This window comes from Camarhynchus parvulus, chromosome 3, assembly GCF_901933205.1.
Source record: "Camarhynchus parvulus chromosome 3, STF_HiC, whole genome shotgun sequence".
NCBI classification, from domain to species: Eukaryota; Metazoa; Chordata; class Aves; order Passeriformes; family Thraupidae; genus Camarhynchus; species Camarhynchus parvulus.
Genome location: NC_044573.1, coordinates 19,109 through 90,928, shown reverse-complemented (window position 1 = coordinate 90,928; position 71,820 = coordinate 19,109). Strand labels below are relative to the sequence as shown.

The following is a 71,820-nucleotide window of genomic DNA, read 5'->3' as shown; positions in this document are numbered from 1 at the left end:
GTCATTTGTTTCTGTTTAAGTCTTATGCTGAGACTGGTAGCAGTGGCTGCAGTTCAATCACTGAACTGTACCTGTGATTAATAATTGCTGCAATATAAGATGTGTAAAGTTTTACCACTGTGTCCTAGAGGGCTTGTAACAAGAATGACCAGTTTAAAGCCAAAGCCAGGAATGTGGTAATGAGTGTGTATAATAGAAATGTTAATTAAAACACTCTAAGGAGAGAGAGGGGAGGGGAGCATTCCCATGTTATCATGTGATATCCCTGTGCCCATTCACAGAAAAAAGGAGAGCCAGGGAAGCAGGAGAAAAGAGGTGGCTGTACCTCTGCTCCAGTCAGGAGCTGTGGGCAGGTTTAAAACCCACCTCTAATGCTGCCAGAGTGTGGCTGCAGATAGGTCTGAGACACATCCCGCTGGGAGCACCCTGGGACAGCCAGCCCAGCCACTGGGAGGGAGCAATTAGCCCCACTCACAGCCTGGGGTGCCACAGCAGCTGCAAGGATTGGGATGGCTGGGGATTGAATAATGCATGTGGTTCTTCTCTGGCTCAGTCCTGCTGTTGCAGATCTGTGCTTTCTAAATCAGTGCTTTTCCTACACCGGAGCCTTTTCTGGTGAAAGCAGTGACTGTGAGCAGCCTGGCAGGCCCAGGGCCCTGTGTGCCACCCCACGCTGTGCTGGTTGGTGGCACACAACACCCTGACACATTTCTCAGAGGTCTGTTAGGTGTGTGTGAGCTGCCCAGGAGTTGGTGTGTAGGGATCACTGGGAGGGCTGTGGCAGTCTGGCACTCATCAGGAAAGCCCTGTGGATTATGGGAGAGGTGCCTCAAGCCCAGGGAGCCTGGAGGAGCTTGTGAATGCTGCCATCATTTTCTTACTGCAGCATGACCCTGGCAGGGCACTCTGAGCAAAGGAAAAGATCACTCCACCCACTAAAGAAGGCCAGAATCCATCACCAAAATCCTTAATAACCTGGAGAGGTGCAAGGTGCCTTTCAAGATTAAAAAAGCACGAGAGAGTCTTCTGTTTGGCTGAAGAGATCACCTCTGAACTTCAGTTGCCAGAATTCAAAGAATTCCAGGCCTTTGCAAACATACTCGCTTCTCAGATTGGAGACTTGCCCTCACCAGACAGTGGAGGTGCTTGGAAAGTCACTGAAGTTGATGTTTAATTTTAAATCTGTTTTGAATTTTTCTGCTTTTTGTTCTTTTTTACTTTTACTACTTTTTTTTTACTTTTTTTTCCTAGTTGAAAATCAGTTCCTATACCCATACTTTTGGTTAAAACATAGAAACAGTTTTATGTATGTAAGCTCTAGGATACTTCAGCTTAGCATTGATGCAGTTTATTCAAATCTAATTTAAATCCCAGCTCAAACCCACTTGAGGTAAAATAGACTTAGACTTGCAGTCCAGCAGCCATCTATGTCACAGATGTGTTTTCTCCTTCACACAGCAGACACTGATTTCACAAAATTCTGAAACAGGCCTTAATTTAACATATGTGCTAATAACCACTTGCAGTAGATTTCAATATACACTCAAAGTTAACTGTGTAGTTAAATGCTTGGCTGAATCATGACCTGTATACATTTTCCATTTAATTATTCTCCAGCCAAAAGAACTCTGAAGTTTTCTGTGGCTGCTTGCAGTTGTGTCTGAAATAACTGTTGGGAATCCAAGCCTTGCAGAGAATTGTCTGAGCCAGTTCATAGCTACTTATCTCCTGCCTCTCCCTGTGACATCTGGATCAGTTTCTGGTAATATCATCCTACACGAGGATGAGAAACCCAAAGAATAAATTAAGGGGAAGTTATAGAAGTTTCCTGGGCTGTAGCTCGCTGCCAGATGGTGACTCATGGTGGTGAGAGGCAACAACAACAACACTGATTGTGGATTCATCCCAAGCCAGAAATTAAAATCTCTGCACTAGGTTTGCATTCACAGATGAGCTTTTGCTAAATGATTTGGAGCAGAAGGTGTTCCAGAATTCCTTCTCGAGAAGGGGACCATTCCAGGGGACTTGAAATACATTTCTGCTGCACCCCAAAATAACATAATGGCCTGTAGGGCTTAGAGCTCAGGTTGTTGTTGTCTTTCCCCTATAGGATTTTATAAGCCAGTAGCTCAGAGAAGCCTGACACATTTCCCTGGATAAATATTGTTCATCTTGGGGAATAAAACTCCCACTGTTTCTGCTTATGTTTGCTGATTATATGCTAGAGGATATGCATTTGAGCAAAGTGTGATAACCCAAATCCCACAGATATAAAGACACTTGAAACAGGTATGTCAAACTAGTTTTAATTCATTTCTATTCCCTGCCTTGAAAATACTTAATTTCCCAGTATAACAGCTCCATTTAGCTGAAACATGAGTGAGGTGGTTTCAGTGTTCAGTACTTGATTTTACAGTATTGGTGTAAAATATATATTTTATGTTTCATGTTCTTTAAACATACATGGTTTATATTTAGAGTTTTGCTATGAAATGGTGAGCCCTTGCCACCTTTGCATCTCATTTTAGCAGTGGCTGACAGGACTGCTGGATTTCCTTTCCAGTCAGGTTGCTGGTGTTGTTTAGGAGTCAGAGGCTGCACAAGGGAAAGGTGCAGTGGGGCTGGATTGTTGCTCTGCTTTCACAAGTTCCTTCTTGAAAACAAGGAAATTGCATTGCATTAAAATTTCATCCTGGTTTTTGGCGGAGGCCAGCACTCCAGATAATCACAGGAATACAGGGAACAGGCAAGCTGGGGCCTGTAACACAGGGGGGTTTCCTCCTCGTTTCCCAGTCTGCTGCTCTTGCAGTAATTGCACGCTGATTTATCTGAAGGGAGGAGAATGTCTGTGTGCCTTCTTTCTCCAACTCCTAAACCTTGCCCAGAGCTCTTAATTAGGCCTTCATTTTGCCTTGAAGATTTGGGAATTAACTTTATGGCGTCCTTCCCTTAAAACGTGTTTTGTTAATTTAGTGATTTCTTTCAGCTTATCGCTATAATTTTGCAGGATTTCAGCTTTATTTGCTCTGCATGGGTGTGTGTTTATAGCGAGGCACTGCAGGCCAGGTCATGGTCCAGCTACAGTCTGTGCTAGAATTGACTCAAAGAGTAACATTTCAGCTCAGTTTTAGAAGGAAAAGGCTTTTTGGAAATAAATCAGTTCACATCATTCTCTTAGGGTCCTATTCCATTATCGTTGTCTCTACATTTCTCAGTGGCACAGGTTGTGGATTATTATATTTATTGCATCTGAGAAAGGACAACAAAGCAATCTGAGCACTGCAGCATGTTAGTGAGGAAGTAGTAAAAAAAATAGGTAAAAATCTTTCAGGATTTTTTGCTGTTATGTCAGTACAGTTGCACTTGTTCAGAGATTTGTGCTGTTCTGCTTCTTCGGGAAACTGATGAAGATACCAAAGGAGGGAAATAATTGAGGAAAAGAGAACACACCAATGGAAGTGAAATGTTGCTGAGATAAAGATAACCAACTTTGCTTTTACTTTTTTGTTTTTTTAAACAGCAGAATTTAGTGAGCTATATGAAAAATAGAAGTATATAAGTTTGCTTTGCTTCTTTCAAAAGTTTGATCTGAGTACTTGTCAATTTTACTTTATAAACTATTTTCAATCCATTCCCTCTCAGTTTATTAACTGGAATGGATGAAAAAGACAACAACCAGGCAAAAGCTGGCACAGATGACATCACCAAATGTGTATAATGATCTTGTAAAGCTGTTCCCTGGCTTCCCTAACATCTTTTCTTGCACATTTCAGTGTGTTATCAGGGGATTGGCAAAGGTGCATATCACAAAATAAAAAGGCTTTGTTAATTAAAGAGAGGCAACCTCTCATACGACTTGGGCAAGGCTGAGGATTTTTGAGGTCTGGATTGCAGGTGATAAACCTTTGCACTTGGCACCATTTTGGTGATACCAAGCAACACATACCTGGTGTTACAAACTCTCACCTCTTCTCAACCTCCACGTACCATCAGATTTGATAAGGATCATATTTCAAGCTTTAACAGTGTTAATCTTTAAACTTAGGGCTTTGGCTGAAGTCTTCTGAAGCTTTGCATGGGGATTGTGATTTGGCTAATGTGAATGTATGTGGCCAAGCCTGAGTTTCTTCCTTGGACAGGTTTTGTTGGCCTTGTCATGTGGTGTTTGTTGTTATATTTAATTCCCATACATGAAAGGATTTGGACTATTGCTATGACCTTAAGATTAGTTCAGATATGGACAGGGATGGCTCAGTGTCAAGTTGGTGAACAGTGGCTGAATTCAGTTCCTGAATTCTGATGCCATCTAGAGCAAGTGCTTGATGGCTTTGGACAGGTAGTTTAAAACTAATTTATTTTCTCCTTAAATGAAAAAACCTCCTTTAATAATATAGGTCTGATTGCAAGACTAAGTGTAAGCTCTGAAACAGGAAAGTTTTCTCATCTGTAAAATACACTGAGTAATAGTGGTTAGTTATAGCACTGCAAGAATTCAGACACTCCTGCATAGGTATAATGTATATTGTTTTAATGGCACTCAAAGTGAGGTTTTAACTTGAAAAGAGCAAAACTCTGAACTGTATCTATCCACCTGAGTAGTGACCTTGCTTACCAGGACCTGTAATGTTGTCAGCTGATTGCTCTGATCCACAGATGTGACACCTAATACTGATGTGCCAAAAATGTAGAAATTGTAGAAATGTAGGAAAATGTAAAACGTAGAAATCCTGTTAACAACGTCTTTGCACACATACACACTGCCCCCAGCAATGCAAGGATTAGAGGTACCCTAACAAAATTTAACTTGGGCTCCAGAGCCTTATTGATAAGTTCTTCACATTAAAATAGTAAGGTGTAGTAAGATGAAATATACAGAGAATAGAATTTTGTCGACTGGGAGGAGATGGCTGTGGAATCAGGCTGCCTCAGGGGCTCTGACACAGGGATGGCAACTGAGCGTGCCTTTGCTGATGGCTCTGTCATAGCAGAGGGCAGGAGAAAGAGGCTCGAAGGGAAAATGGGAATTACCTGGGTGTCAGTCAAATTATAATGGAGAGGAGAGGAGCGGAGCAAATTTCAAGTTGCAAAAAAGAATTTTTGGCTGTGGCACAAGTAGCCACCAGGACATGGAGGATGTGGAGCTCAGTTAATTATTCCTGATCTGCCTTTCCAGGGTATTTCCACTGGCACTTCTGGATGTTGCACAGGCCAAATTCCACTGTGACAAATTTACATCCTTGGACCCAGTGCAGCTTTAGTGAATAATGTACCTGTCTTGAGCAATGTGCTGTTGTGGCTGCAACGGCAGCCATGGGGTTGTTTTTCCACTCATCCGGCTGAACTTCAGCTCATGTGGAAGAAAGATATTGTTTTCCCTGTTCTCTACATATTTGATTTGCATACGACAAATGGCAAATCAAGTACAGGTGGCAGCTCAGAAATGGAGAGATGTACTTCTATCCTTAGTATTTCTGTGAGGGTTTTTCATGTTTTAATTTATTTGGTCTCCAGCATTCCCCCTCTCTCCCTGTCCTTAGTGTGTGGAGGTTATTAATATTTCCCTTCTGGCCTTATGGACAAAATTCTCGTGTTCTCAGTGATGGGCAGTTTCAGAGTCCCCTCTGGGCCACAGTGAAGAACGTGTGAGTTGGGACCAATCTCTGCACGTATTTAAACATGCAGGTTGTCCCCACAGATCCAGAACAGCTTCTGGCTGGGTCTGCTGTGGGTTTTGGCAGCCTGCAGGCCTGCCTGGCACCAGGGGCTGCTGCATCAGAAAGGATTTTCAGAGCAGTAACCTCGGAGGCAGGGTCATGGCCAGGACACCAGGTGATTGTGCAGGCTCACCGCCTTGCCTTGAGAGCTGCAGCACATTAGGGACAGCCTGCAAGCAGGAGTGAAGGTGAAACCAGCACTGCCTGCCCTTCACTGAGAGGTGACTGCCCCTTGCAGGCAGACAGCCAAACCCAGACACTGTGCCTCGCCTAAGCCATTTGGTGTAGTCAGAGAGCGCATCATTAAACTGAGAACATCTGCTTGTTAGCATGGCACCAGAAATAAGCCACAGTCACTTGAGAACCTCATAAAATGTGTTTCACAGGAAGACAGGAAAGGCCCAGTAAAGTTTCTTCTCTCCTGATAGAGCCTCCAGCAGCTCTGACACGTGAAGATATATTATGTCCCATTCCTAATAAAGTTCTGGCAGTTCATCCTCCTTCCTAGATGCAACCTGAACCTGTAAATTTATCAGCCATGCAGCACCAAGGGGAAATAGTGTTATAGATCCTGTAATCTTTGTGACAGTTATCTAATAAGCCAGATTACCAAATATCTCAGGAAGGAAGGGTGATATGACTGACATCCACCAAGTTCCTCCAGTGTTTCTCCCTTTTGTGCAAGAAGAGTTTGTTTTTAGCAGAAGATGCTGTAGGGAATTGTGTTCTCATAAAATGTGAGGCTAAATGTTGAGTAATGCACCTATAAACAGAAAGTAATTAATTACTATCTGTTCTTGGATAGCTGCAATAAGGCAGGACAGAGGTGTTTGACTAAATGGTTCAATTGTTTGAGAAGCACTCAGCTCTGGCTTTTCAAAAGCATCTGAATGTATTTTAATTTGACAAAATGTTTCCATTTGTAGTTAGAGCTCTTTTAAGGCACCTTTTGGAAAGGTTAATGTATGTATGAGTGGTCCAAATAATATACTCCACATGAATTCCCAGACTGATTCTTCTAATGTTCCTCATATGTAGTTTTTATGAGAAACAAAGCAGTGAAGGGATGCTGCAGCCATGGCTCTGTAACTGGCTGAAAAAGAAGCAGCAGCAGATTGGTGTGAGTGGGTGTAAAGTCATCCAGGAGGTCTGTAGGGAGGGGTCTGTGCTGGAGATGACAAAGTCTGTGCTGTTATGAAGTTTTCATATTGGTAAGGATGAGGAAGGGCTCTGTAGGAGGAGAGAATGTTCTCACAACAGCCCGTGGCTGGGCAGTAAAGCAGCAGATGAAATTCAGTGTAGATAAATACACCGTGGTGCACACAGGGAGACACAGCCCCAGTTTTGCCTTGCACATGAAATGTGCTGCTCTGGAACAAGCCCCTGGGGCTATGTAGCTGCTTCCATCAGCACATCAGTGCTTGGCTGCACTCGGAAAAGCAAAGCAAACCAGAAAACATCGGTTCAGCTCCACTGAAATCCAGCTCTGGTGTCCAGGACACTGCTCAACAAAAGCACAGCAAACAGGGCTGGGGGAAGGCAGCAAGCCTGATGGATGTTTTGGAGCAGTTTCCACCTAAGGAAGGGCTGAGTAAACTCCTGCTCCTCAGCTGGGAAACCAGGCGTGCTGCAGGGAGCAGAAGTCTGGGGAACTCCTTGCCAAAGGACGCTAAAAGTTTTCTTGGATTCAAGAGCAGATTGAACAAGGCAGAACGTTTGGAGGTTCGCACATTGAAAAATAACAACAAGCTCAGAAAATCACCTGAGCTGAAAATAGTGGAGAACAGGAATACATTTTGAGGTTTTTACAAATCACAGGAAGGTTTTCTCATTACAATTAAAGGCGAAAGATTGCTATAAGGTGAACACAACATTCTCTCCTGATGAAGTCTTTGCTTTTCTTTTAGTTTTGCTTGCAGTATTTTAAAATGTATCACTAAATAAACTGCTCATATTGTGAGATACACTTTTCATTTCAAAAGTGGGCAGAGCTCATTTATTTTCTCCTTCAAAGGCCAAGCATTGCCCAGGAGTTGAAAGCATGAGGAAATCATTAGCAGCAGGGCAGAGAGCCTGTAAACCTGCAGGGCCCTCTGGAAGCACAGCTTGGCAGCAGGGTACCTTTGTGTTTGAGAGGTGGAAATGAATGCTAGAAACTCCCCAAGCTGCCCGTGGGTGTCCAGGCTGCTGACCAGGACCTGCTTGAGCCAGGAACTTTCTGTCTACATCTCAGCCCTCCTTGACCAGAGCACTCCTTCTTTTCCTCTGTACACCCCTTCTTTCACTGCAGCCACATCGGAGTCTCACCACCCTCACAGTTAGGAATTTCTTCCTTATTTCTTCCTTCCTTCCTTTTCACGTCTAATCTACTGGATTTTAACACAGCCAGGCTTGCCCACAAGAAGTTGGGGAACCCCTTCCCTGCCAAGCTCATCCAATGCCTAGGCTTTTTACAATCACAGCAATCTTGGGGCACTTTGCTTAGCATTCATTCCAATGGGAAGCAGGTCTTTGGAAGCATTAATTAAATCAGAAGCAAAGATGATGTCTTTTACAGTCCAGTGTTTTGTACCATTATTGTAATCTTTTTTCCTTTAGAAATTGGTTTCTAACTATAGAAGAGCAGTGTCTATCTCTACCCTAGTTGGAACCATCACATGACCAGAAATACATGTGAGAATAAATGACAGACCTACTCCATGTTTCTGGAGTGTGTGTGGCCCTCTGAGCATGAATTTGAGGCAAAAAGATGAATTCCAATGTCTGATCTGGTTATCAGCTGCATCACAGCCCCCTTGCATGACTTGGGTGCCTCGGTTTCCCCTCTGTAGTGACATAATGAAAGATCCTGTATTCAGCCTGCTGCCCTGCCAGTGCAGCCCGTGATCTGTGTGAGGGAATCAGTGTGTCCTTGTGCAGATGGCCTCACTCCTGACTGGGAACGTGGGGCACAGCCCTGGATATAACATTATGTAAATACTCACGAAAACGTCTTTATTGCGTTCATGATTCCACCCTGGAGGCTTTTTCTTTGGCTGAGATTTGATGAAAGCATTATCATCTGTCTTACACAGACCTCCAGAGCTTTACAGTAGCTGGATCTAGTGGGGAAACAAATTTTAGGAAAATAATAAATCCTGACACCACAGCGCCAGCAGAGGCAAAAGCGTTGATAGTGTCTGTGGTTGAGAGCAAAGCTGCAATTGCTGGGTGCTCGTGGTGTCCTGTGTGAGCTCTCTAAAACATCAGGAGTTACCTGTGAGCCTGCCTGGCCCCCAGAGCCCCAGGCTTGCCCCACAGCATTGCTGAGTTACCTGTGAGCCCCAGGGCTGCCCCACAGCATCGCTGAGTTACCTGTGAGCCCCAGGGCTGCCCCACAGCATCGCTGAGTTACCTGTGAGCCCCAGGGCTGCCCCACGGGATTGCTGAGTTACCTGTGAGCCCCAGGGCTGCCCCACGGGATTGCTGAGTTACCTGTGAGCCCCAGGGCTGCCCCACGGGATTGCTGAGTTACCTGTGAGCCCCAGGGCTGCCCCACGGGATTGCTGAGTTACCTGTGAGCCCCAGGCCTGCCCCACGGGATTGCTGAGTTACCTGTGAGCCCCAGGGCTGCCCCACGGGATTGCTGAGTTACCTGTGAGCCCCAGGCCTGCCCCACGGGATTGCCCCATCTCTGTCAAGGGAAATGCCTGCCTTCTGAGGTGACAGGGGCGGTAATTCAGGAGGAAAGCTGAGCTCTCAAAAGCCAAGGCTGACTTTCAGGCCTGGCTGTCATTCACCGAGGGCCCGTTCCCACACAGAGCCTGGCCAACAAAGGGATCCAACAAAGGGATCCCTGCACCTCGCACACCGCATGGCCCTGCCCCTCTCCCAGGGAAAAGGTGCCTCTTTGTGCTGGAAACAAGTGAGGAAGGAGGGTTTGCAGGACAGCAGAAAGCTATACCAGGGACATCTCAACGGTAATTAAATCCTTTATTCACATTGGCTCCCGGTGCGGGCCGCGTTAGCAGCCCAATGGCACATCCTGTGGAACAGTATAGAAAATATTGAAACAAATCTGCTGGATCCAGGGAGCTTGGGTTGATTTCTTTCCCATACCGTAAATGAACCAACACTGTGGCTGAGGTTAAAGGCAGGTCGGTTTAACTCGCTGGGATTGCAGCTGGAGAAGGCTTTTTTAGCTGTGCCTGGAAACATCTCCCTGACCTAAAACCCCGTAGTTTCAGCACACAAATGATGTTCTCGCCGCACACTGAGCACCTCAGGGTATGAGGGGTTCCCTGCCAAGGAGTCTGCCTCGTGTCCCAGGGAAGAGGCTGAAGGTTTTGTGCATGTCCTGCCTCAGTTCTAACTCACTGCCAAGTTACTGTCATGTGAATTCTCTAAATGAGGGGTTTGACATCTCTTTAGAACATCTCCTTTAGCCTGCAGCGCGCTGGAGGCCACGGGGGCTACAGATGAGCTCTGTGCCTTTGGTTGTGGAAACAAACCTAAAAGTCTTGAGAGTTCCCTCCTGGTCTCTGGATCTCTGGCTTCAGTAATAATTAAAGATCAGTTTTCCTGTGGAGTTAGAGGTTTACTCTGGGAGGGGCTGTGGCTTTGGGTGAACAGTAGGCTCTCTTTCTACCTTTTCTAAATTGCCTTTAATTACAAACCTCACTAAGTAGCCAGCAACAGTGAAATCCCCAGGAGTTCCAAATAGCTGCTATGTGTCTTTTTCTCACACTTGCAGAGATTTAGGACGTCTGCCAAAGTCATAGAGCAATAAAGGACCTTAAATATATTAAATTAAATAATATGCCATCAAAGCTTAGAGTGCCCTCTCCTCCAGTCCTGCTGCTTTATCTGCTCTTCTCCCACTCCTGACTCACTCTACTCCACGCTCTGTTGTTTGTAGTTGTCTGTTCTTTATTTTCTCTCTCATATTTCCTTTTTTCCCCTTCTTTTGGGGGGAGAGACGGGCAAACTGAGGAAGCCCAGCTTGCTACCTTCGCAAAGTTCTTTGCTGTGGCTGTCTTTTCACACATAAGTGTGCATTCCTTAGTTTTCTCTCACTGTGCCTTTCCCATTCCTTCCTTGACTCCTCTCCATCACATTTCATGTCCCATTCCTCACTCCTGCATGTTTTATGCTTTTGCTGGCTGCATGCAGTGTAGGTAAGAGTGTGTCGGCTGGGTTTGCACCCCATTTCCCCAGCCACCTCTCTGAATGCCATGTTTGTGTTTGTGTGTGTGCTTATCTGCCACTGGCCCCGATTCCTGGGCCAGAGCTGCGGGCCCTCCCATCCACGCTTTGTTCTGTGCAATTAACATGATTACACGGGCAGTCCTGCTAATTGTGCTGTGTACAGATGACTCATTAGTTCTGCAATTACGCGTTTTCCTGAAGAGTTGCTGTGGAGGGGGGGCCTGACAATAGTTTGGCAGTCTGAAATTTGACCTTTGCTTGTTTATCATTTCACCATCAGTAACTTGAAGGCCAAGTGCTGCTTTTTAGCACTAAAAATGAAACATTTTTTTGCTCGGCCTGAGACTCTGGCCATGGATGATGATTCCCGCTGTCCTGCAGAGCAGGAGCCGTGCTGATCCATGTGAGCACACAGATAAGAGTGCTGGATGTGGCCCCGGTTTGGAATGATGTGTGCCTTGCTGGGAGCACTTGAGTTGTCCCACTGAAGTCAGTGGAGTTATTTCTGTTATTGAGGAACAGGAGTGACTTAAGTGCCTTCCTGAATGTGACACCTAAGGGGGCTGACAGATTTTCTTCCTCAAGCAGTGGCCTTTCTTACACTACAGCTGTTGCTGCATGTGAAATCTCACTTTTTCTAACATATCCTGGGAGGAGCAGATTAGGAGGTGTCGAATTTACCTTTCCAGCTGTTACTTTACACCAGTTGTTTGTGAGAAACGGGGAAAACCAAAAAGGCAGAAAAGGATTTCTGAGCCTGTCATGCAGTTTTCCCTAATCGCCTGCCTGCATCTCCTAGCTCCTGTAGGACACCAGGAAGGGGGAATTACTTAGGTTATACTGACTCTGAAAGGGAGATTAGATCTGCTCAGAGATGCTGCTTGATCAAAAGGATGCAGTGATAAGATAGGAGATGTGTAAGTCTGGAGAGGTGATGCAGACACCTGTGGCCAGATGGGAGCAGAGTTCATAGCCCACTTAATGCAAGTGTTTGGGGCTCAGCTGATAAGCAGGGGAAATGGAAAACAACTGTGCACTATGGTTTTCCAGCAAAACTGAGCTATAATGGTATTAAAGCTCTTGAGCCAGTCTTGTCCTCAGTGTGATTTCAGAGTTGGGTCAACCAGAGGAGCCCTGGTGAGAAGGTAGAAAATCAAGTTTGTATAAATTGTACCGGATTGAAGAAAAACAACAACCTTGTGGAATTTTCCAATACTTTTCTTTGCCCTAATCTGAAAAGGAGAGGTGGGGATGTGATAAAGACTCATTTCAAGCCAGTTTTCAGGATATATGAGAGCTCAGCACTAAGGGGAGGTTGGTGCTTCCTCAGAGCCAGGCTTGGTGGCACTGTCAGAATGCTGTGTGCAGAGTTTACAGGTTTGACAATTCCTGGGCAGGGTCACTTGGAAGATGTTGGAAGGTTTGTCTACTTACTGGGCATACACAGTGATTTGAGGTTGGCTTCAGCTATAGATTTCAAGCACTCTCTTGTGATAAAGGGTCAATATACGAGTGGCATAGCACTATGATTTTAAAAATTAGTTTCACTTTATAGTTTTCTTCTTGTTTTTGAAAGTTGAAGGGCACACTTAAGGACCCCAAAGAGTTGCCTACACTATGTTCTTTAATGTTACTATGTATTTTCACGTATATAAATACATACATGTGTATTTATATGTATGTTAAATAACATTTAAGGTTTCTATTCAGATTAACCCGAGATATTCCAGGCCACAGCATGAAAATTAAGATATTTTAACATTATCAGAATTCCCTGCAATTCATACTGTGGACCAAAATTTCATTAACATGGAATGTTTTGAAATAGAGTGAATTTCATCTCCTGCTGGAAATGCTTCTAAGGTTTTCCAACCCACTTTTATTAGCTTATATCCATTAAAAAGTGATCATGCTACACTTTCCCATGTTATAAAGCTTGCAGCAACTGGCAGCAATGAGATGTTAACCCAGAAGATGACTAATGAAGCAAATGGAAGAAAAACAGAAACTTGAAAATAATTTGCACAAAGGAAATTTTTGGCAAACCAATCCCAGAATTATTTCTGAGTGATGGGTTGTTTGTTTTATTGTTATTTGTTTGAATATTAGCAGCAGATAGGAACCTGGCTGAGAGTCTTCAGCAAGGTCCTCTTGTGATTGCTGCTCCACACCAGCCATGGAATGCTTCCAGCACGATCCCACTTAAAACGTTAGGGGAGAAAAGTTCTGCAATCCAGAGAAATCAGGGTGTCAGCAGTCACTGGCAATTATGTTAAGTGAGATTCTGCACTATTTTTCCCATTGGCCTCCCTTCCAATTGCCAGAGAATCATCAGCAATAGCTTTACAAGATGTTTAGAAGTGAAAAGAATAAGCTGTGAACATATTTAAGAGAATAATTTTGAGTATTTCTCAATTTCTAATGGTCATTACTAGAAGTGCCTATTAGTATTTCTTAAGCTGCAGAAAGGCTTCTCCATCTTCAGTGGGTTGTACTCACACAGGGAAAGTACAATGAAAGTTTATATCTCCATCTGTGCAAAGATGATTGGTGACCCATTGACCTCAGTTTTCCATTTCTGGACTGCTAGTGTTTGTGTCCAATTTGGGTTTTGTATTTGGACAAGGAAAAATTACTTTTAGCAAATTCTTCCTATCCTTTGGGAAGATGATTCCCCCATAATTTCTCCATGTCCATCCAACTGGAATGATTTTCTAATGCTTCTAGGTTTTCTTTATTAGAATTTCTGAGCAACAAGTTAATCTGGTTTTATGAACCCCTCGCAATTCCCTGCGTACAAACGTGAGCAATCAGGAGCTGATCCCACCGGTCCTCTCTTGCTTCTCCCATTACCTCTTGGCTTTAGGAGTCTTTCCTGTCTTCAGAGACTTTTCGCCATCAGTTTGACTCTGTGTCTCAGTGAGTTTTGACCAGAAATATTGGCAGGGGGAGGTTCAGAGTAGCTCCAAAACCAGGCACTAGCTCTGTATGAGCTCCTCCCAAGGCCACGCCTGCCTTGCTGGCACTTCTTTAATAGAAGGTGTGATGGCACCCTAAACTGGGGAGCTGACCCCTCAGCTCCTTTGCTATTCCCACTTCCTGGCCTTTTTGCCCAGCTGACATCCCCTCTGTGATGGCTGATTGTTCTGCAGAGAGCGGTGCAGGGTGCTTTGCAGGATGGAACATCCTTGCCTTGCCCCTGGCCCGAGCCCGTGTGCGGGTGGCACTGAGGCACGTTCCTGGCGCACACATCTCCCTGCCATCTTTATCCCGTGGATATGTGCTGATCAGCTGGTGCTGCAGCCCTGGCTGTTGGGCTGCCCCGCTATCCAGTGACAAAAGGCGCCCATCAGCGCCATCCCAGCTGGTGTCTGTCACCCAGGGTCGCCGAGCCGAGCCAGCAGCCGCCCACTCTGCCCGGCACGGTACACTGGACATTGATTACACGGGATTCAGCACACACACTCACACGGGCTGCCAAGGGGCCCGGGCTGAGCCGGGCAAATGCACTGCTCACTGCAAAACGCATTACAGCACCTCCCAAACATTTCCAGAATCTGAGACATGGGGTTTAATACATTAGGGGATAACCAGATAATCGATTTCTGACACGTCGGAGAAGGAATCCAAGTGCCTAAAGGCACAGGTATTTAACCAAGGCAATACTCAGGTTCTTGTGGGGGGAAAAGCTTGATTTGTACTCAACCAAAAGCTGAGTACTTCCTGGACCATAAAAAGTTGCTTTCTAATCTAGAACCATGCAAAATAATTTTAATTTTTATTTCAGTTAACTAAAAACAAAAGCAAGCTTCTATCCTCTTTATTTCTTTCCCAGTTCTTGCAAAAAAATCAATTTATTTTTCTGCTTTTAGATGAACAGCAAGTATGGTTAGGGAAATTTTTTTTTTGCCAGGAAATGTCATCTTTGCTGTGGAAATGCTTAAGTTTCTCCATGAAAATGGAATTTCCCTTCAGAAGTAATTTAGCAAGTAAAAGTGATGGGTTTGTCCAGTGGCTGGAATTATAGCACCTTCCATGTGAAAAGCTTTTTGGCATTAAGCCTCCACCACAGAAAGCTGAACAGAGCCCCAAGTAAAACTCACACTTGTTCCTGACATGAAACCAACTTCCCAGTTCAAGGAAGGTTTAAGTGCCTGTTCATATCAATGTCATGAATTCTTTGGGGATTTATAGCTTTTTTAGAAATTGCAAAAGAAAGGCAGTTTTTTAAAAGAAATAGTCTCTATCCTCATTGCTGAGAAACACAGAGATGAAAATCTGCTGGGATTCTCTGTGGGACATCAGTACTAAGAGGATGCACCCTTCAATACCCTTCCTCTACCAGTTATTAATTCCTTTACAGCTGGCCCTAAAAGCTCCAGGTAGTAGCAATACAAATGGTCCTTGTCCCCTAAAAACCTGGCACACTTCAAGGCAGACAAATAATAGGGAGGAAAAATTTAAAAAAAAACGGTTTGCTGTTATCAGTGTGTCTTCACTGGTTTGTCCTGAAGGCAGAACTCAGGACTTGGTGCCACCTTACCCTAAGGTCACACTCCTTGTGCTTGGCACTGGGTTTTCTCCTTCCTCCCTCACCTTCCTTAAGGATTGGCCTGAACATCTGCAATACACTTTGGATTTGGTTTTTTCTGCATTTATAAACACACCAGCTACTGCTGCTTTGCTGTCAGTCCCAGTTCTCTTGGCCTTTCTGTGTCCTTCTGATGACAGCTCTGGGCCGAGGGCAGGGGCATTTTGGATGTTTTCACACTAAAAAGCTGTCCTGAAGCACTCTTCTGATAGCAATGTAATCTGCACATCCTGATGGATTTACTCCTTGCCCCGTCCCCTGGCCCATCCAGATGTCCCTCCTTGCTGCCCTAAATGGAGGTTATTACTCCCACACTGACATCAGCCATTGATTGAAGCGCAGCTTTTCAAGCTGGAGGGAGGAAGAGATAGGGGAGGGCAATAAGACCATAGCTCATAGTGTTAAACCCAGTTGAGAATCAGGTGTGAGCTGGATGAACTGAATAGCAGCCTCCAGTTAGCACTAGGTGAGCACTCTGCTCAATCAAATCAACGCAGGAGGCAGGCAGTCAGCACTGCACATTCATCTCCCACAGAGATCTGGGATGGAGGCCTCTGTCCAGAGTTACATCCACAAACTCTTCCATCCAAACTCACCTTTCTCCCTTCTCATTTTTTCAAAGCACTGAGATTTCCTTCTGAAGCTGATTAACTGTTGGGAAAAAAAAAATCTGGGTTTTTTGCCTCCAAAATCTCATCTATACTTTTCCAGTTATGGGAGTTTTCTTACACAAAAAAAAAGGTAGTGTTTCCTGAGTCTTTGGCATTCTTTTCCTTCAGGAAATTCAGTGGGAACTTAAGCATTAACATAGAAATAGATGCGCCTAAACACACAGTAAGTGACTTTTTTCCATCCCAAACCACAAAGATGTTATCACTTTTAACCACTTTGGACCAAATTTCAAGTGCTGCTGCTGCTGCTGTGGAAGGAGTGAGACCCCGTGTACGTGAAATGACCTCTGCCATAATTCTATCAAAACAGTAACCTGGGAATGCAGGCCTCAGTACAACTATTTGGGTGAGAATTCCCTCGCTGGAAGTTGTTACTCTGGATTTCAGAAGGGAATGGTGCTCCTGTTGTGCCTGCAGGACAGGGGAGCCTTTGGGAGCCTGGCAGGCACAGCGAGCAGCAGGGCTGTGTGGTCCAGCAGAGGGGTGCAGGAGCTCCCTGGAGCTCAGCAGCTCCACAGGGCACTGGGAGTGAGCGACCCTGACTCTGCCAAGCCTTTTTGGTGTTAGGCTTGTAAAGCAGCCACAATGTGTTCCAGTTCAGAATTTCAGCCCTTTCATGAATGTAAAGCTTGAGGGAGGGAAGCTTTAAACTGGCTGGGGTCTCTGCTACTTTACCACTATAATCATAAAATCATCCATGGTGTAGTTCAGGCTGTGTAGCCCTCACTGTTGAGGAGAGCTCCCAAAGTCCAGAGCACTGGCTTGACCCTTCTTAATGACTTCAGCTGGTCTGTGTTTCTGCCTTCTTTGTCCACATTTGTGCTCCATAATTTCATGTGAGATGCTGCTTCTGTGTGAGAACAAACTTAACTCTGACCCACACTCACAAACTCTACAATTTTACTGCTGGAATCGGGTTTCTGCGCTTGCTTAAAATAAGCATGAACATGCTGATATTTTGGGAATATTGCAAAGAAAGGAATTTCAATAAGGGTTTTGGCAAGCTGGAGTTATGCTTCATGGGTGCAGTAAAGATGGCAAAGAGTTTCTGTAGGTCTCTGAATGTCCCAGTTCTGGCCCAGGTGATTATTTCAGCGCTGTTACTAGTTCTTGTTTTGAAAAGGATTTATTCATCCTTTCCCATCTGATATTTAAATGTGAGTAAGGAAAAAGGGCAAGCAGCACCTCCCCTGTTCTGCTTCTCCACCATTAGAGATGGCTCAGGTACCTCACAGGGCTCTGCAGGTCCCTGGTGGTGTGTGTGAGCCCAGGCTCTGTGTCAGGTTTACTCATCTGGAAATGCATGATACTGCTGTTACCCACTGATAAAAACCCCACAGAGAGTGCTAAATCCTTGCCTAGTGCTTTGGCCCCTCAGCCCTCCACGTGCTGTCCCAGGAAAGCCACCTTTCAGAGGAAACAAATGCCCTGCACGATGGTGATGAGTTTTAAAGTGTCAGGTAATCATTCCCAGATTGCCACAGGAGCACATCCTGTGGCAGGGACTCAGTTCTGTCATTTCTATTTCTACCTAGCACTGTGTATAGCACCAAGCTGCCCAGGAGGCAGAGTCTCTGCTTAGTGACCAATAAACTATTATCAGCAGAAGCTGTCTGGCTGCTCACGGGTCAGGAGTACGGGAGAGAAGAGGTCAGAAATAGTTCATATTTCTTTTGTGCTGGAACTGAGCAGGCACATTAATTGTCCTCTGCCTGAGGCTTCTGGCCAGGGGCTGTGGGATTTGCACACATTGTCACTGGGGCACTAATTGGGTGATCATCTGAGCACTACAGCCCTACCAAGTGATGCAAAGCTGCTGAGCCGCCCTGCCAGTGCTGATCCTCGTGTCTGAGCTGCTGTCAGCTGCAAGTACTTATGTCAGGGGGCAGCCAAAACCTCTCTTCTTTGGAAATCCAGGCTCTGTTCTGTCCTCTGTTTGCTCCCCCATCCCTCTCCCCAGCACTGCACTGTATTTCACACCAACAGAATCAAGGCACAAGTGGCAAAGCATAAAAATAGAGGTGGAGTGTGCATCTGCCATGCAACTGGGATGAGTGTGAATCTCAGCTTTATTCTGAAGTTCATGCCATTGGTACAGGAGAGAATAATGAAGAAAAATGCAGAAATTGGGAAACATGGCTTGCTGTCTTATACAAACACCCCTTTATAGCAGCAATGTTCAAGCACTCCAGCTCCTGGTAATGAAATCAGATCATGTAGCATTAACTCAGCACCTCAATACTTGTCTTTTACAGCCTCACTAGTCCTTGTCCCTTCAGGTGCCTCTACTCCCCCAGTCATACACGTGCCCACTGCACCTGTGGCCCAGGATTCTCCAGCCAGGCCGGTAAAACCTCACACAGATTGGCACTTCACCACACACTGTAGCTGGTAAAACCTCACACAGATTGGCACTTCACCACACACTGTAGCAGTTCTCCCAGCCCCTGCTCCTTTGTCCAGCAGTGCAAGTGCACATTCCCAGAGATGGACTGCCAAACCAGCCAGGGCTCCGCTTGGGCCTCTTCACAACTGCTGTGCTCATTGTTTGTAATTCTTGCATGCTCTTACCCAGTGCACAAATTATCTCAAGTGGCAACTTCTGCAAAATGGATCTTGAAGCAGGAATTTGGTTCAAGTTAATTGCAAAGATGGAAGACTGTGATGTAATTTCTGTCTCTGAGGACAGCTCTTACACACAACTGAACCTGTACTAATCTGAGTGTACGCTTTCTCTCCTTCAGTATCAGGATTCTTTTCTTTCCCTCAAAATCTTGGCCAATGCAAAAGGGAATTTCCTTCTCTGTTTGCTAAGGCTCAGGGTATACCAGTGTGCCAAGAGGGCTTTGTTCAAGAAAGAGGACTTTTTTCCAAGGAGTTCTGTCTAGTTTTATTTTCTACAAGCGGCCGGTGCCCTGGCAGTACAGTGTTAATATCCACCAGCCTCTCTCACTAATACATCTTAGGGAAGCAGTACTTGATTTACAATTGTATTTTTTAAAATGTTTTGAAGCAAGCCCCTGACTCTCACCAGCTTCATCCCTGGCACCCATTTCTGATGGTTAGAGGTCTGTTGCATGGGCAGCTGCAGTGACAGAAAAGATTCCTATCAGCTCTAATGCAAAGTGAGGAAAATTCTAGGCTAGATTATGCTCTGTGAAGCATGCAAGCCATTTCCACACACTTCCCTGGACATCTGGGTTCTAAACTGCATCCTATCTTGTGCCACCCCTCAAATATTTGGCTTGACCCTTTTCAAGTGGAGACAATTCAAAACTCACCTGCACACGTTCCTGTGTCACCTGCTTTGGGTGACTCCGAGTTGGCAGGGAAGTTGGTCTTGGTCTCCAGATGTCCCTTCCAACATGAACAATTCTGTGGTTCTGTGAACCCATGGGAAAATTCCTGGAGGTTTCAGTAAGACTAGTTTAAACCCTTGAACAAACTTTGGGAAATGCTTGCCACTTCCAGGGAAGGCACATCTCTCGATTTCAGAGACTGGTTTTGGATTAAGATACTTCTGGAGATAAGTGTCAGAATTGAGAACTCTCTGCTGGGCTGACTTGGCTGCTCTAAGCTGCAGTTATTAATTTTAAGCAGCAGGATCAGTGTAGGAAGATCTTAAAGGAATGTGGTCATCAGGTGTGAATGACATGAGTACAGATCAAGCACTGTTTTGAAGTTTTAGGTCTGCACCCTCGGGGTCAGACCACCACCAGTACCGGTCTGACTGTGCCCTTCTGTTGCCACAGTTGTGCTGATTAATGTCAAATGAAATTCAGCTTTCTCTACCTCCAAAGTTCTATGTGGCTAAACAATAAACAGCTTTCCAGCAGGAAGTGAAACCTGCCCTCTGTTATGCTGGGAAGACTCTTTGGGAAAATGTTTTCATCTTCTGTGATAGTCCCTTGTAGCATCTTCCAGCTGTCAGGTCAGGAGGGTGCTGAGACAGAGGTTACATCTAAATAGTCATCAAAGGTCTTATTTTCTATTCATTTTCCACTTGAATCTTTTTGGAAAAAAATTGCATATGGACAGATTTTTCCAGTCAAGTAGAAAGATGGTGACAGAGACGTTGATGGAAGCTGTACATTATTGCTCCCTGACTGCTCTGAGAGATTTGTGTCACCACAGCCAGTAGCCCTGGAGTGATGCCTTTGCTTGTGATTTCAAACCAGGCATCTCATGGCTGTCTTACTGGAAGTATTTTATTTTACTGTTGGAAGGCAGTACTTGGATAAATCCCACTAAAAAAAGGTGTTATTTTCTGCTGTGGTGCTGTAAACACATCAGTCACTTGTCCTGAGTTCCCTCTGGTTCCAGTGTTGTGATATGTGGGTAGATCAGCAGGTGCAGAGCAAGAGCAGTGACAAAAAGGTTTAAACAATCTGTTCAATGGTTCATTTCCTCTTCCATTAAAACCTTCCTCCCTCAAGAGTAACTGGCATTTGCAAGGTTCTGCCCTAGAGGGATGTTCAGGTAGTAAAGGAGAAAGGATCCAGAGGCAGGTGGAGAAAAGGGTTACAGGAGAATCCTCCAAAGCTGCTTTGCTCATTTACACATTCAAAAAGGTGGTTGCTTACTTTGCATTCACAACTCTGCACACACAGATAGAAAACACTCTATCAGAAAATATCTTGACCTGTTAAGAGTTTAGAAATTTGTTAGGCTAAATTTTATAGAAAAAAAAATTTCATTTGGCTCCAGAAGTTAAAAGAGCATCGTGCTGGTGCATTCTGTGTTCAGGGTCTGAAGGGAAGGCAACACACAGCTCTTTGCTGCTCCTGAGACTGAGGTTAAATATCTACTTTAAAAACATTTGTTGCTCTTACACAGCCCTTCCTGTGTGGCATCTGATTCCAAAGCATTTAGCTGAGTAGATTATTTATAGCCAATCCCGGGATGGGGGGCCATGTAGCTCAGGCAGATCCAAAAATACAGGAGGCTGCAATACACATGAGCATAAAAGAGCAGGTTCTGCTTTTCATCTCGTTATAAACAAAAGCTAGGTCTTGCATCACCAAAAGCAGCACTGCTCACCAAGGAGCCATTCATTATCCCATGTCAGTGGGGTGGGCTGATCCATACTTTTTCCTTTAGTCCTGTCTGCATCAGTAATGAGATTTAGGGAGCTCAAGCTGAAGTAAAGCCAGTGAGGTGGTATTGTCTAAAAACAGCTAAAACCTGCATGTGAGTTCTTTCACTAGGCATTAGAAGTCAACTCCTGGGCTTCAGCAGCCTTCTTGGATGCCATGGATCAGTACCAGCATTGGTTGCCCTGTGCTCTGCTCGGCTGCAGCTCTCAGCTGTGCCAGTGTTCCCCAAGCCCTCCTGGAGGTGTTGGTGGCTGTGGATGGGAGCAGGGATGTCCCAAGCCCTCCTGGAGGTGTTGGTGGCCGTGGATGGGAGCAGGGATGTCCCTGTGCTCCTGCGGGGGCCTGGTCCCACGGCCCGCCCTGGGCTTTGGCTGGGGGACACTGGCACAAACATCCTGCACCATTCACCCTGCTCCAAGGGGGGACTGTTACACAGATCACTCTGAATTCCTCAAGGCTCCTGGACTCTCCAGTGTGTCAGAAAACAAACCTTGAGGCTTCTCATGTGAGCAATCATTGTGTCTATGGAATGCGAAACATTTCCAATTCGTGAAGGCGAGCTCGGTTCCTATACTGTACAAACACACACAAACACCATGTGGAAATAGTAACTGTGTTTGTGGTGGAGATCTGTGCTTCCTTTATTATTTTAGGATTTTGTCTGGATTGGAAGCAATTGTTAAGAGCATTAGCTTCAGTCTTTCATTACTGACATACTCATAATATTGACTTCACCTACTAAGGCAGCTGTACTCCTTCTCAGCATAAATTCCATTATTTTTAAACATACCAGTTGTTCATACACAAATATGCAATATTTAGGAAGTTTAATGGCCAAACTGACATTAAGTAGTGCTCTTCAATATCCTCCACTTCTTTTAACCTTTGACTGTGGAATTCAAATTTTGATTCACAGAAATTCATACTATGGAATTCAGGAGAGGGGAAATTGTCTGGTTTGCAAACTTCTTAGTCCTCCTCTTAGTTTCTGAGGCAATACTTCCAGTTTTGCAGTTCAGGTTCATATTTAGTGTGGCTCCAAAGGTGCATTTTTAATGTCCTGGATGTCTCCTGTGCCTGGTGGGAGTGGGGTTGTACAAGATGCTGCAGCTGAACAGGTGGTGCATTGCCCATGCCTTCCACTCATGAAAAGGTAACATGCCTTTTCTGCATATTTTCCCCATTTAAATACAAGGAGTTACTGATATATTTACCTAAGTCCTTAATAATATAAGGCTTATATAAGTAAAATTTATTTTCCAGGAAAATTTCACACAGTTCTTTCAACTGGATTTTGAAATGTCTTTGTGAAATGCTATCCCTAAAATGCAATATTCCATGTCAGGTTGACTGCAACGTTTCATTTGATATGAACTGACCTTTTTTCCTTTCTTTTTTTTTTTTAATTGTCTCAAAATAGTCACTCTGTGTTTGTATTTCAGATTAACTCATCGTGGTTTGTCAGTGAATGAAGAGAATTAGTTTCTTGCCCAATACCAATAATTGCCAATTCCATAAAATGCTTTAACAACACCGTAAGTGTAGGGACCTTTATGAAATGTCAGGATTTCTGTGATGGAAGACCTGTGGATTTTTTCCAGCTGTTGGAGGTTTTTCACTTGTGCAAGTTGGGAACAATGTGGGACTTTAGACACAAAATCATCCTTGGTCTGTGCAGAGTGTAGCACCCTCCTTCCATTTCCTTCCAAACTTACCTGGGCAGTGGGATGTGGGAAGAGCAGAGGTATGATCCTGGGTTTCCTACAGGAATGTGTCCAAAATAGATGTGGCACTGGAACCACAAGGTGTTTAAAAAGTACCATGAAGGATCCATAGAGGGTATAAATCCAATGTACACCTTCTCTAATCCTGGAATTCTGTATTCACTTCAGATCTCCACCTTTGGTACTTGGGCAGCCTTGAGGACACTCAGGGCTCTTAACTGAGCACAGCTTCCATCCACACACTAACCATCCATTACAGAAACGCCATACAAGGACTGGGGAGAAGGATGAAGCCCATTTTTAGGATGGGTTTATTTTTATCTTTTTTTTGGGAAGAGTTTATCATCCCATTTTTTCATACCTCCCACCAATGAAAGCTCAGAATGACTGAAATAGTACAGTCTGTTGGAGTGGATTCTTCCCCAGGAGACCGATTTTATTTTATTTTATTATTACTGAAGAGAGCAGGAATTTATTAAGCCTCAAAAAGTGGAGGAACTGGAACTTTCCTGCCAAGGTAGACGTATTCCCAAGCTGCTCCAGCCCCTCCTGAGAAGCTCTTTTACTGACTTTCCCGTGTAGGGGAGAGACACAATTTTGTCCATATTATCAGCTGACAAATAAAACAACCAAATTCAGACGGGGGAGGAGAGGGAAAATTTGCTCAAAAATGTATTTAAAGACATGAGCTTTCCTGTAGAGACGTTTGTTTGGTGAGAAATGGATCTCTTGCTACGGGCTCCAATTTAAGCTGGCTGACCTAGAAGGAAGAAAGTGCCTGGGAAAGAATGAAAAGCAAATAAATAAAAAGCAAGAAGCAAATAAAAAATAGGTTTTCTCTTTCCCACTTTTCAAAGCCCTGTGTGTAGGATGGGACTTGTGTGTCCTACCTCTCAGGGAGCCAACAGCTTTATGTTTGTGCATAGCATGGACACAACAGGAATCTATCACACGATGGAGTGTGTGTTCCTTGTTCCTTGCTGATGCATGCTAATGACAGAAAAGTTAATTAAATCAGACAGTTGGTGTTTGCCACTGGTTCAGAGAACAGAATTCTCCAGGGTTTGGTGCCCTCGAGCAGATGGCATCCCTCCAGCTGGGTTTCCAGCCTCTCTCACAGCTACAGCTCACCCCTGAGTTTCTACTTCTTGCTCTCCAGATTCACACTACCCACGTGTTTATCCCCCTCCTCCTCCTCTTTCTTTTCCTCCCTTTCCCACTCCCTCTATTCCTGATCATTACAGCACTTACACTTGTCTCCCACAGTTCCTGCTGAAACAACATTCAGCTGTAGTGGTGCCGATGATGGTTATGAGGAAGGCAGAGCAAGATAAGCCAAGGCTGAGTGAAATATCCCTTCTTTGTAACACACAGGGTTGAGAATTTGTTTGGCTTATAGAATGGGACAGTCCTGACCTTAAAGCAAACCAGAAGTTTCTTCCAGATTTGAAATACCTCAGAATTAAGGAATTTCCTCTTTCCTTGCTATCTGGATCTTCTGTTTAGTCAAAAGCTTTTAAGAGACTGTACAGTCATGCTAAGATCTCATGAATTTTAAAGTTTTGTGTCTGTCAGAGCAGATGGGCATTGGCAATGCCTGACACTGCAGTCAAGAGCTTGGCAGGCATTACCACACCTGCGCTGTGTTTGAATTGCCTTTCTTGGGTGTGGTGACACAGGAATCGAGATCTGGGGAGAGGTTCACTGGGAGCTGCAGGGTTTTTCAGCCAAGTGCCACTGACCCTCTGACAGTGAGGTGGCACGGCCACCTCTGAGCAAGCTGGATCAGGGATGTCTGTCTGATAGCAGCCGTGCCTTTGAGCTGCAGGGCTCTGCAGAGTGCACAGCTGAATGGACAGGCTGATCAGCATCCTACCCGTTGCGCCACCTCATTTCCATCCATGCAGTGAGGGGAGAGCTTCTGAGGCAGCAACAAACACATAGATGTGGCAATAACAGCACACGGGGGTAACGGGTTCTCTGTCTCTTCAGTGAGTCACTTTTCAGCCAGGAGGAGCTCACTGATGCACAGGAAGCTAGTAGAGGTTGTAGACCTTTATTTGAAGGTCTGTAAGTCATTCCACAATCAGTTTTGCTTGTCTGGGTGAGCAGAAGTGTAACCACGACTGGCTGTGACTTCAGGAGGTGCCAGAAGGCCAAAGGTGACGTTAAAGTCCAAGGCAGGGGGAACTGGGGGAAGCAGAGAAGCACCCAGATTTGCCTTCCCTGCCTGTGTTCCTGTTACACCAGGTTTGTGAGGTGCCACCTCATTGAGGGATTGACCTGTGCACTCAAGCACAGAGAACATTTTCCCTCCAGTCCTCTTAATTGGGAAGTTTTGGTTCTCTGCCCAGTGGTTAAAACCGTGCCATATAAAAACAGAAACAAAAGGGAGTTGATATCAATTATTGCTTGAGGCTTCAGTGACCCTTCCCCTCCCTACAACTGAGCAGGGGTAACACACAGAAGTTTGGAAGTTGGGCCACCTTCTAGCAGAGTGATACATGGGACTGTGTTCAGGAAGGTGGTGCAGAAGCATATGTCTATTCTACCTTGTGGCTGAGATGGGAAACAAAATTGCAAAATCTACCCAGCTCCAGATTTTTTTGCAGCCTCACCAGAAAAGCATTTTTCCCGTCCAGAAGCAATGTAAAATAAAGGTGGGGAGATAATAAGCCACACTCTCAGTGTCTTATTAGCAAAAATACTTGAAAATGACCATAAGAGTGACTAAAAGTCAAAATAACCTGAAGGGAGAAGTTTTGACAATTATGCAAAAGAAAATTCAAATAGTCAGGGAGCATTGATTTTTCAAGGACCTTCTGATGTCCTGACAGAAGCAGGAGCTTCACCCCAGGATATGCAGGGTGGTACAGTAGAAGAGAATAAGTTTGCACATGGAGGATTCTGTGATCCAGCAGATCACAGGCAGCAAAACAGTGTTGAGCTTTTGTCATTGAACCTGTTCATTGTCTAAAAAGCCTTTAACTTTTCAGCTACTGCAAAATAATCCAAGCAGTATTTTTGTTTACTGGGAGAAGGTAAGAGTTTGCTGTAATTCTTAAATCATTTTTAGAAGATATCACTAAAGTACTGACAGGGCCAAACTGGAGTTTCATATCTTCCCTACTCCCAAAATAAAAGGTGGTTTTGTATCAGCATGTCTGCCCAGATTTGAACTTGTTTAGAACCTACAGTGGGATAATAATAATAATAATCATAATCATAATCATAATCATAATAATTTAAGAACTAAACATCCAGGGGCCTCTTTTTGCTTGTTTTTTGGATGCTGTCCAAAATGGCAGAACCCTTGCGGGGCCAGACTGGCTCCAAATGAATTTACAATCTTTCAGCTGTTGGGGCTGTATATTGGCTTAGTTGTTCATGGGATGCTTATGCTGACAGACCCAAACTTTTATCTCAGACCTGAACCTCTGAATGTCAACCTAATCTTGCTCCAGGTAAAAAACTGGCATATTATGGGTTTTGGCCCATTTTTAACCTTTTAAAGTCCTGTTTCATTTGCAATGTAATGATGACACAGGCCTTCACTTAGCAAAGACATGTAGAAGCACAGCTTCATTAATTTGAAAAAGGTTTTGAAACAGACCCTTATACTCAGGTTTTGGTATTTGCATTATCTGATCTGTGTTCTTGATGAACCCCCTGTGAAAAATGGTGCATGAAAATGATAGATGGGAGATGGTACCTTCACTTGTCCTTGGCTCGAGGTAATAAGGGAGCCCACCAGGACTTTGCTGTGATTTCACTGGAAACGCTGGAAATTCATTTTGGTTTGTGTGCGGGTGTGTGTCTTTCTCTGCCCTTCCCTCATCATTCCCCTTCTTTCCAGTTCTGCCAAAGGAAGTATCACATGAGCATTTCTGCAGAGGCTGTTTGGGCTTGCCCACAACATCTGTGCTGGCACAGGCCTCCTGCCCACGCAGCCTCTGGGGCAGCCCTCAGGCTGTGACCTAACCCCGTCCTTCTGTCCTTCTCCTGCTCTCTGCTGGGCTGCCCTTCCAGCATCTCCAACCCCATGGGCACCATGGAGGCTGGGAAGACACAGCCCAGGATCTGATCCCAGCTCTTGGCTGGGGGGATGCAACAAATCCACTGTCAGCCTGAGCATCCTCTGAGCACGAGGTGGGTATTTAATGTCTCTACAGCACCTAGCATAAAAGAAGCAAAATTCGTGTTATTAAAGTATGAATATAGTGGCTATATATGGAGAAAACTGCTTTCTGATGGTGGCTGGCTAGGCAGTTTATAGTCCATGACCAGAACCATCTTTTCTTATAGATCTGATGCCTCCCAGATAATTAATATCATTGTCAATAGTTGCCTTTATTTGTAGTACATGTTCCTAAAACTCTTGACAGAGATCTTATAATTTCAGGAATTAGTCCAGACATGTAGTAAGATTTAGTGCTTCTGTTATTGATTTATGGACAAAAACTTCTGTCACTGGCAATCTTTGGGAGAAGAGATTTGGACGTGTACACGATTAGTCAGTGTTGCTGTGCTCTCATCAATAGTTTGTGGGTGGTAGTTTGTTGTATGTAACATTTCTTTTTCTAGATCTGGGAGTGCAGGACACTGGACTGGTTTTGCTGGTAAAATCAGACATAGCTGTGGTATTAGGAATTATTTTAGACACAGTTAATTCCTGCTGTAGCTGTACTTGCTGCAGTACACAGCTGGGACTGCTGCACACCACAGAGGGCGAACAAAAACGGCCTTGGCTTAAAATGAGTGTGGAGAGACTCCCATAGGAAATGGTTTTGTTTTGTTTTTTGAAATCTGTGTGTGGCATAGGGAAGGAATGGGTGGAAGAATGATAACAAGAGAGAGCATGTCTGTGAGAGAGATAAGATTGAAAAGGGCTGGTAAGCAAAATGCTCAAAGTTGAGCCCATGTTTGCAAAATCGTGCAGCCTTTAGAAAAGCTGATGCTCATTTGGTTGTGTAACTGGTACTGAGGTCCTGGAAACTCCAGCCCTCCAAATTAGCAAGATAAGAAATTGTGTTCAAAAATCCTTTAGTAAGGATTGTCCTTTCTCTGTGCTAAAAGCCATGAAAACACAGACAGTCTTGCTGTGCAGATTTGGGGGGATTTGTTACCTTTTTATAAAGAAACAAGTTCTGACTGTTTTTTCCCAGTGATTTGTACATGAGCCCCATCTTGTGTGTTCTCTCCAAAACTGGCTCTAGCAGCAAAAAGGCATTCAGATGCTCTGCCTGCAGAGAACTCCTCTTCATTTAAATCCCAGCAAAAAATGAGAATGGGTGGCAAGGACTGACTGAATAGCATTTGAAGTACAATACATACATATGTGTGTTTTTTATGTATATGTGTGTGTTAAATACATATTTGTGTGTGCTTTAAGACTGGCTGGGCATCCGCCCTTGGGCTCCGCTTTCTATGATTAACCTGATTAGCATTGCAATTATAAATACCTGGTAAATGTCTGCCTTTGATCTAACCACCTGTCACTCAATAGTCTTTTAAACTCCAGGTTTCCTCTCTCCTTCTTGACGTTTGTCATTGTCTCCCCTCTGAATGCCTTCCTTGCAGCTCTCAAAAGCCGGCCCAAAAGCCCTAGGAGGGAGACTGGAGTATCAAGTACCGCGCTCCGGGCTCAGAGGCAGCTGCCATGTTCTAAAAGGTCTCTTTATTCTTTTCAGCCAAGGTTTTGCCCAAGTAACAAATATTCGCTTCCCAACCCCTTTGTCTTCCGTGGAAAAAAATCCCTCAGAATAACAATAAGTTCTCCCCTCTTTCCAGCCTAGCCCAGTGTACATTAATACACCTTGTAATTGCTTGTCTCTATCGGGTTTAGTCCTTTGCCCTTTTTTGCTCCTTCTTTTTGTACTTCAGCTTCATCATTGATCCTATTCACTCTATTCCCAGCGCTGAAATCCAAGTCCCAGATGCCAGCAAGGAATACTCAGCCATTCATGACAAATTGAATGGCTCAATTTAAAGGGGAAGATTAGCACCTCATCTACTGTTACTATTCAGCACAATAATCTCTGTAGCCCGCTCACGGGAGACAGTGGCGTGTCCTGAGTCCAGGGACAGACTATGCTGATCCTCTCTGCCTTGAAAGGACTCCAAGGAGCGTTGCACATGACAGGGAGTCACCTTTCTGCCTTTGAAGGTTTTGATGCATTCACATCAGGACAATGGTCAACACTACTAAGAGCCCAGGAATGCTGTTCCGCTCACCCCGCCCTGGCACGCTCCCAGCCCACTTGCAGGAACACGCCAAAAGGTAACTCGGAGAGGCTGAAATCAGGCCAGATCCTCGGCTGGTAGGAGCAGGCTGTCAGCCTGAACACATCTGCTGTGGGATCAATGAGGACTCAGGGGCAAAAAACAAACTTCAGTACTTTAGCAAGTGCTGCACCGAGGACAGCCTCGTCAGATGTAAGTACCCATCCCACCGGCTTCCAGGTAGGTCCTGGTGGACTCTCCCTTTGGAGTCTGGGCTGCAGAAAGAACCCACGCAGGGAATAGGAGCTGCCAGTGCTGCCTCATCTACACCCGTGGTGCCAAAGTGCCCTAGGCTGCCCAATATCATTTGTTGGCAGTTGCTATGATAAGAGAATGGCCTTCTCAGCTGAAGATGGGTGTTCACAGGAAAGAGCCTGTGCTCCTTCATTACTATTTTTTTCCCAATTTTTCGTTAGGTAACTGAAAACACCAAAGTTTTCTCTGTAAATTAAAAAAAAAAAAAAGAAATTCTATTTATTGGTAAATTTTGTCCACAGGGATTTAATTTTGGCTTTCCTCCACTGAAAATATCATCTTGAAGACTTTAACTGTATACTTTTCAGTCAATATGATTCTTTTTTTTTTTTTTTTGTTAAAAAAGTTGGGGGTTTTTTTTCCCATGCATCATTTGTGCAGCTGCATAACCCAAATAGTTATAATACAGAATTTGGTTTTGGTTTTTTTTCCCCTGTTAACTTCATTAGCCATAGCACAGAGGACCATAAATCCCCATTTGCACACACTGTCAGCAACATGACTACACTGCATTACCAGAAAGTGGGCACAGAGTGGAGATAAAATTATATTGGTTACAAATAGCAGTGCAGCACATTGACTTCCTGAGCTGCAAACAGTTGCAAGAGCCATTCTGGTTTGATGTGTTTTGTGGTGGTATTTTTCCTGCTGGAGAAGGTTATATCTTGGTGGGGTGAATTCCAGCCTTTCTCCAGAACCAGCTGTCTACAGCAATGCAGCTCACAGATGTTTTGTTCTGCTGAGAAACATTAGGGAGAACGGAAATCAGTTCCAGACCATGTCCTTGTTTTCCAGGTGATAATGTCTCTCCTGGTCTTCTGATAGATTTTTTTTTTTGGCTACCTGATATTTTTCCTTACATTTCCCAAAAGAAGAGCAGATTATTAGAAGCCCCATCTGCCTGCCAACTGTTGGCTCACAGCTCCCACTCAGTTCTGGCTATTGCAAGATGCAATGAGGCAAGCGAGTCACAGTGCAGAAATAAATGCTAATGCAGCCCAGGGCTCTCCAGTAGGATGTTCCCATTAGAGACCAGCTCACAGGGCTCCAGCCAGCTGAGCCCAGACTAACCTGGGAGGCTTGGAGAGCCTCAGCTTTCTGATCCTGCATTTCTGCATGAGAACATTTGTTTTAAAATAAGACTTTGAAGTACAGTGAAAGATTTTATGTTGCTAAGTCCATGAAGAATCATCAGGGAACCCCAGAGAAGATTGACAACCAACCAGTGAAAGGAGGAAAGGCTGTTTTCCCTAGAGATTTCTTGTAGGTCTTGGCTTTTGCTGAGCTAAACATAACATGGAAATAGTCTTTGTCAAGCTACTGTCCTATCTCCAGCCAAAATCAGGAAAGGATATTTTGTGAGCAAAATATATAAACATATATTAACTAAACTTTTGTAAAGATTCGGGAATTTGAGTTTTGGATTTCAACCAGTTTGTGCTTCCTCCAGACCAGCCTTATCCCCTACATCTCCACACTGTTATTGTGTTCTGTGTAAGGATAGCATCTGAAATGTCAGCAAGAGGTGCATGGGTCCGTGTAGCTCTCATTGCTGCAAGCCTTAATTAGGGCTGGATGACAAATCACAGAACTAGAGCATGCTGGTCAAGAATGTTGCTGTCTTGTTACTTTTTCTTGTTTTCGGGCTTTTGGGGTAGATGCACCCTGCTCACATTTGATAGTATTATTCTACCACCATGAGGGCTGGAAATGTATTTATTTATTTATTGCAGCTGTATTTATTTATTTATAGCTAAGGTTTTAAAGTAATCTTCTATCTCTCTTCAGTCATAATAAAACCATGAGATAAAATGCCTCTGGTATATTAGCAGCTAGCCTGGGGCTCAATATTTTAGTTTCTGCATAATACAAAACCTCCACTTCTTTTGAAAATCCTCATTTTTCCTGACTCTTAGCTCAGAACTGAGACTGAAATAATTAAGCTCCCTTGAACTGGGTAACCTGCTCTTCCTACCTGGAAAGCAGAGATTGTGAGCCAAAACATTTATACAGAATTAGAGAGGGTGTTCCTCACGCTAAGCCTGGTTTCATTGTTGCAGCTCTGTGAGAAAGGGGAGGAGGGGGCCTGCCTTTTGAAGGCCAATTTTCTTTTGATCTGTTTTTAAGGCCAAACTCAGACTAAAGGCCATCCTCAGGCATCACAGACAGGGCCGGTGAAATGCTGCCTCAAAGGGTGGAGAAAATAGAATTAGAGCATTGATTAATCTCCCTGTGCAGGAGTGGTGTGCTAAAACTCACTTCATGCCATCTTTAAATTAAATACAAATACAAAGAAAGGATTATTTAGCAAGCTAATTGAGGCTTTTTCTTGTGGATAATTTGTGCTTTCTGTTTAGCTCTTTTTGAACTTTGAACAGAGAATCCTTGAGATATTCTTGAGTATAGAGCCTGGAAAGACTCTCCTAATCAAAGAAGGCCTTCCCAAAACACCGGGCACAGCCCTTGCTCTGAACCTTTGGACACGTGGTGGGAATGATGCCTATCTTTAGGATAACCAGCTTGATGGATAGAGTCTGACTGATGGAGGTTCCAAAGCCTCCCTGCTAATCTGTTCTGATTTGGTCATAGATAGGGCTTTAATATGCATATCTGTAGGTAAATCTAGCATCAAGATGAGTTATCTTTGTCCCTAAATAAAGCTGTTCATATTACAGTGCTGCTAAGCCACTAAGGCTTACCCCTTCCCTGAAAAGATCGTGGTACCTGAAAGAGTCCACTAATGCAAGTACTGAAAGACAATCCAAACATAAAACGTTAGGAAGGATTTCTATAACACAGCCCTTCTTGCAGCCCCATAGTGGAAGGGAGAGCACTGTCCCCATCCATAGATGTTGCAGCGTAATGCAGTTTCATGTTTTAGCCATCCCAGTCGTTTCCCAGGTGTGGCAATACCTTCTCCTCTCCCCTCCCCTTGCCTCCTGCTAAGTGCTGTCCGTCAAGCTTGACATTCCAGCAGGGGCGTCGAGTGATTGGCTAAAGTTCAAAAGATGCCCCTCAGCCCTGGGGTCATTGGCCTCTCTAGGTGTCATTGTCCCCTGAGACTCCCCCCCTCCCACCTGGTTGGTGGCATACCTGCCCCTTCCCTCCCCCTGTCCCCGGGGTTTAAAACGACACTGAGATGATGCGGTCGCTGTTCTGTTGGAGCTGCTACCAAGATTCGGAGATCTGTGACCCTGGAATAGAACTCTGGATTACACCCTCTGGCAGAATCCGCCTCCTTTTCCTCTTCGCCCTGGCCTAAGGCCTTTACACCAGAGGTAAAACTGAGTCGTGCATGTCTGGACTTGTTCCAGGTGCCTCGCTGCAACATCCAGCTACCCAGGGGTGTCTCTGAGGTGAAACACCACAGCTGCCGCTTCTGGTCAAGCAGCAAGGGCCACACGAGCCCAGGCACGTTCCATCTGGTAATAGTGGGATCATATTCCAATACATAGATAGCTGTGAAATATTTTTGTCTGGTGGACTGAACGTGGACTGAAACAGCAGCTTGGAATGTTTCAGTAAATTCTGTGATTTCTCACCTGCAGGATCTTGCGTGTGCCTGCAGGGATGCTGTTTGGCGCCGTGGGAGCTGTAATGGCTCCTCATGGTGGCGTTCATGGGGCCCTGAGAGCTGCAGAGCTGCTTTAGCACACTGGCCCTTTGTAGGGCAGAAGCAGGGGCTCAGCTGGTGCCTGCCGAATTAGGAACAATTAGAAATGCTTTAATTGAAGTCAGCAGAGCCACCTAAACTCGCCACATTTGAGGAGCCAGCCCAGGCCGGGCAGCACCCACAGTTAACAGGGCTCGGGCTGGTTATGACTCAGGGGCAGAGTGGGAAAATAGCAAATTTTTGAACAATATGCCTTTCTGTGCTGCAAGCAGGTCAAACGCTGTCCCGTTTTTATGACCCAGAAGAGAGGTAGAGTTTAGGAGCGCACAAAAGCCCAGAAAAGGAGTTGGCTTTGAGGTCACATTTTCATAGCCACGTTATTGAACTGTACCTCGGAAAGACAAAAGAGAAGGTGATGTCCCAGCATGTAGCTGTTGCTTAACGATTGTGTTGTCGGTCTGGGGAGGGTGGAGTGGCAGGTTGCTTAACAGTTTTACATTTTCCCATGGTATGTTACTGGTGGTACAGTTGGCTGTAATTAAAGGGTTATATAAATAAGCCATTGGGAAACAAATTAATTCATTTGTTTCCGTGGTGGGGCTAGGTATGTAACTTGGGGCTTGCATACTGATTACTTTCTCTCTGAAGCACTCAGTCCCCCGCTCCCCCCCGACCTGGTCCTCCTCTCCCAATTGTTTTAAAATAATTTCCAAACACGTCAAGGAATGCAGATGTGAAATGTGCTGCAGCTTGAACTTCCTTGAAGCAGCAATGTCCTTAACGAGAAAAAGCTGGAGAGCAGAGTGAGACTTGGCTTGTAAAACCGTTTTATGGCATGTTTATTGCAAAAGGCCCTCGAACGGCCAGAGCAGGGCTGCACTGAGGTGTTGGTGCCACTGGGCCACGCTCAGCAGCAGCCCCCACCCACTGCCCCCACTTTAGCGGGGAGTGGGAGAATCCACCACCTGGATCTCCATTGCCTTTGGGGATGCTCAACATTTTTGTATTTACTGAGGATCTGGCGCACTTCTAGGGATGGCAGAAGGAAAGATGGGCTGGTTCCTACCCTGGGCAGAGAAATTGCCCTTCTCCTAGGAAATAATAAAATGTCATTAGAAGTTCCATTTTAGAAACTGGAGTATAACCCTACATTTTCCTCTAATGCCTGTGTTTCTTTTATGAGCTTCTAAGTGGCATCATTAAGCGACTCTCCATATTTAATCATGTAATTTTTGCCATATTTAATCATGTAATTTTTTTGCATTCTCGTCCCTAGAAATGTAGGCCTCAAGCAATAGAAAATTTTAAACAAATTCCAAAACTTAAATTTTGCATACAAAGCTGTAATACAGAAAAAAAAAAAAAAGAAATTCCATGAAGGCTATATGTGCTAATACTAGTTTCCTGTAATTAGACATCTCTTTGGCTTCACAAGAAAAAAGACCAGAAGAAAAAGGGAGAAAAGAGGGAAAAGTAGCATTTAAAATCTTGACATAAAGGCCATTGCTACGCTTCAGACAGCTCTTCCAGGCTCCAGCTGGGAGATTCAAACAAGCTTCACCACCCAAAGGTAGGTGTAAATCTGTGAGATTTCTGGTGCTGAATGAAAAGACATAAAGCATTGAATTAGTTATGAAACTAATACCTCTGAGACGAACATCCACCTGTAAGACTCTCAGTCCTAATCTCTCAGACTTGCCATTGTGGAAGACCCTGCTTGACAGAGGAGGGAAGGCAGTGCTGCTTTGCTTTCGTTCAGATTTTAACATTTCTACTCTCAGGATAATTCCAAGTCCTAGCTGGCTACAATCATTTCCTTTTAAACTTTTGCTTAATGTAGTGCAGACAGCACAGCATGTGCCTCAGGAATGAACATCAACCCAAGCTGCCGATGGTGTTTATCTCACACTGCAGGGAAGGCACTGATCAAAGCAATGTATATTTTAATCAGAACTCTTCCCAAAGTGGCAGCTTCCACTGCCAGCGCACTGCCGGTGTGTCTCTGCTAGCTCTGCAGAAAGAATAAAGGAGAACAATTAGTAACAGTCTGGAGGCAAATTTGGGGCCATCCAGCAGAGCTGCACATCACCCAAGTGGATGTCAAGTGGGAGACTCAGATAAAGCTGGGCTAGAGGCCAGGCTGTGTTTGTCTCTGGTGGATTCTGGAGGGAGTGAGACCCATTGTTTGCTCACAGAGTATCTGTCATTTTAGCATTTTGGAGGTTAATGGCTTTGGTTTTCAATTTCTAATCACAGACTGCAAAGAAGAGGAAGAAGTTACTGTGAATTAAGGAACAGGACCGTGGTGGGCTGGGCTCTTCTCTGGGGGTTTGGTTGTTGTGGTGGGAGCTCCTGACTCCTGCAGCCAGCACTGGATTCTGTGTACCCAGGACAAGAGGCACAAAGGCTCAGCCCCTGATTCTCTCCTGACTTTATAGAAGACCCAGGCACACACCTCTGGTGTCTCAGCTTGCCAGTGCTCAGAAACTGTCTTGACAAACCTCTCAGTAATGAAGTTTTTGGCTCATTCAGCCCAGTCCTCTCTTCAAGCTGAGCCTGAGGAGCCCTGTTGTTTCCTTGATGAGGTTTCCAAAGCCATCCTGGGAATATGCAGAAAATAGGCAGCATTAAGGCTGAATGAGTGGAATAACAAGGTTTTAGGCATTTATGGGGTTGAGACTGGGACTTGTGAGATTAGAAATAGTGGTTTCCTGTAAGAATCACTCACAAATTTGGACAAATTGTTTAAACTTGCTGTCCTTATTGCTTAAAATTACCTAAACATCTGCATTAATCCATTTATCTTAAAGAAATTTAACTTTAGTCATACTTAACTTCAATCATGGACTCGTGTCCCAGTTATGCTAATAGCGCTCAAGTATGTACTTGAGTGTCTCCCTGACTGATGTTCTTCTGAATTGCAGCTCTGTCTGCCACTTCCAGGGATGCAGCACTTCCCCTGAAGGAGGAGAGCAAGCTGATGTGGCTGACTAGGAACTGCAGGACTGCTCACGTTTGTTAAGTCTTGGTAAGAACTTTCAAGAAACTGGCCTTGTCTTGATGGCCAAGTACACCACTTCTTTTTTTTTTTTTAAGATTATGTACAGAAAAATATTTTTAAATAAGTCCCAAAGTTTTTTTCTTAAAAAAAAATTTATTGGGAAACAGATTCTGGATCTTCAGTTGAAGAAATGAAGTACTCTTTAAGTTACTGCTTCAAGAAAAAGCCTTGAAATATTAATCTTTGGCTCTTTATTTGCATTCTTGAGACTTAAAATAACTTTGACATTTTTATTGAGAAATCTGGAGAATAAAACTGCCCTTTGTCTTATGGGTCAGGTTTCAGCAGAGCCTCACTCTGGCTGCTGGCTTTTGAACCTCTGAAGATGCTGCTGTGCTTGGACTCGGCGTGACTCTCCTCTCAGAAGAAGAGTAGCATTGTAAGTCATGTCTAGGATGTGTTTTTCTGCTTACTGTGGAGAATCTGCTCACAAAAGAAGGGCCAAAATATTTTGAGTGAGATTTTATTAGTTTACATAGCTGATTAAAACTCGAGGCCCTGTTCCTCTGTGGAAATAGTATCCACTATCCATCACAACAGCCCCTCAAAGCTGAGGGCTAAATCACCCCTCTGGCAGCCATCTTGTTAAAGCTCGGCCTTACACTGAGGTGAGAAAATAAACTCAAGATCCTTTGAGGAAATTCTTGAGGATTGTATGCAAACTCAGTGTCTTTATTATGTCTTACTGCAGCTGCCTGGGTCTTTGGTTTTACATGTCTCTTGAAACAGCACCATGAGTTAAGCTGCTCACAGCTCCTGGGTATCGCAGATGAGGAGCCTGCTGGGGCACTGAGCAGCTCTTTGGCAATTCCCTACAAAATCTGAACTTTTGATCTTAGGGCCTTTGATATGAGATGGTTTTAAAATTTGCAGCAAGTCCTGCACACCTTTTAGCTACAGGCAGACGTGGCAGTGACACAGATGAGCCGTTGCCTTCCTGGGAGGTAATTCTCATGTGCATCTTGTTGTGCAGGCAGCAAGAGAAGATGCATCCTCAGGAAATCACAAACCTCGCAGGACGTGTTATTTTCCATCAGCAGTAAGCAGCACTGCCTGTGTGCAGTTCTGGGAGAACAGAGCTGAAACAAGACAAGAAAAGCTGCAGAAGTAAAACTGCCTCTAAAGCTCCTTTTAAACGTGCAGCGCAGGAGTGGACACTCCTGTGTTGATTATGGTGAAACCTCTTGCTTCCTGTAATGTTTGGCATTCCTTAATATGTCCTGATGGCTTTGATTTCCTCTCCTCCCTTGCAGCATCAAAGAGTAAGTGGGCTGAATGTTATCCAATTGGTCATTTGAATACCATCCTTTTCAACCTTCTTTTCCCCCTCCTTCCTGCCTCCCTGTCTTGGATAATGTTTTGCTTTCAGATGCTGCACCAACACCATGCTGTCCACATCTGGATACCACAGGTGAAATGAGCTGAGTGCCCAGAGAACTTTATTGCTGCAGAGAACCTGGCAAAACTAATCACACCTTGTAGCTGACACCTTCCTGTGCCAGGCTCAGGTAAAGGACGAGAACCCAGATCTTTCAAACGTGTCTGGTGGTTCTGAACACTGCAATATTTTGAAATCAAATTCCCAGCTGTGGTGAGTCCCACAAATCTGAAATGACCTTTCTTCTTTATTTCCTTGAATATACTACAGGTCTTCTCTCTTTGTTTCCTTGAACCTTTCAAGAGTTCCAGCCTGACCACACTTGTGTTGTACTATGGAGTGCCTAGAAAATATAGATGCTCTAAGTAAGTAGGAAAATTTTCTTATTTCTTATAAAGCATGTTCTCCAGTGATAGGGCTTGGTATATTTTCCATATTTTGCATTTATTTCCAGGAGAATCCCACACCAACTAAAACATCAATCAATTTAAAACACAGCTAATGAGCTTTCTTTGTCCTCTGTCTCATGCTGGAAAATCCCACCTGATCCGTAATTAACAAATTGATTTGTTAAAAGTACAACTAATGGCCTCTCTTTGTTCTTTTCTTCCAGCTGTAGAATCCCACCTGATCCCAAATTATCATATTGATTTATTTAAAATGAAAATATATGCATTGCATAGTTTCTTTATCATGCCTGCCTCAGACATAATGTTCCAGTTAAGTGCTTATTTTACCCCTCACAGATCAAATACTTTAGGAGAAAAGCAGTTGTTTAAAATGTCACATTGTCCCTCCCGGTGTTCAAATATTTGAGTGTTCTTACTGTTGAGGTCAATATGAAGTCACTTGGTAGCATCTTGGAGGATCAGCCTAGCAGATCCATTCCAGGAAACCACCCTCCCACTGGTGTGAGTGGGTCTTTGCAGAGTCTTGTGCATCCAGTGTTTTTGCTAGATAATGGATTTTGCTCCTAGGCTGGCGCTCGTGCCTCACACAGAATGAACAGCCAGGCTGGGGAGAGCAGAGCCGGACTTGCATGCCAGGCTGATGCGCCTCTCAGAGCAGGACTTGCATTCCAGGCTGATTCACCTCTCGTTTGCAGCTTGTGAAAAGTTTAGCTCAGTGTGGGAGTGTGTGTATGAAGAGAGGAGCTCAGACACACCACTGATCCCCCAGCTCTGTCCTTGGGCTTGCAGCGATGTGAACACGTCTGCAGGCAGCAGGAGGCCATTGCGGCCTGGTACGCAAACACCAAGGCCTGCTCGGCCTCCTGCCTGCGCTGCTCCATGGACACAGGCATGGGCCGCTCGCTGCTGACGGAGCCCTCAGAGAGAGGGACTGAGAAAGAACGGGCTGGCTTGGATGGAGCAAGAGACAATGGCATGGTCTCTGGCAAGAAAGAGGTGTGCTTACAGATTATGTGAATTTCTTGCATCAGAAGGAGCAGCGGGGAAAACATCCCAGTCCTGGTGCCAGCCAGCCTCCCTGGAGCACAGGCCAAGGCAGCAGGGCCCATCCCATGCTGGTAAACCACCCTCTCACACATCCCCTTCTCCCTCTGAGCTGCTCCTGAAGCCTCACTATTCCTGAGCACTGCAGAACTCACCCCACCAGAGCTGTGCGAAGCTCGAAAAGGGATCTGAATGGGACCCAGCACATGTGCAAAGAGAAATCTGAGGCCCTGTTTGCAACAAAGGACCCAAGGTGTCCGCCTGCCCTACAGGAACGCTCTTGGACTTTGGGATCTTGTTCCGTACTAAAGTGCTCTGGTGTTCCCAAGGAGGGGTGGTGATCTCTTTAGGGCAACACTAGTCTGCTTTTGTCTTCCAGGCCCTCACTCAGGTTCCCAGAACAAGGCTACAACATGTCTGGCTCCATGAGTTGAGTGGTAAGCTCTTTATTTCTCTTGGCCCAAAATCTCCTCTGGCTACCATCCTAATAATGAGAGGTCTTAGTTAATGCTATCCATTTTCTACACATCTCCTTTCCAGCCTTCTAGAGCCTCACAGGTTTATTTCTTTAACATGTAGTCCTGTATACAGTTGTGTCTGTGAACAAGAGTGCAGCTAGACACATCAGGCAGAAAAAAACTCAGTTTAAATTATTGAAACGAAAAAAGGAGCTAAATAGCTTATTTAAAACCTGCCATGTTTCTTAGTACAGTTTGGAGCAGAAAAGGCACTTCATTCTAATTCCAAGCATGAGAAGAGCAGCATCCAGCTGCTTGTCCTTTAAAATGTACTTTTCCTGCTCCCTCCCTACAAACAATGTGCACACATCATCGATCAGATAGGAGAGAAATGGGAAGTTCCTCTTCTCGTACAGGAATTTAGACACCTGAATTCCCATCACATCTGTCTTACAACACAGGGCTTTGCTTCCTGTAAGGCTCCTGGCCAGCCCTCCTGGCAGGCGGTTAGGTTTTTTCATGTAGTTATCCCACAGTGAGCCAACTGGGAGAGCTGGGAGCCCCGGATCCACGGCTTCCTTGCCTCAGGGCTTCAAACCCACAGCTCCTACCACGCTGTGGGCTGGATAGGATGGGTTTGTTCCCCAGCCCCATCATGAGTGGTGCCATTGTGTTGAAAGAAATTATTAGAGCTGAAAGAGGAAGGTAATCATGGGTGATGAGGGATGCTGTCTGGGAAAGGAGGTGCAGGAGACACCTTGTTTGGGTTTAAAGATGATTACATTTGAAAAACGTAATTATTTTCTGGAGAAGGGATCTGTCCTCTTCAGGCAGTTAGAGTCATTCCCAGATTCCCTTCTGTAAGACCCCTCTTTTTCTTCCCCTAGAGCACAAAAACCTCAGGAAGAAGATCACAGGTGCCACCAACAAAGACTACTTGTGTGTGTCCAAGAACCTTTTTGGGTGTTTGAATTCCCACTCCAACCCCTGGGTGTGGGATACTTGTCTGTTGTGACTAACAAAGGATAGGTTAATGTTAATGGAAAAAAACGCACGAAGTATGAAAAAGACCTTTTCTATGAAAATTTCTATTTCTGCAGTCATCTCGTCTTGCCTTCCAAGGCTGTATTTATCTCACAGAAGTGACCTACACAGAAAATGCTAAAGGAAATGCATGACTGCCAAGCCAGTTACTCCATGTATTATCTTATTAATCTTAATTGACATTTCCTTGTTTCTCTTTTCTGTTTTTCTGTGCTGCAGATTTGCACAGCCCTTTTTTCTCAGTTCCAGGTGATGAGTCCAGAGAAAGGCACTGTCTGTTATCCAGCAAACCACATCTTAGTGGGAGATTGCTGGGAGGGTGTTTGATACTATAACATCTGAGAGAAAGTATCAAAGTGAAACCATAAGTAATAACCAGTAGCTTTAAAGTAATGAAACCTTGGATTTCTTCTCACCCTTTTTTCTGGCAGCTCAGCTCCAAGAGTGGGATGCCTTTATCAGATACCGGTTCTTTAAGACCAATCTTCATTTTCAGCCATGGTCAGCCTTTGATGCACAGCAGGAAATTGTATCCCTCCCCTCTTGGCAGTCCATCTGTGTGATAATGCAAATCTCATGGACAAAACCTCTACCCAGATTTTCACAAGAAATACGAAATTTTTTCTCCTTGGGTCAACCTCCCTAGAAATCAAAGAAAACCCATTTTCCAGCCAGTTTATTTAGCCCCAACTGTCCTGCCATTATTGATATAGAAAATTTACAATTGCATTCCCATTCCTCAAAGCTTACTCACTGTGAGACTTCAATTCCAGAAACTGAAATTTCCCAAAAGCCTGGAGACATTTGGAAGGAGGAGCTCGCCTATGCTGAACAGATCCTTTCTGTTACCACATCAGCCGTGATGAAAGTAAGTAGGCAAAGCAGTGCTCAGTAAATTCCTGTTGTACAGATTACCTGGTTTGTTCCCGTGTTTGAGCAGGCAGCATGTTCTTCGTGTCTCTGGAAGACCCAGAAAGAAAGGCTGCTAATATTGTCTTTGAGCCCATGAAAGTGTTTGGGGCATGAGTATGCTCTCCTGTGCAGTCATGGAACACTGTTCCAAACTGCTGCACCTGAGTGCCAGGGGTGGAAATAAATTTCACACACCTCCTTTGTGCACCTTCCAAGGCCAGAAAAATGCCAGCTTCTTTTAATAACCTGACCATACTTGGGAGCAGGTGCTTCAAAGCTGAGAAAGCTTCCTTTGGGAAACAAACCACAAGGTTTACTTGGTAACAGCAAATCTTTGTGGGATGGAACCTTTGTGATCTCTGTTCAAGGCTTGCCTTCCAGGTCACCCTTCTCTTTCACATGCATTTCTTCCACTGCACAGGTGCTTGTGTGAGCTCTGTCACTGTGCTATTGGAATGCTTAACCCTTTTTTCAGGATATCTCCTCATTTTCCAAGTGTGGAAACAGACCACAGTAGTCTGTAGGCTTTGCCTATGGTCAGGAGATGTGGGGTGCAGACTAGAACTGGGCTTCCAATTTCCAGCAAAACAGCTTTTGGTAATGTTAAGAAAATGGAAAAGAGGAATCTCTGCTGTTACCAGATAATGAAGAGATATTAGGAATTTTGAAAATAGTTAAATATGCAAGCAGAAATGGGTTTTTTCTGTTCCTTTGGGACTGCAGACACACAAAATGCCTGTATTCCATTGCTTCTTTGGAATCATGGTCATTTCTTAGGTGTGACTGCTTATCTTCCCACGGGTTTGATGTCAGTAACGTAGTTCAAGATCTTCAGATACAAATTGTTTTCAATCAAAGCATAATGAATAAGTTTGTCTAGTGCAAAGCATGTCAGGTTTCATCAAACTAACAGGAAAAACTGGCTTATTGTCATTAATGCACCTAATAGTGGCACAGCCCAGTTTGTTTCCAAAGCTGCAAAGTTTTGGGTTGTCATCTTGTATTTCTGCGTAAAGAAAAAAATAAGTGCAGAGCAATAATTCCCAAGCCAACAGCTTCCTGGTGGTGTCATGCCATCTTCTCTAAAGAACCAATAAATCTTTTTGGCCCTATTGCAGATGGCTCAGCTTTGTCCAGAGGGAGTTCCAGACCTATTTGTTGATGGTTCTTGACACTGAGCCCTCCACCTCAGGAAGCAAAGAAACTTTCCTCCCCAGCAAACACTGTAACTGGGCACAAGAAAGCTCTGCAGTCTTCCACAGGAGGGTAGAGATCCTTTTTAATGGGGTTTCTTGGGGTCTCCCCCATTAATTCTGCGAATCACCAGAGAATCACAGGGATGGTGCTGGTGGCAGATGTGCTCTGACACTGCTCAACAGCAAGAAAAACCTGTGGCATGGTCTGCCAAAGGACTGCTCTAGATGGTCAATGAGCAGAAAGGGAACCCGTGCTCTGTCAGCAGGAAAAGGCATTTCTTCGTCATCCCATAGTAGAAACCAGTCCCATTATGTTCTCTTCTCATGTTTTGAGCAGAATGTTGACAAAGGAGTGGATTTGCCCCAGAGCAGTTCAAACCAAAAAACCCAAGAGGTCCTCTCCACAGGCATTTTCCTGGCATTCTCTGACACCAGATTGACTGATAATATCACCATAACAGCTGTTATCTCAAATGTCTGCCTCCAGGCAAATTAAAAGTAAAGAAAAGCCAAAACACTTGAAGAGATGAATATAGGAGGCATTTGCCAGTGATTTGCTGGCCCTGGATTGCCTGCTGTCAGGGGTAAAATGAAGCGTGTTTGCTTTATAAGAAAATTACAGAGCTGTCATCCCTGCAGCACAGAGCAGCGGAGAGCAGCACCGCTGCCAGGACTGAAGGCACAAGGATTGTGTTTGCAGCCAGAATCCCAAACAGCCTTTTTCCAGGGTATGCCTGAGCCTTGCTGCCAGGGAGCACAGGAGGAGGGCTGTCCCCAGATGAGGCCAAGGACAAGGGACCCTCATGCAGGCAGTGCACGAGCACAGCTGCTGCAAACATGGCAAGTGGGTCCAGGGTCCACCGCGGGGACCCAGCCAGGACATGGGCTACAGGGCCCCATTTTGGATAGGCTCCAGCCATCATCTCTGGACTCTTGAGCCATGATTGCTTTTCTGATGCTCTGGGCGAAGAATGATCGTTCTGAAGGAGACCAACAAGGTTCTGAGGTGACGTGTCAGCTTGGGGTAGTGGGTTTTTCACTCTCGTTAGATGAACAGAGGTCTGCACCTCTTTGATGCAGACACAGATTCTTGAAATGCCCAGTCTGTGAAATGTGTAAAAGATCATTTCAAGAAAGATCCCTGGGCCAAGCTGAAGTCAAAGCCTCTGAGTGCTCTTGTCAGAGCTCTTATTGAGGGAATTGAAATGCCACTGGCAGTATCTGAGCTATTAGAGGCGGGGTGAGAGAGAAGGGGCTGTTGTTTTCAGTGAAGAGCATACTGACCTCCACAAGAGAAGACACACAAGTTTATAGGAGGGTCCAATTCTGGACCATAGCATACCTCAGTAAAACTCTGCCTTTATGAAAAAAACTCCCTTCTGGATTTTGATCCCTTTAAATTGTGTTCACATGTAACAGCCTGGCTTTTGCGTACTTTTGACAATGCTGGAAGTAGAATTACCACAGAAATCCTCAGTATTTTAGTGGGAAGGGGGTACTTGTAACCATAAAGCTCATATTGAAAATCCATCTGCCTTCTGATTTGAGGCTAGGACAGGCCAAGAAAGCCCCATGAGCCCTAGGAAGAGAAGTCTCAGGGGAAGGGGAAGAGAAGGTCATCTTGGTTTTGTTGGAGAGGGAAAATGAAAGCTTTACAGATGTTCGGGGAATAGAACTTCACCATTTCACTGGTGTCTGTAGCTGGGACATTTATTTTAACAGTCAAACCTTTAACATTACAGAGTGCTAACCATGGCATAAAAGATGTCCAGGAAAGGCTATGAATTTTCAAGATTTAAGATTAAATTCAAGAAGTAGCAGTAGTCTAGCTAAAGCAATGGTGAGGAAGTGAGCAAATCGTCGTTTGGCTCCTGCTTTGACCCTGGTTTTGAAAGTGTCACTTTTATTCTTTGTGTATGTTTCTGAAGCCTTTATCATCTGTTATGTGTTTGTAGCAGATCTCCCCACTCAGGGTGCACCTCCATGGGCATTTCCGTTCTGGTTCATGGTTCAGATGAGGAGCAAGCTTTGGAAATGACCCTGCTGCCCCTCCTGCTCACAGGCCAGGCAAGGCACAGCCTTGTCCCACCACCCCAGACTCTGGGCATCTCCATGGGGACACAAACAGGCAAGGTGGAGCTGGAGAACCTGAGTAAATCCCCACAGAAATTCCAGCATAACCCAGTGACATGCCACACTTCTAAATGTCTCTTTGTGTCACTGAGGCCTCTCTGAGAGCTGAAGGGGACCCATGTGGTTTGAAATGGCAGTTGAGGGGCTTGCCACCTGCACAGTATCACCTCATCTCAGCCCTTACTGGGAATGATCCCTCAGGACCTGCCAGGAAAGAACACTGGTGAATGGCATTTCCAGGAATGACATTTCCCAAAGAAAAAGCCTTTCTCTGTTCCAAAAGTTGAAATTCTTTGTTGTTATTCCTAGAAAGTGATCCAATCTAAAAAGTCCTGGCCATGCTTACAAAGATATGAAAACAATCATGGTGGAAGTTAAAAAAAAAACCATGGCAGAGCTTTAAATTCAGGAGTGTGGAACTCTGGGCATTGCCAGCATTTTGTAAAAGTGCCCTGCCATGCTTTCTTGCAGAAGTGTTTGTGAAACTTTGGGCAAACCTAGGCCATTTGATTCTTTTAGTTGGAAATAACACAAAACTCTGTGGTTCTTGCTTTTCATCTGCCAAAATTAAGGGAACAATCCTACTGAGGTCCCTTTAAGTGTCAGGAATTGCAATTTACTAATCAAGGTTCAAGTGAGATTTAAGTAGATCTGGAGAAGATTCTGCTCACTGTTTTTTATGGCTTCTGAAATGTATACAGGTTCAGTCTGCATGTCTGTGCAGTATTCTGTGATACATGTTGGAACTGCTGGGTCTGCAACATGAATGAATAGAGAATTTTAAAATACACATAGCTGAATATTATGCAAAGCACATACCGTAGTTTTGCTCAAACTCTGTCCTTGCTATTTCATTGGAAGCCTTGCATAATATGGGAAATGCTATCAAGCTGCATGTCTCAAAATTACAAGCAAGGTGCCTTTCCATGTTGAAATGATTTGGAAACTACGTCATTGGCATAGTTCATTATGGTATATATAAAATGGTGACAGAGGGAGTCAAAGAAAGCTTTGCTGTTATTATCTTCTGTATTTTTTTAGTGCACAGCACCTGTCCAGAGCTGTGAGCACTTGCTCAGCTTGTAAGATATGGGTCAAACTCTCTGCAGGGCTAAGAGAACATGGCTGCATTGCAGTCCATGCATCTGAGACAGTTCCCACCACTTTTTTCTTCTGAAATGGAGCAAGCAGGGCAAGGAAGTCAAAGTTGCCTTGAAAAATCAGAAATAATAATATTCACTAATCAACAACATCCAACCCCCATTTTGTCTGCCCGCAAACCCTTGTCCTTCCTGTCTCTGTGAGACTATAAATTGATCTTTGTAACATGTCCAGAAGATTAAAAATAATCCAGGCTCTCACAGAACACAGAAATGCATTGCTCATTCCAGAATTGAGGAGTCCTCAGGGAGGTGCTGCTTTCAAGTTAAACCAAGATAACTTTAGCATGAGTGTCGCAGCAATCTGAACTGTGCTGTGTCCAGGAGGTGAGTCCTTGGGAATCGCTTTCCTGCAGTTTCAGAGATACTGCCAAAGAGAGATTTTTTAAGAGAACAAAGTAGATTTTTCTTTGCATTGAAGTATTCCCAGAACTTGCTGGGTGGAATGAGTAGAGGCCACATCAGCTGCAGAAGCAGAAGTTTCATTTAATATTGGATTTGCATGGCACAGTGTAATACTCCCTTGGTCTCCAGGGAGCTGTAAATATCCCTAATAGTTCATGTGCCAGAACGTGGATGCTGACTGCATTTTCAGGTCTGATGTTTCATTTCTGTCTCCTCAGCCAAGGCAGATCCATGTTCAGAAAGGGATTTACAGGTGTGCCACTACTGCCAATCAAACCCTGGTGCTCTGGGATTCAAACAGGACTAAGGAGTCGCCCTGCTGAGTGCCACAGCATCTGCAGCTGCCTCAGGTGAGCACCACTGACAGCTTTTCTCACCAGCAAAGGGGCAGTCCCTGAGCACACAGGAGCTGCCTCTGGCACCTGAAACTTTTGTGCTGCCCTTGGGGGTACCCAGCTCTGGGTCACACTGTTCAGTACATGAAAGTGTGTGCAAGCCCCTGAGGCTGATTGTCTTCTGGGGAGAGAAGGGTGACAGGGTTGCAGAGACATTCAGAGCTCCTTCAAACTTCTGTCACAGCAACTTTTGGAGTCTGAATAGCTTTCTGCTGCCTTTGAACTCATTTTCTGTCCTCAAAAGAGCAGCAGATAGCAATCATCAATCTTTCAATGAAATAAATAAAGAGTTTGAAGCACTGCTTCTGGGTTAAAGGAAAAGGTTTTATTGTATTAGAAAACTTAGTCTCTGCTCTGAAAACCGTTTCCAAAAACATCCATGCGCAAATCCAGCTAGCACAATCACCCCTTTGCACAGCAAGCCCTTAGACACTGTTTGCCTTCTTCCAGATGACTTTCGTAGCCCACCTGGGAAATAAATTACTGGGCAGTGCTAGAGTTAGTAAACCTACATACACTCATAAAAGTTCAAACCAAAGTGTGATCATAAAGTACTTATGGGTCAGTAATCACACCCTTAATTTTCAGAAATAGAGTAGATGGTATTATCTGGAGAAAAAAAGTTCCTTCTTTTTTCTTTCTAAATATCCTGTTGTAAGCTAGCAATAAGTATAAAAATTAGGACCTGGTTGAATATTTGCTGAAGCCAATCAAAAGTCTTTACTTTATTCCAGGGTACTTTGGTGGGAGCCCTTCAAACCTTTATGTTCAGAACAGCACCTATGTCATAAGGACTTCATCAAGTCCCAGTGAAATTGCTCCATTCTGTACTACAGCCTTGAAGGTAATCATTTGCTTAAATGCTTTGCAGAATAAGGATGCACTTTGAGCCAAGCACGGGCCTAAAATCCACATCCAACAGCCTTAATATTTAGGAGGCCACGCTGCTTGTCACACAGATATTTTTCCATTTAAGTTGTGGTATTGGTTTGAGCTTTGGAAAAAAGGGTCTTCTAGCATGTTCTTTCAAAAATAATATCCAAGAGCGCTGGCTGGAGGCAGTGTGGGGGATCATTTCAAAAGCAGGCTTTTGTAGAAAGTGATACAGTTCTTATTTCTCCTGGTCTGCTCTCAGGTCGTGCTGCTGCTGTTGTGCATCTGAGTCCCAGTGCTAGAAATTAAAAGGTTCAGAGAATCGTGACACCAAGTAAAGGCCCAAAGCTGCACTCCTGACAGCTTCTCTTCACAGCACTGTTCTTGCTCTGAGCATGTTCCAGTGTCTCTGCACTCCCAGCCCACCTGCAGCAGCTGGGGCCAGCCAAAGCAGGCTCTCGTAGCCTGGTGTTCCTGCTGGGAGCTTCTCACAGCGCGAGCAACCTCCTCTCCAGCGGATCACAGGTGTTCTCCACATGATGGGAGCAGGTGAGAGCGCGGCTTTGCCAAACCATGATGAAGTTTGGTAGCTGAAACCCAAAATCCGTGTTTGGCCTGAGATCTGAATCTGGCTCTCTGCTCCATCCTCTGCTCCGAGCCAAATCAAACTGCAGCACGTCATGAAAAGCAAACAGTGCCGTGCTCTAATCGTGTAAGATCTGCATCCAGCTCCAAACTCCAAGAGGAACCTCCTTCCTGTGTGTGTGTCACAGTGCTGCCAATGCCTGACATGGTAGGTAGGAGTGGTAGCATCCCTGAGAAAAATTCAAACGCCTGAAAGCCTGCCCCTAAAATTCCACTGGGAAAGGTACCAAAACGCTGGGAAGGATTGGAGGCACAATGAAATTGCTGCTTCATGTAGCTTGAGAAAACCCCCGAATCACGAAAGAAACAAATGAGCAAGATGTATGAGTGGTTCAGGTTCTGGGGCAAAGCACTCCCCTGCCTTTTTGGTTCCCAGTCTCTTACTGTTAGTTTAAGAGCTGCCAGGCAGACAGAGTAATTCATCCAGCCCACCTGTGTTTTTTTTAGTGGGGGAGAGAATGCAAAGGATGTGTTCTGTATGTCTCAGGAAGCGCTCCTCACCATGGAGGCAGCTCTGCTGCTCCCTCATGAGCACTCTCCGGACATCTGTGGTGTGCCAGCCCACCAGGCCATCCTGCTGCCCAGCCAGTCCTGCTCTCGCACTCTCTCTTGTGCTCTTGTGTTTGTTGGTTTTTTTAATAGTGAAGGATTTGGATTTTTTTCTTCTCCTGTATTTGGCACTTCTGGTAGAGCCTTTGACGTGGAAAAAGGCTCGTCTTTCAAATGCCTGTGGCACTCTGTGAAAGGTGATTTTTAAAAATCCATTTTATTTTGCTTCCTGGCAGTGATATCAAAGGAACAATCAGTGCCTGAGTTGGAGCCAACAATTTATTTCCATTATCATAAACAGAAAACAATGGCATGCTGCCTTATTAGTTATTCACTTTCCAAGTCAACAGACTGGGAGGGTTGGGATGAGATCTAACCAGAGATATGCTTTGATGTTTTCAGTTTGGAGAATTGGTCTCCTGGCCAAAATGCTGAGTGATGCCAGTTTTGGGGGGAAGAAGGGAGTGAAGAAAGGGCAGAGGGAAGGGACAGAATCCCTGAGAGCACAGGGGGTAGCTGCTGGAGGGGCTGGAGGTGTGTGGCATGTTTGTGGCTGTCTCTAAGGAAGCCATGGAGGGTGATTGTGCTCCGTGGGAGTCCCACACCAGAGGTGACACAAAGAGCAGCAGATGGGCTGATTGCAGAGCAGCTCTTTGATTTATACCCTCGAGGATCTGGTCCAGTGCACACTCCAACTCTGCTACTGTGCTGCAGAGCAGCCACTTCTGTGGGATTTGCAGTGTGTGCTGTGGGAGCTGATGGAGCCAACCCAAAGCAGATGTGCACAGCAGCCCTGGTGCTCATCCCTCCCTCCTAGAAGCAAGCCCTGAGTGTTCCAGCACTGTCAGATAAACTGTGCTTCGTAGGCAATGCTGCTAGGAGTAAAGAGTAACTAACAGTGCTTGTCACTGTATTTTGTTGTTTGAGCACTGGGCTCGCATATTCAGGACACTTTTGTTATACATACCTGATGGTACAGAGCATTCATGGAAAATTCTCTCTTGTAGGTGGGGATAACCATGACAGGTAAACATCTGCTGTTTCTCTATATAGAAAACTGTGATCAGCTTCTTTCTCAGTGTCATGATGCCAGCCAAACCCAAAAAAAGTCACAGGCTCTTCATTACCTTGAATCCATTTCACCAGCATTTCTGGAACAATCACAATGTCTGTATTATTTAATAAGGTAGAAAGCCTAAATGTGGGGCAGAGTAGTTGATCATTGGTTGCTTATTAATCCTGTCCCTCATGGACAAGCCACCCTGGCTGATTTGGATTCTTTTCTGACCAAAATACAAACACATTAAACCCGCTTCTGCTTTTCTCACAGAATTGACGCTGTAAAGTGTCCAAGTGGTTTGCAGCAGTAACCAAATCAATAGAGATCAGAGGAACTGAAGTAGATTGTTCTAGTGGAGAGCTGCCTGTGCTATGTGGGAGATACATACCTGCTCCTACCTGTATATCTTTATTTTAAGGGAATTTCTGTCAGGATTCTTTAAAAGTTTAAGAAGATGGCAGATTTTTCCAAAGCCAAAGAAAACTTGCCTTTCTCAGGAGAAACAAGATGACTTGAAACCTGTTTCAGTAAAGGTTTTTCATGGTGATCATAAACAGTTATATTTCAGGTGACCAAATACAGCATAGAAAAATGAAAGTACTAGTTGGGAAGAAGTGTCTCCTCTGAGCAAAGATGTTCAGTAATGGTTTTGTGGTTGCTGTTGGTAGCCAGACCCATCCTTATCACAGAGGAGAGAATCTGAGGCAGGTGATACTGCACAAAATATCAGTTAGGAGTTCGCTGGGCCACAGGAATCTCTGGTGATGACAATTTTCAGAGAGCAAGGTCAGCTTTACAGGAGATAGGCTGCAGAGAGTTTCCTGAACTGTCCCTTTGCAGAAATACCCGCGTGGAATGACCAGCAGTGGCAGCCTGTCGCTTGCAGGGGTCAATTTTCAGTGCAGAATAGCACTGTCAGATCCTGCTTGAGCAGTTTCCTCTCCTTTGAACCCTATTTCTGATTGCCAGATGCTCAGTCACAGTCTGGCCCTCATTCTTCCAGTCCTCCCATAAATGGAAGCAAATTTCCAGCAAAAGCTTCCTTGGGGGCATAAGGAAATTAGAGAAATAATAGACCTGGAGTCCTCTCATGTAGCTAGAAGTCCTCCAGTCAGACTCTGCAGCCAAATTCTCTTTCCTGTGCTCAGTTTCAACATGGTCAGCCTTTTGCCTAGCCTAGAAATTCCTTGCTTTATTCCAGGGCATCTCCCTTCAGTGGAGGCATGTATACCTAGCCTTGATCCTCCTAACCACAGTAAGCCAAAGAATCCCACAGCAAAGGCTGTACTTCTTGCCCTTCTGCTTTCTTGTGACTGCCTTCTGGACAGTAATGGATGATGCTGGCATTCTTTCAGCAGACATTTGAGCTTATCCTCCCTCCCTCCAAACTTACCAGCAATCCCTCTCTCCCATGCTTTAGTTTCACCCCGTCAGCTCTGTCTTTCTACTGTCCCCTGCTCATTTCTATATGAGAAATGAGCTCTGTATGTTTGTAGCCACAAAGGCCAGAGCGTGTGTCCAGCATGAAGGGATTTCATGGCTGAGGCCAGGGGGGACTGTGGCTCCTCTCTGCTGAACGAGGCTGGGAGTGAGGCAGTGAACACTTCTGCTGAGGAACTGCAGCTGGAGCCACCGCACGGCATAAAGGAGAACATACCTGAACTAACTCCCAGAAAAAATAGGGCTGCCGCTTCCTAGGGCACAGCAGCCACCTCTGATTCACCTTCCTGCTTGTCCTGGCCATGAGTTCAGTAAATATCCTTATTCATGTGTGTGCTGCAAAGGCTTTATTGATCTCTCCCTGCCTTGCCTCTAAAGCCTTGTAAAGAGGCAGAGGCAGGGAAGGGAGGAATGTTGTTGCCTCCATCCCACAGGTGTGCAGGGCCAGGCAGCAAAGCCTTTTGGGGACGTGCTCAGAGTCACACCGAGGATCTGCTGAGCAAAGAGGAGCACCAACAGGTACTGTGAATCTGTAATTTCTGCACATCTATTCGGTTTAGAGGTAAATCCCATGGAACCCCACTCAAACCAGGGCAGACACACGGATAGATGGCGGGGACAGTGCCTGTTCTTTTTTCAGTCATGCAACATTTCTCCAAGATCTGTCTTATCTGGCTGCTAACAGACAAAGCTCAAATCTGCAGTCAGTGCTATTTGGTCAGGGCACAGGGGTGAAAAGCCCGGCAGCCAACAGATTCCTTGGAGTATCTTTAAGATTGTGGATCTTATAAGCCAGTCCCCCTCATTAAAAAAAGAAAGGGAAAGAAAGAAAAGAAGTACACAGACTTACCATTGCTGAGTGTTTCTTTAATAGAATCAGAAACAAATTTGTGACCTTATGGCCCAGAGGTGGGAACACCATCTATAAACTTGCCCAGACATAGAACTGCATTCTGCCTGTCAGTAGGAGTTTGCCATTGAACACATATATAAAAAAAGGCTGGTGTTACATTAGACCAACATTTTTTAAATGCCACAGCTCGCTTTATATGCCATGAACCTTGTTAATGCTGCTAACAAGAAAATTAAAAACTCAAAGCTATAAAAATAGGAATGCCACTCTTAAGTAAATAAATATACATGAGAACCAAATATTCAGATACAAGGTCTGGAGTGGCTCATGTCCAGGGAGGGAGAAAGAAAAAAAGAACATTAACCTGACTTGTTTCTGGGGCTATAAAAGCTCACTGTAGTCAGCAAAATTGTCTCCCGTTGAGTCCTTGCCTTAATTTCCCAGGGTTCTTGAGAATTCCACAGGATAGCAGGGAGGAAATCAGGGAGGGTGGGCAGCAAGGAATATGCCAAGGACAGTTCTGTCCAGGAGACTGGATGGGTCAGGGAGGGTGGGATGTTTCTATCTGACTTAGGAACAGATTGTTAATGTGGCAGCAGTGGAGAAAATGTATCCCTCAGAACAGGCCACCTACATATCCTGGCCTCTACTGTTTTCTCTGGATCCAAGTTAACAGACCCAGTCTGGGCCTGTAAAATCCAGACTGGGCTGTACCATGAATCCTTTTGACAGCCTGGAATCTGTCCTGGCCCACGACCTAGAAATTCCAAGGATTGTTTTTGTCATTTACCTCCTTACTACACATATATGGAGTTGCTTATCAATGCAACCTTTTAACCCTAAAATGTGGGAATTGTCACCTACCCCTAAGGTTGGGCCCATCATACTTATGTGGACTCACCTCTACTTAACATTGGCAATTAATTTTATGTCTTCCAGTCCTTGCTTGTGAAAAGCAACCTTTTCCTTTCTTTACCTCCTGGAAATTTTGAATAGTATATCTTAAAAGATAGGGTGTTTACACACACAATAGACTTCTGTTAACAGATTTTGGCAAGACAAAAGAATATACAACTTACACACTTCTGCATATGAATCTAGAGAAGGTTATAAAGTGAAGAAAAGTGGGAAAGAGGAAATGGTGCTCCTTTCACCTTTCTGTGAATGCAGGCTTTGGCTTTTCCTAAGGTTTCCCTGACCCAAATCCATCCGGTGCTAATGCTAACTAGTCCCCACAAGTCTGATGGGCCCAAAATTGAGTAGTCTCAAATCTCGTGTTACAGTGTTAAATGTGGTATTGATAAACCACTCAATGACCAAAAGAGGACATTAAACCTTTGTGCATTTATTCACTTCCACAGTGACAGAAAAAGTACTCCTGCTTCTTGTGAGGGGGAAAAGCCCTAGATCCTCGAAGACTGTGGTAAAGCCTAAAACCAGATTTCAGAAGAGGGTTGACTATCTCCATACAGAGATTATGTGGACAATTATCAACCAATTATTAATTAAATTGATAAATGATTGAAATAATATTTAAGTAGGAGGAAAGGATGATATATTAGGACTAAATTGTTGAGAAGTGAGAAATGTAGGACATCCAGCTGAGAAATCTGCTCGTTGTATGGCTAATGAAAAAACAGCTATTTTCTTTAGCTCTTCAGAATGTAAATCAAATTTGATGCAATTATTTAATCCAATTGAAGCAGTGACTCTCTTATCTACTCAATGTAGCCTGCTCACAAGAGAAAATTTAGTGGGAATTTAGCAGGAATATTTCATTTTCAAGGCTACTGGTTACAGCTTGGTGAGAAGTTTTCCCCCTTTTAGTCTCAATACTGGCTGTGACTTATTAAGATGTATTTCAGGATAACCTGCTGAGATGGTGATTTTTGTTGGAAGGCCACACTCAAAATTGCACTGAAATTGGATGCAACATGGGAACCATAGTAATCAGGAGCTCACCACTGAGGCCTAGGCACAATTCTGTGGAGGGTCGTGTTACATCTTGTGTAGGGCTTTCACAAATTAAAAATCCATCTATATATGAATTTTAAATCAAAGCATGGCTTTGATTTAAAGCACTTACATTTTACTCTTTGCCTCAAACGTGGACTATGTTCAGAGTTCTTGTTTGAGTGTACACCAGCGTAAGTCGTGGCAAATTTTCTTCAGCAGTCAAAAAACCTCTCTATTAATGCTGCTAAATTTCTAACGCAAGCAACTGGGTGAGTGAGACTAGGATAGCCAACTGTTGAATTATTTTTATTGTTTTATTGATAAGCCAGCCAAGGCAGATGTGAAACCTGAATTTTCCAATGGGATATACTGCCACGGCCAGTTTTTTCGCCTAGATTCCCTCTTTCCTTTGCCTCAGGAGTTTTCCAGCTAGATTAGGCAGGCCCCCAGTGTTTCTGCACTTAGGAAAGAAATAATTTCTATGCAGACTGAATCTACCCATTAATGAGGAGAATAATAATAGGAAAACTTCTTAAAGTTTGAGTTCATCTACTGACATGGCACCTTTGGGGACTTTTTCCCCCTGAGCTCCCAGGATTCACTATCTTTATAGCATTTTAAGTGGTCAAAACACCAGGTCGTGTTGAGCTGCTTTTCTGGGGATGTTTGGTTATTGGAATTCAGTGATACATTCTCTCAGCAGCAACGTGTATTTGTGTGTGGGTGTGCACAGCTGTTGTGTCCAGCAGGAGGGTTGGCTGGGTAGAAGGAGAGGCACACATAATCTTTTTGTGCTTCTGGTAAGTTTGCAGAAGTGGCTCCCCCTGCCTGGACGGGTTTGTTATTTGTGGAGCAGTGGCTGCTGGAGCAATGCCGTGGCACAGTTCAGCCTGTGTCTTACGGCAGTGCTTGGAAAAGGCATTATCCTCATTTATTTCTGTCTGGGATCAGGGGTGCCCATTCTCCTAAGGCTGAATTTGCTCTTCATTCTTATCTTCTTTTTCCTTTCCTTGTTGACAGGTTCAGCATTGCCTGTGGTACCCTTGTTCCCTGCATCCCTTCCCAGCAAAGACATGGCAGGGCAGAGCCCTGGTCCCAGGTGTTGGTAAGTGCAGCTGAGGTCATGTCCACTCCGAGGACAAGGAGCCAAGTTTTCATTCAGTATCTCTGAAAACCTACAAGGAAAACACCAGAACCCACAAAAGGTGCAAAACTGAAGAAACTTTGCTTCTGTTTTAGGCAGCTCTTCTGCTGTATGCCAAGCTTGCTACCAGCAGCTCTCCTGCGAGTGTAGATTGGAATTATGTTCTTGGGGAAAAGTCATAACTTTTTTTCTAAAATACGTTAAAAGGGTTTCTACCTTTTCTTAGTCGGGAGACAAACCTAACAATGAGAAGTTCTAGGTTTTGGGAGAGAACTCTGAAACCTTTGATTTTGAACTCTTTAAACTTCCAAATCCATCTCCTGAGGATCCAATAAATGAGTGGCAGTAAAAATTTCCGATCAAAGAGATGCAATATGTGGTTAATTTGAAAACAAATCCTTGTGCTTCAGATGCTGGACTCTGATTAAAACTGATATGATAACAGTGGTGAAGAAACCCTGGCTTCATTTCAGCCAACACATGCAGGGGTTTGGGAAGCATTAACTCATAGCTGGAGCCCCCAGGGAATACTGAGCCTTTCTGCCTCCAATGGTGCTAATACATTTTTGAGCAGCAGAAACACCTTAGTTTGACTCTTATCTTCCGAGGCTTAAACCAGAATTTGGTCTGAGAGGACTGCACAGGTTTCCCCGCGAGTGTTACCTCCTGTGTTTTATGAGTGCACCTGATGGCCTGGGTGTCTCCATGTGGGCTGTTTACAGCATGATCCCAAAGATAAATGAAACGTGGTTAAAGCTGTTCAATTCCAGTGTCCCCTCATCACACAGCAAGTCATGAACTCTACTGAACAAAAAAAAAAATGGAAAGTGATCTGAAGGGCATCTCTTCTACTAAAAGCATATAATAATTTCAGTGAAAATACTTTTTATTATGAATTTTTGTACCTGTTTATGAAAACTGAACTGAAATTGTAAATTGTTCCATAAATGCTAACTGGAAAAAAAAATCTCATTTCTGAAACCAAAAGAGATGCATTTAGATCTCCAAAAATTTTATTTGATGGAATTAAGTAAGATGTTCCTCTAAACATTTTTTTTTTTCATTTTTCTTCCAGTCTGGGAGAGGAAATTCTGCAAATACACTCTGAACTCAGAAAAGGGAGGTTCTGCCAGGTTTTCTGAGCTGAGAGAAAATACAAAAGGTAAAATATAGTGACATCCAGACAATGCTGGGCTCAGTCACTCAGCTTCCTTGGAAGATGCTGCTCTCATCCAGGTCACAGCAGTGGGACTGGATGCAGATCAGTTTCACCAAAAGGCCAAATTTGCAAAAAGCAACTACAGCCAAGCCTTTAAAAATTTTTAGTATCAAGTGCTCTCTCTGTGTCAAAGCATTAATGGCTGGAGTGTTTCCTTCACATTTTCACTGAGAAAATATTTGTTTCTTCTGATGACGCACTAAGATTACTGCTTCAAGAACTGACCAGAGGTGAAAGGGTTTGTTCTGCCTTTTCTAATTCACCTGCTGAACATGTTTGTTTCTAGAAAACTTGCTCATTGAGTAGCATTTGCTCTGCTTTATTACAGTATTTTGCTCTTTGGACTCTTTTGCAGCTCAGTCCCTGGTATGAGATTAAAAGTTTTAAGTGACATCTAATGCCCTGTTAAGTTGCTAAGTCCTGCAATAGCATCTGGAAATTATATCGGTCTCTCTAGGTGGATTCTTGGAAGTGAATTCACTATAACTGTAATTCCCCCTTTACTTTCCTTCCCAGCCCTATCTCCTCTGAGACCTGACAGGCAAAAGTAAAGACAAGTTATGAGACAATTGATATAAAACCTGTGTCCATGTAAGTCTAAGTCACTGGACATCAAAGGAAGGAAAATCAATATTAGAACAGCACTGGCAGCTATGTGATAGGAAGCCTGGAATGTTTTTGTTCCATCTTCCATTGGAGGCATAAAACAAGAAAATTGCTGGTAATGGGAATTTTGATCCAGGCAATGAAAACCAGAGATGTACAGGGGAGAGAAGAGCAAGAGTGAAAAATTAGTGAATAATCCTATTTCTCTGAAAGGAATTAGCTTGATTAGTGCTACACTGACAAAAGTTATTACAGTTTGTAAAGGACCAATCTGTGGACAAATGTTTCAAAAGGAGCTAATGTTAGACAAAAATCATGCCTGAATATTTGCATCAAAATAACACTCCCACGTTTATACCTCAGAGTTACTCTTTAAAGTTTGCCAGCATGTTTTGTGTGGGTTGGGAATAACAATTTCAGGGAGTTTTGTCACTTCAAAATATACGCAGCTAAAACTGCCTGGAGAAATATTGGTTATAGGTTGCTGGTTATGAAAAAGTTTAATAATTCTCATTCTTTATGTAATATATTATTGACTATACATTCAACCCGCAGCAAGGTGGAGCAGCTGACGTGGCTGAAAGCCATCTCACTTGGATCCCAGCTCTGAAATGGAGGGAAGGATTTACATCTAATCCCCTGCATCTAAAACAGAAAACATTCGACTTCAGGAGCCAGGGCAGCAGTGCTTGGGTTGTGGTGGAGGAAGCTGGGGCATTACAGTGCTTGAGGATTTTTATTATGGTGCTGCAGGGAGCAGTGCCAGGCTGGGTTTGACTCACTTTATCTAAATTGTTCTCCAGAATTGAGACCTGCACTGTCTTAGTGCAGGAGTAGTGAAATCCCAAACATGCACAGCTCAGTATAACACAGCCAAGCTCCATGTAAAGGCTCTCAGTAATCAGCCTGGCTGCAGCCAAACCACATGTAAAAGCAAGCTGTGAAACAGCCTCAGCATGGCCAAACCACATGTAAAAGCACGCTGAAAGGCACCCTGCACACAGCCAGATCGCGCACACAGCCATGGAGCGGAGCACTCGGGCTCTGCGTGTTTGCTGGGATAGCTCAGCACCTGGAGAATCCCACCACAGCAGCCACCTTCTCTGAAAGGCACCCTGCACACAGCCAGATCACACACAAACCACACAGCAGGGCACTCAGGCTCTGCGTGTTTGCTGGGATAGCTCAGTGCCATGGAGAGTCCCACCACAGCAGCCACTTTCTCTCCCCCTCAGGTTTGAGCAGGCTGACAGACCCACTCCCAAGTCTTAAGTCATCAGGTAGGAAAAGTGGCTCCAGAGTAAAACACGGCGTAGTGGATTTAGGATCAACCTGATTCACATTTGAAAGAGTTGAACCTGCAAAAGGATCAAGCCCAGAAAGAGCAAAAAACTAATTGTTTCTTATCTGATTCAGACAGAACTGGTATTGCTGAGTGATTCCCACTAATACATCGTACTAATGTCCCTGACCACTTAGACCAAATCAGTCAAGAGCCAAAAAAACCCCTACCAGGCTCCTGTGATTAATCTTTCCATCTAGAAATGAGCACGATGCAATTAGTAAGTCCATTTTCACTTGTCCAGACTTCAAAAAGTCGTTTTATTAGACGAGCGAGAGAATTATGAGAATTGAGCCTCCAGTTCACCCATGTTTTGTTAACTTGCCATGTGCTGAGATTTCAAATGGGTTTTTGTTACACATTTCATGTACTGTCATCCCTGCAATTCGTTATTCATGAAATATTGGGGGAGGCGGGGGGGTTGTTACAGACTTTTTCTCCCAGTGAGACTCAAAGCACTTCACAGAGTTCCAGTATCATTACGTGCATTACACAGAGGCATGAAATGACCTGTCTGGTGTTGTTCAGGAGGTCAGCAACAGGCCTGGACCTGGAGCCTGCATCTTCTGAGCCCACATTCCACCTCCTGAAGTTTGGTCTGAGTTACCTGCTGCAGGGAACAGGTCCAGAAAGGGCTGCAGTTTCCTGCTCCCCAACAAAAATCTGGTGAAGCAGCCCTGTGTGGGGCAGCGGGTTTCTGCTGTCAGTACAGTACCCAGCTCTCTGGGGCCAGCAGAGGAGTGTGCTGGGACGGGCTGCTCACAAGAGCTGCTGGGAACACATTGATGGGCGTGCTCAGCCAACAAGGGCTCCTTTGGCTTTTCCCTTGCACTGTTCTGTTTGGACACGTCACTGGTCAATGTGTCGGGAGGGAGTTTGGGAACTGCCTTGTGTAGGATAATCTGAGATTATGGCCTTTGGCACATGCTGTGATTCTTGAAATCAGCATCACTGCTTCCCCCTGTGTAAAGCAGAAAAGGCTTGACTGCCTGAGGTGGAGAACTTGAGCGTATATATAAGCTGAGGCTTTGCATAAGGGAGAAAAATTTGGATTCAGTGTAAGAGGATATTAATCCACTAAAACCACTTTTAAATTTAAAAATTAATTTATTTAATCAATAGACTTTTCATTTTCCATTTCCAGTGCTCTGGCTGTGCAATCTGTCAGGATATCAATGCCATAACTTATTTACACGCTTTGCTAAATCCTCTAAATGTAAGATTTGACAACTCATTTTTCTCTTAGTCATTCCAGGCTCCTGTTTGCAATCGTGCCTGATTGAGCATTACCAGGAAATGCAGAAGTGTGGAGCCAGACTGGTACTGAGCAGTACAAGGTAAGGTGCCTGGCTGCTTGCCCTGGTTTAGTCCCAAATATGAGCTATGGCCTGCTGAAAAGAGGGTTCAGGAGCAACTCTTGAAGCATGATTTGTTGTTACACCTTTTCTACTCCTGTAGAGAAAGGAGGACATGAATATGATGAATTAATCCCTCTCCATCTCTGACACAAGTTGGTACACCTGGTAGAGGACTAAGAATATTATTGTTGTTGTTGTTGTTGTTGCTGTCATTATAATTATGGAAGAGTTGCTATTTAGAAGCAGAACAGAAATTCTCAGCAATATCTTAAAAGGCCCATTATTGACTCTATGAAGTATCAGCCACTGTATTTATCGTTAATATATGACACACTCATGCAGAATATTTTCTCAGGAAAGTAAAAATACTCAAGGAAATCTATGAAATAAAACAGTCCTAGGTGTGAAAAGTGATGAGGAAAAGGCCAGTGACATTTCAATTATTTAGCACAGCAACAATTCTGACTAGAGAGAAGAAACAGAGGGCAAGGTAATGAGTGAGGGAGGGGAGCTATTGTTGTATGGAATGGAAATCCTGAAGGGAGTTTGCCATTATTTGAATTGGGTTTTTTATTGTTTTAAGAACAGGAGAAAAAAGTAGAGAGGAAAAACGCACAAAAGTGTTGAAATGTGGAAGATTTACTTTTCCTGTCTGGTATTATACTCTGTTCATTGCTGCACCAGGTTATATCTGTATGTGTGCTTCTACATGTCATTATCTGATGGTCTTTAAGAAAATATGAGAACTTGAGAACAAAAGCCAAACAAAGCTCACATTTGCTCTTGCCAAATTTTATCTCTTTAATATAGAAGGATAATCACGGATATGTCCACTGTGTGCTTAAGTATATTCCTTGTGTTTCTCAATTATAATTAGCTTTTAACACCCCCCCCCCACACACCAAATCAACATATATAAGTATTTTCCTGTGCTTTATGAAGCTAAAGGCTCTGCAGATCATAAGGTGGATTCCTGTCTCCCCAAACGCTTGTCACTGCAGCACTCCAGCACATTGCTGGGGATAGAATTCGGTTTTGCCACTTGCAATTCAGTGGGAAAATCTTCCCTGGAGCTCAGCAAACGCCCCAAGCCTGGGCCTGATCTGGCACGGTCAGACTGAAACCATCTCTCCACACTCACTCAGAGCAAGGCACGACTCAAACCCTGCTTTGTCCAGCTGTCAGAGGCCTGAAGTGGGAAGTAGCTCAGGCACAAAGACAGAGAGATTGATCAACTGGAAACACATCCATCGGAGCTTGGGGGCTGAGGTGTCTCAGATCCTTCTCTCCAGGCTTTTCAGCAGCCATCCCTGCCAGAAATACAACCAACACCCGTTCTTTTATTATTAGCCCCTTTGGTATCTAATAAGGCTTTGTCTGACAGCTCCAGCTTCTGGATTCCTGCTGCAGCAGCCTGCTCCTGCTTGTATGCTCTTGAGATAGGAGTCCGTGGGGGTGGGACCTGTTAAACACAGAAATACTGGGAAAAAAGGCTCAGAAATGTCCCTCTTCAGTGGGAGGTGGGAAAGAAAATTCAGTTGAGCTACTCTACTGCTCTCATGAATCCAGGAGAGAAAACCCATGAGGATAACTTAGGACTTTAGAGAGAGAAAATTTAGGAGTTCAAAGTCACTGTGTCTGTTTGAAGGCAAGGCCACTTCTGTCATGCCTTGCTCACCTCTGACAGATTAAAAAATTAAGGCTGTACCCCCCACAAATCCTGAAATCTGCTAAAAGGAGTGCAGAGTCTGATCACCAGTTCTTGGGCAAGAATTGTACAGCCAGCACTGAGGAAATTTTGTTTCCTGATTTATGAACTGAAAAGATTAATTTAGGATGAAACAAATAGGGAATTCCGTGAAAACCCATGTGCAGAGGATTTTCTGACTGGCTGCAAGAGGCTATCAAAATTGGAGCAAAATTTTACTTCCATCTCTCCTTTCTCAAAACTCACAAGTGCCAGAGCACAACTCAGAGCTCTACTTGGAAAGTGGAGAGATGCCCCGAACTTTGAGTCAGGAGCAAGAGAAAAACCAAGAGTATAAAAAACTGTGGTTAGGAGTGTTCTTCCCCATTTAAATACATCCTAAAATCATCCGTGACCTTGAGACAGAGAATTTCTTTTACCTTAAACTCTCCAATTTCTCAGCCAGTCCTCAGTCCTTAGGGTGTGCCCTTTGCCTTCATCCTCATTTCTTGGACAATCTGATCTATTTGCCTTTGGGGCAGATAACCTCAAAATGTTGGCACTCAGGGAAAATGGAATGGATTTGCTTCCAGAAGGGAAATTTGCCCAAACAACAAGGAAGTGCTTTTGAATGTACTGACTAATTATCCTTGCTTCTTTTTTAATATATCTTGCATTGTTTCATACAGAATTAGCACATTTCCAGAAGCATTTAATGACCCCATTCTTATCCTTGAATGATTTTACCTCGAAGTCTGTAACTTGGATATTGGGTACCCCTGAAAACAATTGGACCCAAGACTACCAGCTGCTTGGAGACTGTTTTATTCTGTGTGCCACACCACCAAATATCCTGGAAAGGTCACTACCAGACCCACAAGACATAAGAGAGAGCTTGAAATCTCTACTTCATAGTGATATTCTTTATAGTACTTCCCTCAGTGGCAGGCTTGCGGCAATGTTTTAAAAAAAAAGGTAATTAAGCCATTAGATCAATCAAGGAAGCTAATCAGAACAAAATGCTGATTTCTGTCTCCTGTTCTGTTTCTCTTTGGATGGAGAGCAGTTGCTGATATGTGTGCTGGACTTCTAATCCTTTAATGGGGGCACAGGCTTTTGAAGACTCCCTCTCAGAGGTGCTATTACCAAATATATGCTTCCAATTTAACTTCTCATGCCATATTACAGTAGCCTGAAGCCATTTTAGGTGTTGGGTTTGTGAGAAAAGCCCAATGTTGATGTTTATCAGATGACCTTTTAAAGGGTAATGTGGGGGTTATCCATTGGCATGATTAAGACCATATGTAGGTGACTTTTCCCAGGCATTTCTTCCCGCTTTTCAAAATCCCATCTATTTTTACCCAAATTCAGCCAGGTACCTTTCATCTCTGGTATGTTTATGGGCATGACAAAATGAGACTGAAGCAAAGCATTTACTCCTTTGGAGTAATTTCTACTAGGAAAGTCAGGAAAATTTGAATATCTAGTGGCAACACGAAGATACTGTAGATAAACTCCAACTTTCTTTTAATTTTGACCCTTTCAGATATTTATAGCAGTTTCCTTTCCCTCCTCCGCTGCACTGTACCTTTTTACAAAGACTTCTTGAAAGACTGTGGAGAAGTGACTTTTCTCTGTGAGATTCAGCTTTCAGTGACCTTGCAGGGATGTCCTGCTATGAAGCTGCTGAGAGACAGAATTGAAGAATTCTGATAATGGATTTGCAGAATCCATTATCTGTGCTGCACACAAGGACAGAGGACAAATCTCCCTTGATTCTGTGCCTGTGAGAGTATAATTTTTGCCATTTTGGAAGCTCAGTACTTTCCTCGTGGCTTATTGTCTTGGTAGAGACCAGTTGCTAATGTTTCCGTCAAGTCTCTGAAAATGCATTATTAACACATATTGTATTCTGTTCTTTTTTTTTTTGCTGTTTACAGACTGAAGGTCTTTCAGTTAGTGGGTCTCACTCAGCACCACCAGCTGGTACTGCTTAAAGAGATGCCATAGTGAGATTCACTGCAAAGCACAGATGGAGGTAAAAAGGTGAGTGTGGTGCTCAGATGTGAGCCAGAGAAGTGGGTGAGGAGGCAGCAATTCACAGGAACTACAAACCCTTTCAGGGCAGGAAACAGGGTAAGCACCTTATGAAGACTTTGTTTAAAAACTACACTTCAAAGGACTTTTTCAATGGATTGGGACTTTTGTTCATGTAAGTAGTTTTTATGACTCGGTATTTTGAGGTAAGGTTACAGCCTGGATTGTCTAAAATAAATGCAACTTGGAGCAGTTCACTATTGAGAGGCTGATGATATTTTAAGTTTTTCTGCCCCAGATTTGTAATTTGTTATTGGAAAATATTAATTACTTTTTCCATGGTAGTTACAGTAGCTCCTTATCGGGGAAAACGTTGCACAGGTTGGGGCTTTGCTGGAGAATACTTACAGATCTCCCCTTAGCCTAAATGTATGAAGTATATTCAAATGGCACAGGAATAGCTTGTCCATAAATTCTGGTAATAACAGCCATGAATATTATCTCACCAGTTATACTTCCCTCCCTGCCTGTGTTCCCCAGTAGCTTGCAAAAGCTATCACCATAAAATTTAGGGTGGGATTTAACATGGGAATGTGGGCTCCTTAATGTGAAAGAAGGCTTTGAAAAACTCCATCTTAGCAAATAGCAGCTAATAATAATGGTAACAATAATAGAGATAAGCCAATTCATATCTCCCCACCTAAAATATTTATATAATGAATTAGTTAATTGTATTTTATCTTCTGATGAGTGGGTTGGTAGCCTTTGCTTTGCGACAGACCCGGAGGAGCTATGGTGCACCCTGATGCCAAGAATATGTGTTATTTCATATTCTGTTATTTGCTTTGTGTTTAAGGTGTTGAGAGGAACTTCCCCAGCAATCAGCCCTAAATGGTTTTGCAGTGAGCAAGTCTTTCAGTGCTTGAACATCACTTAGTAGAGGAGGGGGAAAAGGAAAAAATCCCTTTATTTGCTTCTAGTAATTCAGAAATATGTCGTGTATCTGAAGAAGAGCATTGAAAAAAAAAAGAAAAAAAAAGCAAGCCCACATAATTGAGTGTACCCAAATTAATTCTAGTGTCACTTCATCTGCCTAATTGGGCCTAAAAATAGCCCCTGGGAAGGAGGACCAGCAGCCTTGAATGCCTGAAGCAATTTGTATCAATTATTTCCCACTCTAGCAGTCGCGAGTGGAAGCCCTTGGCTGGGTGCCTCCATTAGCCAGGTATCAGAGCTCTGTGTTTTCATTCCAGGCTTTTCTCTGGGAACCCAAAAGCAGCACAGAGGAACTGGAGCCTTGGCAGGAGCAGGAGGTGCCCAAGGCAGCTCTGCAAGCGGTGAGTGCCCTCACTCCTCTGTCACCAGCAGTCCCTGGGAGCCATCACCACCCACCAGCAGTTCCCTGAGATAAGGCCGAGCCAGCTGGGAGGAGAAAGCCTTTGATATCCCTGCCTTGCTGAGTAAGTGTGCCATAACAATAACACTTTGAACTTTTACAGCACCTTCTCATACCAGGGACCGAGTGCTCCACAAACATTCATTCCCCGAGCCTCGTACCACCCACTGGAGGAAACCATTTTGTTTTTTCATTGTACCACTCTCTCAGGCCAGACCTTCCAAAGAGCTCAGTGCCCATTTTGCTGGCAATGGAGAAATTATTTCCTTTGTGTTGCCATTTTAGATGCCTGTGGCCAATATCAGTCATGTTCACCCAGCTCCTGCCCCAAAATGCTTACAGCTAGGCTTCTCAGATCTGCAAAAATTGAGCTAAAAAACTTGTGAACTGCTTTGTCTCCTGCTTATAACCTTCAGAGCTCCCTGATGAGAACTTTTTTGACAAATCAAAATTCCATCAACCCTCCACCCAGTTTTAGTCAGACCCTTCTGTTGTCTGTAGCCAGATTTCTTTTTAGCTGATGTAAAACCTTACCAAAAAAAGTAGATACATTTGTTTTGTTCATCAGAGGTATTTGCTGTGCTGCTTTTCTGTTTGGAAACAGAGCAAGAACATACTTGTCTCAGACACAGACATACAATAGATAAATAAAAAGAGAGATGCTACATCCCAGATAGGCTTTGTTTTGTGCTTTGCTACTGCAGGCAACAGGATTAAACTTTGATTTGCATCTCCTGTCTGCATTCTCAGTGAGAAAATCCAGTCAAGGCCAATTTCGTAGTTGATCTGTCTCTATGGAAAGTTGATTCCAAAGTGGTGCCAAATGTCAGTGAAGAACAGTTAAGGTGTTCACAGTAACAATAACAGAGTCTTCCAGGGAGGGTGAGCTGAGAGTGCACTCTGCAGCCCAGAGGAAAACACTGGTGCCTTGCAGTCACTGGTGCCTTTGGGGAGTACACACTTTTTATTGTCTCAAAGGACAGCACCTGTACAAGCATTCACAGCTTTCATCTCTGCCCTGCCCCTTGTCTGGCCAGAGCGTCCAAAGGGCAAAGCCTTTACATCAGATACAGCATTTGAGTCCTGCTCCAAAGTCAAACCATCCTCTGATGCCTTCAGCTCTCATTTCCCCTAATACGAGTGAAAAACAATAAATCCCCTTGGTCTTTTTATTTTGGGGCAAGGTAGCTGTGTTAGCTAGAAATACAGCTAACAGCTTATTCCTCTTCCTAAAGCATGCCCAAGTGTCTGGTCATTCAAATCCCATCAATCTGAGGCAGGTCATTCATAGGCTTGTTGCAGTGACCCCAGTCACTGCAAATTGAAATGTAAATTCAAACAGAGGGTTGCTTATCCAAGCCAAGTTTCTAATCTTTTGAGATTTGCCCATCACAAATCATAAGTGCAAAGTGGAAAAAAGGGGGAAACTTGGAGTGATAGAGCCTAACTAAAAGCTATCAAATACATCATCTCTTCAAGTAAGGCTGGAATACCATGGAAATGGCCTGATATAACATGGAATGTAGCCTGATGATCGGTTGAACTTCCTTTAATATGTACCCCTGGGAAAAGAGAGACACTAAAGCCTAAATGTGAAAAAAAATAGAGAGAGGGACAGACAGGCAGAAGAAGCAGAACTGTTTGAACAGTGTTTGAAGTGCTGGAAAGATGTGCCCCCCACATCACTTCCTTAACTTTCCTGCAATTCAACAGCTGAATTTCTCACAGCTCACGTCTGGAGTGGGCCCACAGAGGTGGCTGGGCATGTGAGAATAACGCTGACACTGCCAGGGGGGTGCAGGGAAGGTGCAAATCTTTTGCCATGTGTGTAGGTATGTAATCACTCAGCAGATAATCTCAGATTCTGTAAAGACAGTCATTCATTTTAAAACAAAGACGACGGCTGCCAGGGACCTCTGATCAGTTTATAATTTAGCTTTAGCTCTCAAAAAGTCCTCATCAGTAGAGATCTGTGTAAATCAGAATAGCCCCAACTTCCTTTCAAGCCAGAGCATCTGTGTCATCTGACTGAGCTCTCTGTCACTGCCAGCACAGGGTGGCTGTCCTCCCTCTGTCACTGCCAGCACAGGGTGGCTGTCCTCCCTCTGTCACTGCCAGCACAGGGTGACTGTCCTCCCTCTGAACAAGCCATGCATCACTATGGCAGTGGAAGGTGAAATGACAGAAATCAATCTGCCTCTCATTAGTGGGATGAATAGAAATGCTCTGGGGACAGGGATCGATGAGTGGGTGAGGAAATGTGTTAAGAACTGGTTAAAAGACCGACTGAAGAAGAATGTTAATACTTTTTTTTCAGATAGTTTGGAATAAGCTTTGGAGGACTTTTGGATAATGGTGTCTCAAGTGAGCAGTGTCACGTACACTACAAGTATAAACACTGCTTGATAAAATGAGCTCAGGGGAGATGCTTGGTGTGAGGCAGGTGCCTTTATGATTTTAGAGATTTCAGAGAGTTTTCAAGTAAGAAGCACAGAGTTTCCTATAATGAGCACAGGTGTTTGTAGTTGCACTGGAGCCGAGCCACTGAACACACACAAATATTCTGTAGGCACAGGATATGTGTGTATTTATGTTTGCCTGTGCTCAGGCACACACAGGCCCACACAAATAGCAGGAGAGCCACTTATACATATTTATTTCCCTTTTTCCTACTAGGTAGCATATTCATTGCTGCATTTGTAGCCCAAATTACTCACAAGGAGGAAAAAGTGATTTCCCTCTAAGCAGAAATAGAGATGAGGAAATGTTTCATTCTGGATGCAGTGAGAAATGTGGGATTGAAGCAGTTCTGGAACAGGCAGTGTGGACACCAGAAGAGGGCTTTTCCCAGGCCTGAGCACCTTGCATTTCTCACAACACAAATATGGCATTGCTGCTTCTGGGCCCAGGGCCAGCTCACTGCAGTGCAGCCCTCCAGAGGGAGCCAAGGCAATTTGCCACAACACCTTTTCCATCTTGCTGTCTCACTCACTGCTGCTCTTACAGATGGCCAACATTTGTGTCTTAAACATTTATCCTGCAAAACAGAGACTTCTGTATGAAAAATATTTGGTGCACCAAAATAGTTTCCTTAAGTTTAAATTTTCATCTTGTTTCGATCTTCAGGAAACATTTTGAAGTTTTAGATGTTGTTTTTTTCTCTTTTTTGTTACCTTCCTTCTGTCTCACACACTGTTTTCTGAACACAGTAGGTATTTGCCAGTGTTGAAGGGTTTGGTGGGAGGGTCATTTTCTCCTTTTTGTGCCCACTTATTATTTTTCCAATTATTCAAGGCTTTACCTATACTGTTAGTGTAGTGCATTAAAAGTTTGGCTAGCACAGGATCTCAGCTTCCTATCACACCTCTCAATGAAATAAGTACAAGAAAAAAGATTGTATTAGGATCATCTTTTTTTCTCCTTTATCTGAAGTTTGTAAAATTACTAAATAAATGTAAAAATAGATAAGCATTTCTTAAAATTTTGACATTGAAGTTTTCCGTGCAATCAGTGGCAGATGGAAACTATTACTGGGAAAGAAACAGAAGTGAAAAATTTTACAAATATTTTGGGTAAAGGAATACAATTTATCTCAGTTTGAATTCTGAAATATAAGCAACTTGAAAATTACACGAGTATTTGGAAAACTCCACTTATTGTCTCTGTGCCTTGTATGTGCAAGCTGAGGGCAGGGTCTAGACAGGCTTTGGCTGAAAAGCAGCACTTCAAGTTCATAAGCCATCGAGAAACCTCATCTCTTCACACTCAGGTTACATCCCAAAGTCAGGCCAAAACAAGGAACTTTCACACTCCTGGTGAGCTGGAATTTCTGAGAACATTTTCTCATGAATGCAGCAGAACACGTTGCTCCTAAAAACAAAGCCTGTCTGCTCAGAGCTCCAGATTCCTAGGCCTGCAGTCCTCAAGATGGACATGTTTTTCTGCTGAGTGTATTTGAGATGTCCCAGTTTATTTCTGACAGGACTTGTTGCCAGACTCAGCGTCAGCATCTAGAAATTGAGATGAGATCCTTCAGCACAGTGAATCTGGATTTTGCATCTTGGCTGTTTCAAAAAAAACCCTGGAGTGGGTGGACTTTGCACCTCTCTTCTTCAGGTAGCCAAGATTCCATTTAAAGATTATATTAGAGGTTTTGACTGATTTCAAGGCTCACCCTGAATCCTGCTTGTGTCTCATGCTTTTTGCTTGTGGGTTCAGCATTTTACAGTGACCCAAACCAGTTCAGATCCTGCAGAGGTACTGTGAGAAAAGGGATGAGTTCGTCATGTCCTTCTAAGAGGTTTGTAATATTAAGGAGAAGCTTGTTACAAGAAAGAGACTATACAGGGATGACAAGTAATTACTGTCACAGAATATGAACGAGGTGTTTATTCCCATGCAGAGAGGTGGGTCAGCTGTTTCACCAGGAAAGGTCAGGTTTTTATGTGTGTCCTCCTATGACACCCATGGGCGAAGCTCCTTGAGAGCAGTTGTAGGAAGCTGCTGTGCATTTCTGAGCATCTGGATGATGGTGATACCATAGCCATGTGTCCAAATGGCCACTGCTGCCAGGATTTCATCATTTGTGGCTGTTATCAGAAGTTGATGGTTTGGGCCATCCGTGTGGAGGTGGGAAAGGCTGCCAGGGGTCTGGCTCTCCCCATGGTTACAGCCAGGCCCCCAGGAGCAGCAGGGCTGGAGGGAGGAGCACAGGGTGGGGGTCACTCTGGTTGTCCCACCGGGAGCGGGGACGGCGGCAGCGGCTGGGCCGCGGAGCAGTGCGGAGGAAACGCAGAACAATCGGCAGGGAAATCCAACCCAAAATAACAGGCTGGCCTTCACAAAAAGGAAAGGTCACTGCTTGAAAGCCACTATTTGAGAGCTGGGAGGGGTTAAAAAAGAGTGAGTGGAGGCGACTCAATGCCTCTGCAGCTCCAAAGAATTCCTTTTTTATAAGGAAAACAATGCAGGAGAACAATGTGGATATTGCAGCACTTTCGAGGCAGTAGATTTTTTTTTCCTTATAGAAAATAAATTGGAACTGCTTCCATAAACAAGAGGCATTGGCTACAGAAGAAAGCAGGAGCTTTTGTGGAGATCTAAAAATAACCAAAAGTAAGGAGCGTGCTGGCAAAGTGTTCTGTTTTCTCAGCATTGCACGGAAAACACGACACAGCCTCAGAGACTGAGGAAGTGAAAGGCTACGAGAGCAGATTGGGAGACATAATGGGGTAAACTTCAGATCTGCCAGATTTTGCTTTGGGAGCCAGTGTTTGATAATAGGTTACTTCATGATGGGAATTGGATCGCAGACTTTGCCAGCTCTTTACTCAAACATCTAAAATCTTTCAAAACGTTTTTCTCCAGCAGACAAGCTTATTCCAACAAATTATACTGCCATGTACTGTGTCCTAACTCAGTCTGGTTCTTAGAGCTGCCCATAACTGAATATTCATGAATTCCAGACAAACATCATGGTTTACTGTGCTCATGCTGTACCTGGCAAATAAATTTACCACACAAAGTGCACTCAACCCCCACAATGCATTAACCTCAGCAGCTTTAACTTTTTTAAGGCATTTACTTAACTGGCGTGGGGGGGGAGGTTCAGTTGATGAAGATAAAGCGATGGTGGTGGTGTTACCTGATTCCTGACATCTCTAGTTACACTAGTGCCAGCATATCCTCTGCTGCTGGAGAGGGGTTTTGTACTGGGAAAGCTCATTTCATTTTTCCGAATGAAAATAAGCTGCCCAGTATGCTCAAGTACACAGCAGTAAAACACTTGCTTTGGTAGAGTATTTAGTGCTTCAAAGTAGGGAGTTTATTTCGTTTTAGCATGGATGAGTCTCCAATGACTTAATAGTCACGACAATGTCAGTATTACAGCCAAAAGGTCTTTATCAGAGAGATGTTGAGGAAAAAAATACACTGATATTGCTGTGCTGGCACACATCTGCAGCTGGGAAACAGCAGAGGAGCTGCACTGTACAGCTGTTAACAGAAAATTTGGGAAGAACTCCTCTGGTGAAATTTGGAGTTCAAGTTGAGGATTCATCAGTGGCGCTGTTAACACTGTCAGAATGGCTCACTCACTCTCTACCAGGCTGGTGTGGCCTCAAAGGCTGCCCCTGCTGATGGCAGAGTGTGTGAAGCCTCTGCTGAGCAGGCAAGTGGCATCTCCCCTGAACACCTTCTCACAGCAGGGACGGAGATGGACCAAGCCCAGCGCATGGAAATGGATCTCTCCAGTTGAACACTCAGGTGAAGCAACCGGAGAGCGTGCTCAGCATGAACCAGGTGACCACATCTCCAGGGTAATGATTCTTGCACCTTCAGAGCCACAGTATTACTCAGCTGTTTTTTCCCCCCAGGCTTTTAATTATCTCTCAAACAGACGAATACTCCCCTTGGAGGCTGCTGTGCCCTGTGCACTAGGGAGCCTGGCAGGTGACCCCATTGGTGAGAGGAGGGCAGCTGCAAGCAGGCAGCCACCAGGAAAACGGGAGTTTCAGTGGTTTCTGAAGCCTGAGGAATGGGGAGATGCCCTGAGCTAAGCAGGAGTTAAGCACAGTCATACAGAGGCCTGGCTGTTATGTTTTAAGGTCGCTTAGTGAATAGCTGTAGTTTCTATAGATATTTCTGTATCTGTAAAAGTAGAATATAGAGCCTTGTGCAGGCGAAAAAGAACTCTTGATGTAAGATATGACCTGGGGGGCATCATTGCAGGCTATCCCTTCCAGATTTGGAAGGCTTCAGTGTTTTGTGTGGCATGATGGAAAGTTTTGAAAAATAGGATTTCCTCTTTGGTGCAGGTCAGGTGGGTGACGCCTGGCAGCTTGTGCACTGCCACTGTGTTAACCTGTCCTGTCCTTCCCTCTCTGCTCCACAGGCACAACACGGGAGCAGCAGGGAGAGGTGGGTTT

At 44.2% G+C, this 71,820-nt stretch overlaps 2 long non-coding RNA genes across 2 annotated transcripts; both read left to right on the top strand.

Moving 5' to 3' along the window:
• Window positions 1–36,055: 36,055 nt before the first annotated feature.
• Window positions 36,056–37,577, top strand: LOC115902511. The gene is made up of 3 exons (XR_004060612.1): window positions 36,056–36,161; window positions 36,473–36,573; window positions 37,168–37,577. It is a non-coding gene; the product is annotated as an uncharacterized LOC115902511 (long non-coding RNA).
• A 1,838-nt stretch (window positions 37,578–39,415) lies between these two features.
• LOC115902510 lies at window positions 39,416–55,257 on the top strand. The gene is made up of 7 exons (XR_004060611.1): window positions 39,416–39,463; window positions 41,302–41,396; window positions 46,553–46,684; window positions 47,464–47,573; window positions 47,865–48,151; window positions 51,731–51,815; window positions 55,126–55,257. It is a non-coding gene; the product is annotated as an uncharacterized LOC115902510 (long non-coding RNA).
• The last annotated feature ends 16,563 nt before the right edge of the window (window positions 55,258–71,820 follow it).